Below are 64,154 nucleotides of genomic sequence, written 5' to 3'. Positions count from 1 at the left end.
GGCTTCTTTGCGACTTAAGTACTGTGCATTAAATACAATTTAAAATAAATAAGGGCTAAGACTAAGAAAGCTAATAACTTAGAAAAAGCTTTTTTCAAGAAATACAAAACATAAGTTAGATACTGCCTGGAACATAAATATAAAAATTGCTTTTGGACAATATAACAAAAATAATTTTTGATAAATTTGGAAGATTGTAGAATAATAGTTGGGAGGTTGTTAATAGACATACTTTATAACATAACAGTTTTGTTCTAGTATGATTTAGTTGGCTGGCTATTTTGTATTAAAAATTTACTCATATTTATCAAACTTAATGGATTTAAAAAGTAAAACACTGTTTTACCAACTCGTTTCTTTTTAACCCCAGCACAATTATTTTGGCATAAATCAGATTTAGTATTTTGTTACAGACAAAACATAACTAATCGCTAAGACTTCAAAGTGGTTTAAATTTGAAATTATTTTTGTTATGTAACGAGTTAATCTCTACATTTATACTGAGGAAAACTTAAATTAAATTTGGTTGCTGGTCTAGAATACCATCGCAATGAACATATTCTGGGTTTAGGGTGCACGTTAGAGTTTGAGCAATATCATTAAATAATATTACTTAATAGACCCGGCCTCACCAAAACACTACCCCACACCCTAAACCAAATACTGTCCGTTGCTATAAAAATTGTTTGAACGCTGTTGTGGGAACAGCGAAGTTAGGGTAACACTAATTTACGGAATGATGAATGGTCGGAACACTCACAACATTATTATTAAATATAATAACACTTGACCCACCTTCACCCAAACGCTAACCCCACCCCTAACTCCAATATTGTGCGTTGGTTTAATAATTGTTTTAACGGGGTAACACCTATTAGTGAACGTTCCGACCATTCATCATTCCGTAAATTAGTATTACCCTTTAAGTTAGCCTTAGATGATATCACTGTCTTCTTTGCATTACATTCGCTAAAACTAATTTTTATTTGTTTTTTCTCAAACTACAAGACCTGATTCCGATTACCTTTTACACAATAAACAAACTTTGGTTTTAACTTGTAAGTTACGAATTTCAGCGCAACTTCTATAAAGACACGAACACTGGCAAAATAATGCGCTTGCTTCCCCCAAGGGAGCACATACCATAACTAGAGCAAACCTACACCGGTCTGGTATCAAACTATTACGAGCAAATTAAAGCGAGCGAAAAAAGGGGATAACAATCTTATTCTGGCGAATATTGTACCAACAATAGGTTACCATTCATGCTTGGTTAATTTCAATACAGAATGAGCTTCATAGAATACTAATATTCCAAGAGTTGTTGTACGCTAAGTCGCTAAGTAAACGTTCCACTACTTGCATTTAGTTCGGATTGCTGTTAACAGCACGCAAAATAACCTAACAAAGGTGGAGTAGTTTTAAGTTTGTGTTAAATGCAATTTTTTGCTATATTTTAAATTACTGTGTCCAAGGAAATGCATCAAGCTCGAAATTCACTGCATTGACTTGAAGAACTCTTGGGGGAAATTCAACTGTGGCTAATAAAATATTAAATGACGTTCCTTTATTTTCACTTTTTTAATAGTTAAAAAAATCAAACAATGTTGGGTTAATAGAATTCTTTTATTAAGACTAGTTTGCAAAATGTCATTAAAGTTGCAAAGCAATGAACACCAGTAGCCTACTTAAACCTATTATTTAACATTTTTATAAAATTACATTTGCAACCCTTGCAACCCCTAAGAATACAATCAACATATAGTAAAATGATTTATATTGTGCATACCAGTGTTTCTTAACCTATTTTTACAAGTTTAAAATCAGCAACCTAATTTTCGTTAAACAACTTGTTATAAGCTAACAAAACATAACACCGGTACATTATCATTAGTAGGTTCGAATATTAGCCATGTATACGCATCTTTTTCCCATTTTTTTCAAATTGTGGGGAAATCTTTAAAAGGGGCAGAAGCAATCTTTAACAAATTAACCATATAATAATTCTGCAGCCGGCGACCCAACCAAAACAAATTAACGTCGATCCAGTTTTGGATGACGACTCACATTTTGAAAACACAGGTGTAGACTACACGTTATGTATCGACGAAAAACAACAAAACTTTTGAAATGGTCATAAGGCAATTTTTATATTCCAACAGTATTTACAAAAATGACAAATGTTAATCAACACGTGAGATATTCCAATCTGAGGCTTGGATGATTTTCGAAGTCACGCACGACCAAGCGGAAGAACGTTGCTTTAATCGGTTGATCAAAGCGATTTATCTTGTGACTTTTTCCGTCCTGGTTGCCATCGAAAATCTGTACAAATGAATTACAGTGTATAGAGCGGCCGTTTTGCTTTAACCTGCGGTGTTGTAGTTAAGTCATTTTGAAATGACTCAAATCCTAGTCAAGTCATTCGTATAATAACGTAAGTCCAAGTCGAGTATTTTTGAATAAATAACAAGTTTATTTATTTTGAAATAGATAACCCAGTCCAAGTCATTGGTTTCTCATGTCAAATCCCAAAGTCTACTTCAAGTCAAGTCCTTGTCATAAAAATAGTAGGACCTACAAACTGATAAACTCCTCCGATTATGAGCAATAGTAACTCAAACCTTTAACTTAAATAAAAAACAACATCAAACGCATCTTTAGGCAAGTAAGTTGTTTTATGTGCAAAAATTAAGATAAATAACCCAATTAGCCTATATATACTTGAGTGTCCAGTGCTATTGGGCGGCATATTCTAGCAAATCATTGTTTAGCAACTAAACAAAACTGTACTCATAGTTATAACGTGTAGGCGCCAAACCGACGACTTACTTTATTATTGCCGATATCATCCTTTATTGACACCCATGGAGCCCAGATGTAGTGGTTGTAATGTATTTCAAAACTTGTCACCCACTCATCGAGTCCATTTCCCTAGATATGTATAACTGTATATACAGCCAACTTATTAGATAGCGTAAGATCTCCTTCAATATGAAGTTGCTTGCAGTAACATAATGTATCAAGCATTGGCTTATGGTTGTTTCTATGTTCGGTCCTCTTTGAGCCTGTGTAGCTCAGTTGGTAGAGCGACGGTCCCAGTATGACTCACTGCAGGCTAGGTGTTTTATTTAGCCTGCCCTGCTTGCATCATTAATCGACAGACTTGGTAAGTCTGCAATGGCTTTTGGTTTACTACCAACAACTGATAAAATTAGTAAAAAATATTTTGTTATATTCGCCGATTGTCGACCCAAGCCAAATTTTCGACAGATAGCAGGCGCCAATATTACCACAATTTTGCCGTTCAACAGGGCCACCTGAATTCCACATTTAAAAAAACTAAAATATATGCGATATAATAGAAAAAGTTGGACAAAAATAATATAGCGGTCCGTGACTCCGTGTACGCAAAAAAAAGCCACATTGCATACCTGTGTCACGATTCCAAAGATGCTTTTCGGTTCTACGAAATCCACGAGAATATATTGGCGGGCTGGTACATCTGAGAAAATATGAATTACGTTTTACGTTACAACTGTAGTGGCCGATCCAACGCCGACAAGATCTGGCAGTTAAGGTACCTTTCTGCTTACGTCACGTGATGATATCGCTGGCCAGAAAATGCCTTAAACTAGCCTATACAGCATTATTCATCCTATCCCAGTGGCAAATGTAAGTCGGAAGAGCGTGTCGATAAATGAATTGGGACTGCGGTAGCCTTCCAGTAAAATAATTCTTGGAGGTATACGGTTAACCGGTAGAAAAATGTTCCTTTTTGAGCAGAGCAAAACCATTTTTGCCCATTATTTACAACAACACCTTTACGCCATCTTTTCGACCTTGTTTTACGCAAAGAGTTTACTTCAATATTTGTGCGTTACATCGAACGAAAACCTTGTATTTCGAAGGTTGATTGTTTTAGACATCTCCGAATGGCGTACATTTGTGACTCCCTTTCTAGGAATTTTTATGCGTTCCGGTCAGAAACCATTCGACTTTTACCCCTGTTCCAAATTCACTGCTTTGTAATCGGTTACGCAATGTTAACAACGTAGCTTAAACTACATAATTAGCTAGAAAAAAAACAATTAAGTTGTCATAGAAAAACATACAGAATTTTGTTTTTAAAAAGATTTGCAAAGCGCTAAAAACTTGCGTTTTGATTACGTTTACAGCATCAAAAAAAAAATGATTTCGAATCAAGAACTCGAACCAAAGTAAAACAATTAACCAACCAGGAGCTTGCCAATAACCAGGACCGTCCAGTCGTCCTCTACTTGGGGAGTTGGAAAGAATCCATCGCGAAGCGAGCATCTGCAAGTCGGATATTTCGCCACTTTTGATTCCAGCATAGCATTCTTCAAAGTCTCGGTTCTCGACTAAAAGTAGGTCATATTGAGTGCTAAGCGGTTGAGGAAATGGGGTCGGTAGGACTTGAAATAAAAAACCACGGACCACAAGGTTTTTATCGCAATTTTTTGAAAGCTTTTGTCTGCAAATCTTCCGGTATAATGGCCACTAATTCTAGTATAGATACGCCGTAGCTATGTTTTGTTTTGCTTTAGTATATGGTCTGGCAATCGATCAGTATTGACTAGGGATGCCCGATAGTTTACTCCGACACCGATAGCCCAGTGGTTCTCAACATTTTTAGCTTACGGACGGGTAAAATTTCAAAACAAATTTTGCGAAACGGTGGACCTTCAAAAATTAAAATCAACCCAAAATGTAGTTACGACAAAAATATGCAACTTAAAAGCAAAGAATGCAAACTTCCATTTAATGAGAAATTTGCCGCTGTCTTTTTCATATCATACGTCTTATACGTGGTTCTAATAAAGTTTTTAGGCCTACAAAAAAACAGTTGGGCACAACACTTGCAGCCTTCTGATGTAGTATACACTACAAAGTAGACCCTTACCTCTATGTTACGTCACAATGCAGCAATTTGAGGAACTGGCAATAAAGTTCTAAATTTGGTGGACAAGCCTTCAACATCTTGCGGACAAAGCCTTCAACATCTTTTTGCAATTGAGATATAGAATTAAAATATATTTGGTGGACCGGCAGGAAAGTTGACGCGGACCGGCGGTTGAGAACCACTGCGATAGCCAATATTTTGTACTTCCCTGCCCTCCCCAAATGACGTCATTTTTTATATATAAACTTTAAAGAATTTTTTTCCCGATTATTATGCCAAAATCGTAAAAAAATTGTTAGGTCAAGTATTTAACCTACTGTTGTTTGACAAATTTACCTTTTAAGGTCGAATCGCGGCGGAAACGCAAATCATGGCCAAATTTCCTATATTAATTTGGAATCGGGTCATCACCGATAGCAACCTAGTATCGTACGAGTACCGATATTATCACTTGGCATCAGGCATCAGTCCCGATCTGATATTATTATTTATACTTTGACCTGATGAAGCACGGTTGTGCGAAAGCTTGTCGAGAATCAAATACAATTTGTCTTTATACAGTGCCACCTGATTTCTCTATTTTGATATTATCGGAAATCCCTAGTACTGACTATTGGATCCTTGAAGAATGAAAATACTTACAACACTCTTCGCTGAATGTAGTACTGGAAGCTGAAATCTTCAAATGTCCTGATCAAAACATGAAATAATTTAAACTCCCAGCTGTTACATTCGATATTTTGTGAAAAGAAGTTTTAAAGGTTTCGAACTATGTTCCTTCTAGGAAGTTTCCTTTTTGATAAACAAGCGAGCATAAATACTTCAGGTATTATTTAGAAGATGCCGATTGAAATACAAACTTTGCGAATCAGTAAAAATAGTATGGAAATTTATACAAATCCGAAGGTACATATTCAACACATTGTAGGTTCTCTTCTTTTTGATATACTTTCCCGATGTGTATAGTAGAGGTAACTTTACGAGAAATTCTTCTCATGGGTAAAATTACGAGAAAAAATGTATAGTTCAAGAGATGTTATTTTGGTTGTAGACTTCCGTATAAACTAAAATTAAGGTACTTCAACCTTACCTAGAAAGAAATAGTCACTCCCTGTAGAGGAACATCGTTTAGAATCAATGTCATTTATGTTTGTGAACAATGTTGCGGAAGTAGATGGATTTTGATCAACTGCCACTTCTTTGTTGTACTCTAAAAACGCATTTCACTTGCAAAATAACGCTTATCTCAAAACCAAACTATGAAATGGTGTTCAAATTTAACATGCTCTTCACCAAGTTATGCATATCAAATCAAATTAATTGTAAAATTCGGACAGGGCGACGAATAATCAAGGCCCGCTATAGTAATTTACAACTTTGCTAAAAGTGTTTATTTCTACACTAAAATTCATTCAAATGTCAATCGTTTGCATATACCTTTACGGATTGATTTGCAAAATTTTTGATAATAGAACTTTAGGGCGTTTGATTTTTATATATTTAATTTTATAAACAGCATTTCACTCGTATACTTTGGATAAACAGCATTGCACTGGTATACCACGTTGTTTAAAGTGCGGCATAGATTGTCATGGACGTCCAGGTTTTTGTTTGAGAGCTACGTCAAATCTCGGGTGATCAAAACCATTTGCGTTTATTTAGATTCCTACGGCAAAACTTTTTCTTTAAAATACGGGTTCTTGAACTGGGGTCTGTGGGCCCTATGCGGTACGTGCTAGTCTAGCTTTATACGCTGTCCGTTAAGGTTAAAGCGAATTCACACCAAAGTGAATAATTAAAATTAAAATGAGATTTTCAAAAGAATATAGACTAATTAAAAAAACGCTTTGGTATCTCCTTAAATTTATTTAGACTCAATTTAATTTTCTGCTTGCGCAAAGTTCGACCGGAAACAACAAGTCTACCTTTCTATGACGTCATCTTTAAAAGTGTTCATGCCTACTGTGATCCCCGCAAACAATTTGTTTTAGGTGTACGCGATGAAAAATTCAAGAATCCATGCGTTAAAAGGAGACTTGGCGCATTAAGCACAAAACAAATTGCACTATACTTACTCTACAACTTTTTGTGTTCACCGAAGTCACGTAATATTTCGCACGAAGTTTACACGAAACATATATTGCGTTTAACTTATTGGTCAATATTGCACGGTAAATTGGCGATATCGCAAAAAAACTGAGTAAACACTAAAACGTTTTAAATAATTCGGCTAAACTTGCATTTGAATAGAGACTGCATTGAGACAGCGCTAGGCTGTAGATACGTAGAAAAGGTAAAATAGTACACTTCGTATTTTAGGCTAAACATAGTCCCTTGATATGCAGAACATATTAGAAAATTAAAAAGTATAAAAAACAGGTATTTAGGTAGTCAAAGTTAGCTAAATAAAGTTTTTCTTGGAGATGGTCTCGTTTTCACATGAATTCGCTCCTGCTATGCATGATCTGCTAAACAAGCATGACACACATTACTACTGTCAGTTTTAGAAAAATACAGCCAACCTCTTTAAAACACTTCACAGCTTGCTACTCATTACTTGACAAAATACCTTGTAATAGGCCAGCGTGGATCGCTGCCAGACAAACATTGCTGTCGCCACTAAAGACGCTGACATTACCGCAAAGGTAACCTCCCACCTCTCGGCAACCTTCCGGGCAGGATACCACGGATAAAGCGTTTTGAAGATCGGAGAAGATCGTGTGACATTCAACTTGGTAAAGAAGTTTGTTCAGTTATAAAAAAACATTCGTTTTTAAAACATAATTATTGTAAAAAAACATTCGTTTTTAAAACATAATTATTAGTTTATGCGACAAGGAGTCTTACAATCACTATTAGCAATCTTTGCAAATAGCCGTATTGGTCTTAGTTCAAAGAGAGGAGTCAGGTGGCACAGTATAAAGACAAATTGTAATGACTAGTAGACGAGCTTTCGCACAACCGTGCTTTATCAGGTCAAAGTAACTATTAGGTAGCAGTGGTGAAAGTATGCCGGAACGGTCGGTAACGGTACATAGTATTAATTAAAAATTGTTCTTATTTTACTAGTCCATGTCCTTTTTTTTACCAGGCCAACCCGCAATATCCTTAAATGTATCTAAACTAGATATTCAGTTTCATATTTGTACACTACTTTGAAGGGAAACCTCAGGTTTCCTAAAGTTACCAGTGTAGGACTTCCAGTTATGACGTAATTTTGTAACGTCATCCCTGAAAATTTTCATGCTTTTCAGTGAGAGTTTTTTGTTAGTTCTGGTAAGAAAATTTCTCTATTTTCACCACCTGTTTGGTAGCTTAAACTACTTTGCTTACCGTGTATCATACACTAATTTAAAAGAAAAAAGCTTGACTTACTTGAGGTTGTTGAAATAAGGCCGTTCGTCAACAGGCAGAAACACGTACAAACGAAAAATGTTTTAAACATATTTGTTGCCAAAAAAATCCGGTAAATATGTTTATTGTGCCAATACCTTTTCGAGAGTTAATCGCCTTAATAACGTTCATATACGGGTTATAGCGATGAGTGAACCGGAAACAAAACCAATTATTCTGCAATTAGTATTCGTCATCAGGTGAACAAAAATAACTCGTTTAATAATGAATGCTACAATACGCAACAGAGATCTGACAACGTCTATTGTTAATTCGTCAATCACTTTTACTTTTATATTTTATATAGTTTCTATCAGTAAACAGTGAATGCGTTTGTCCAAATTGCTATGTCCAATTCAAAACACAGCGTTTAAAAGCAATCACGTTTTTTTTTAAAACGACGCTACAAATTACAGTAAAATAAGAAAAGGCTTACTTTCTTTTATTTTTTTTTCAAAATAAGTAATTAAAAAACATGTAATACAGCATGCCTTTGAGTTAACGTATGCATTGGTTTCAAAATCTTTTTTTAAAGCGCCGCCAAATTTATAAAAATATCTGGTAGATGCGAGCCGGTAAAACAGGGGTTCATGGACTCTTCGGGGGTACGTAAACGAGTTTTAGGGGGTCCATAATGCCCTAATTGAAATATTGGTATATTTAAAAAAAAAAACAATTTTTCTAAGAAAAGTGTTAAATTAAAAATAAAACGTTTTGCACTGAATGTACATTAAGATTTAGGCTCTATTGCGCTTTTACTTTTAAAGTCTATTTGTATGGTGACATCAAATTATGAAGTCATCTCTATAATTCCTTGTCTGCACTGGTCCACGCGAAGCAAAAATATTTTTTTCTGCGGACCTAAAAAAAGTTAAAAAACCCGTGCGGTAGAACTAACTATATGCACTATGCATCCCTGGTTTCGTATTCAACTGCATCAGGCAGTTGCGATTTTCTGATTTGAAAAGAAAATATTAAGCAACATTGTATTTGTCCGCTATTTCCTATTTAGATTATATGTTAGCTCCTTCACGTTTTTTTGTCATACTTTTTACCTTGTATATCAACTAAACTTTTAACAATTTGCTAATAACCCGCGAGATGTTTTCTTTTGGCCCTTTTTCGTTGTTTGCGTGTTTTGCTAAAATATGTTCTAATTCCAGTGTTTTAAACCCGACCAAATAACCGATTTGTGTTCCACCGCTTGTCGGAAAAAAACATGAAAAACCAGTGACTGACGACGCCAAGACAGTAATGCGGTACTTTTTTTTACAGCAAAGCGTTGTTTAAATGTGTTAATTATTTTTAGGTTATCGTTTTTAGATTATTTTTAGGTTATCGTTTTTTTTTAATTCGTTTTTAGGTTATCGCCAAACCAATAGCATAAACGATTCAACCAGGACTTTAATAGCGTCGAAGCGATTTGACAAAACAATTCGTGCATCGTTGGGTTTGAAAAAAACTAATTTGTGACAATATTTTACAACTACACCCTTCATAGTGCACAATAACAAACATGCAACTGGTAATAAATAGCGAAGAATACCAGTATTACAAGCTGGAAACTAATTAAATTTTTGTAGCGAAGCATAACTCATTTCATGACAAAGTGCTTTTTAATCGAGATCGTGAATTTTTTTTTGACGATCGTGAAATTGTTTACACGAAATATCATTGAAATTATTATATACAACCAAGATACTTGAAACTGATGAAACTAATAGGCTGTTTTTTTCTTTGCACCATTGTAGCTGTATGAAAGAAAAATGCGTTCAAAATTTTCATTATGGGCCATAATGCAAAAGTGAAATTACGCGATTTGTAACAGTTTTTTTTATGGCGCAATGTTTGCAACAATGTTTGCAATAACAATCAAGAAGGCAAGACTGGTAGGGCAATTTGTCGGAAAATCTTTTTTAAACCTGCAATTTAGCATGTTTCATGGCTACTTTTTTGGAAATAAATATAACGTCTCGCCTAAAAGTCTTTGTTGAATGTGTAGTGTCGACACTACAAATGTATAATTAAGCAACTAACTCGAAATGCGAAAAAAGAGGACATTTGTGCATTTTTGAGCGTCCTCGGGAACCATTCGCCTTTCTTGAGAAAACAGGAGAAATACTCCTAAAAGCTGACATATGGTAGGCCTATATCGGTGCGTCCTGATGTAAAAATGTTAAGTTGGACTTCCTGGTTTAGTACAATCACGCTGGTTTTCACGGCGCAAGCTATTTATTTGCGCCCTAAAACACCAACAGGCAACTTTAATCTACTACTTAACCTTTACCATTTGAACTTACCAATAAACCAAAGGAACTGTCCTCTACTGCCATGCGCAGTGTAGTACCCGGCAACTGCACCCGATTAACTGACCTTCAAATAATGCCAGACCTTTGGGCTTTTTACCTTTTTTTTTCCGTTCCAAAACGCAAACCTAGAAATTGATTTTAAAGTAACCAAGATGTAACCCAGAAAAAAAGGTTATCCAACTTTGTTCTATCGAATACTAGATTTGTAAAAATATGAAAGCTTATAGTAACTTAGAATTCTAACCTTCCAAAACTAGTAATACAACAGGGTAATTACCATTTTTTTTTATAATGGTTCTGTTTTTAATAAAAGCAAAATAGATTTATTTTTTTTTCTTCTTTTACAGTTTAGACTGAAGGTTGATTTCAGCTAGGTGCAAAATTGTCCCGATTGGTTATCTATTGCACCAAATTAAACCAAACAAACATCCGCAAAATCAGACGTTCTGCACAATATGTCTTCAGACTTTCCTTCCAAAAGCTTTCTTGTTCTAAATGTTGAAGGGTCATTCTACGACGTTATAAATCTACGCAATACCGATGGTGGTTACTTTCTTGTTGACGTCAGCGGAGATGACAGACTGGTCTCTACGGAACTGTTTAAAGATTACGAAGAAACTAATCTTCTTAAGAATGGGTCTTTAATGGTACTGGTGTTTGCGTTATACAAAACAAACTTAAAGTCATTTAATTTCCGTGAAACCGAAGACAATGTTATAACCTTCATGGTTGATTGTGATCAGACCATTATTCGGCCTAAAATTCTCTCTGGAAAGTTATTAACGTCACTCAATAAAACCATAAAGCGCACTATAGCACAACACAGTGACATTCTACATTATCTTGACCTCAAATTGGACAAGATTTGGCCGGAAGGTGAGCTGTTATAAATTGCTTGACTATTGAATTATCTTGGTTGTGGCTTTTCTTCATTCGATAATTTGTGACTGCCAAAGATTTGTTCCAAAACTTTATTAATTAAAATCCTAAGCCGAAATTGAAAGAAATATACACCAAATTAGGGTGATATATACAGCAATAGCGACAATGTATTTTTGGCAAATCCACTAGGCGGCAATATTTCACACTAAATGCTTTTGGAAAAGCATTACATGCCAACAATATATGGTGGGAAGGCCCTAGAATGCAATCGGGGGTTGTGGCAATATCTCTTAAAGATTGTTAGTTGAGTCAGACTTTAACACAATAAACATGCTCAAGTTTTTTTGTTATCAGATGGGTTTTAATTTAAATATTAGACAGTCTCTCATTTTTCAGTGACCGAGCTATTGATTTAAATTAAGCCTAAAGTCTCTTATGACATTGGAATTATTTATATTGAAGTTAGGTATTTTAAGAGAACTTTGCATCTGTAAAAATGATTGGCAACCAGATTTCTAATTTGAGGTTTAGTAGAAGCTTTTGAAAGTTGAAAAATGTCCCATTAAAATACCAGTAAAATTCTAACTGGTATGTAGTACAATTAGTCATCAAATATTTTTGCCATATCCTTTTTTAATTTTGTAAAAATATTGGCTAAAAAAACTTTTTGACTAAGTAGCACTTTACATTTTTTACTCACATTTTTACAACACAGTAAATAACAGTTTGGTGCCTTCAACACTGGCTTCAAACATGATTTTGGTTTCATAGCACATTAAACCATGTATCATGCAGCCATAGTCCAACTCATAGTTATGCGCCGCTAAGCACACCCTTGCGTCGGTCCAAGAATCAGCGAATGTGGGCCAGTGTAACTGTAAGACTGTCTACCTTTTATCGCATTTTACTCTGTGTTTGTTCCCTATATTACTCTGACATGATGAAGCATGGTTGTACAGAAGCTCGTCATCATTGAAATGTAATATGTCTACAGTGCCAATTGTTTTCAGTTATCGAATAGGACATAATACGGCTATCAACCAAAAAAATATATTGTATTCTTACAGATCCTAATCCTTGTGATACATCTGTTACTTTGGGGTCTGTAACAAGTAGTCCTGCAGCACAAAAGAACTTAGACACTGTGGTTGAACAGCCTTATCCATATGAACCGTCCAGCACTGCTATTCGGCAACCTCTTGGAGGTAAAATTTGCCATTTTACTTAATATATCCAACACCAACTGCTATAACAAAAATATAGACATTTTGTTGTTAATCATCAGTGTTTCTTTGAATTCAATCATATTTATTATTAACATACTGAGCTGTACTAATTGAGTGTTGCAATTGCGATTTTTGTTTATTTTTTGAATTAATTTTCCAGTATTGTTTGTGTATAACTATTAGAATTATAATTTTTGATGAACTTTTTTAGGAAAGCTATGTAAAACATAAAAAATTTTGGTGATAACAAAAGTATTCACTAAAACATAAATTCATGACATTGGAAATATTTCATTTGTCGAGCTTTATATTACTATTGATAAAATAATATTATTAGATGCAACATCGTCTTATGGAGCCCCTTCATTGGCGGAAAATCACAATGTACGGCCAGAATGTGACCGATCATCTACTACAACTACTGACTTCCTTCAGGAGGACAATTTTCGACCAAATATAGACCTCACTTCTTCAGAGAGCAGCTCTCAATTTGGGGAAAGTACTTATCAACGAGATGGGGCTGCACCTTCATCGTTTGGAGAAAGTTCATCTGCATATGGAGATATACCGTCCGAGCATTCTTGGGACCAAAGTGAATTATTAGCCTTATTTGTTTTCTTTTCATAGCAAAATACTAGCAGAGTTTATAAACATTCAACACCTGCAAAAACAATCTTGGCGATCAGCAGAAAAAAATCCTTAAAATTTAAACATTTTTTCAATATTGTCTAATTTTAGTTTTACAGTCCTTTTTAAAAAACTCATTAAAGTTCCCAGTTATTTTTCTATTGAGCTCATTTTGGTGACGATCTATTCAGGACAAGCATAATAAAGATGTATTTCACTATGATAAGTTTTTTATAGTAAGGAAGGTGACAACATGAAACCAACATTATTGCACTTTTTTGGTGTTGCTTTAAAATAAGTCATTTTTCTATTTGAATGTTAATTCTTTTGTTTTTAGCACCTGTAACTTAACTGATAAAATCAAGCTGAGATGCTAAAAAAATTGTCAAATGGCTAAAGGTAATAGTTCAATAATGAATGCTTTGCTATCGTAGCACTGAATGTGTGATAGTGGAAATCACCTTGTGACCTTTGCAAGATAAATGTCGACCTTAATTCCTGATCAGTAATGGCAGAAATCAAATTCGTTCAAATTAAGATATGCTGACGATACCTTTGCTGGTTATATATATGTATCTTTTACCTTCTATAAAAAAAGTGACTGACCTAAATTAAGAGTATTCGCCTATTCCTTTCGGCTATGTTTCGAATACTTTGTTTCCAGACATTGTGCAAGATGACGGAAATGGCATTAACATCTACATGCGCAACACTCGAGCAAAGAACAACATTATTGGAGGACAGGAGGTTGTTTCAATTGAGACAGGTGGTGTTGCTAATATATGTTAGTTAAATTTTTTCTTCATTTTCACTAAAAATTATAAGAATGAAAATAATCAAAAGGTTTTAAAAATAATAAGGCTGATGTTTTTTTCTCTCAAAGAAATATGGACTGCTGTAACAAGGAAAACAATCAATTTCATTAAAGCATATCCTCGAAGTCTACCAGATTTTTTTAGAACAGTTAGCGATCGGATAGACATTTGTTTTTTAGTGACACTAGAAATCAGTTGTGCTCATGCCATATATTCATATTTATAATATATATATTATCGGTTTCCTGGGTCACAAACCCTGGTGTTGTAAACTTCAATGTGATCTAATTTTTTCCGACTTTAAGGTATAGATGGGGCCACAACGTCGTCCAACATTAAAGAGGTAATACAGTCAACTTCCAAAACAGGGGACTTTTCTGGTAAGTGGTAGAGATAGACCGATATATATATATCGGTTTACCGATAATGTTGACCGAATTTACGCTTCTACCTATATAACAGTTCAAGTAAATTTTGTACGAATCGACCGACATTTAGCTACGAAAATATGATATATGTGTTCTTGAAATACTAACAGATTTTCTTTTTTTTTTTTCGAAAATGTTTTTGTTTAGCACCATCGCAAGGTAGCCTGCAAAATAAGACTTTAATAAATTTAGGTATAGATAAACGAATATGTTAATGGGATTTTATTTTTAATTTATTAAATTTTGACCATACTTTTAAAAATCCCTATCGGTTATCGCTTGGCAAAAACGTAAAAAATCGGATGTCGGTATCGGTGCGAAAAAGTGATATCGGCCGATCTCTAGTATATAGTATTGTAGTGTATACCAACCTTTTGTTTGTTAATTTGAAGTCAGAGCAGTTACGTGGTAATATCTTACCTATGGCAAAAAAGAATGACTTTTAAACACCTGTTTTCTATAGGTATACTATTACTATTTGTGATCTGTAACTGTGAAGTTGAAACTTTAAACTAATACACATGTTGATAGTATTTAACTAGAATCAGCCGTTTCGCAGGTCGGCCTGCCTAAGGTTAGCGGCTCCATACCAAAAAACACCGAATTGCCAGGTAGCGTTAAATCTGCGCTTGGTAAATGGTGATCTTTGATGTTACCAAAACTTAGCCTCAGACCACTTGTTTTTTCAACAGGGGCGAACAGAATTAGCATTAGGATGGAGGGAGGTTCATCTGAGGGCAACATCATTGGAACCCAATCCGCCGTCGTGATACGCCAGTACAAATGACGACGATGTACGCCTTTTTTACTTTTTTTCCTGATATTTTGAGTACTACGCTGCCCGAGTCAAACTCGTTTTGGTGAGCTGGAATTTTTCGATTAGGTTACTGTCACGGGAATGTAAACCAGTGATGAAAGTGGAACGGTTCGGAACGGCGTTCCGGTGAAATTATTAATGCAGCCACACCATTCCTGTAGAAAGTGTCAATTTTACCAAGCTATGTCCCTTTTTTAACCAGGCTGTCCCGCCATCCTCTTGAATGTACCTAAAATAATATTTCAGTTGCACATTTGTGCACGACATCCAACGACAAGTTTCCTGATGGTTACTCGTTTCAGAAGTCCCGTATGGACGTAGCTTTGTGATTTTATCTGTAAAAAAAGCGTTACAAAAAAAAAATATCGTTTCGGCAAGAAAATATTTGAGGTAAACGCCCAAATGCTCCTGTGTCAAACGCGGCTTAAGGTGGTATGGTAAGTTCTAGCTGTATTTTCGCCACGCCGCCACCCTTTTTAACTCACATCAAAACATTTTAAATGAAATATTATAATGCCTTTTATTTCACGGATTCCAATCAGTTTTTATATCCGTTCTTTGTTGCATCTTTTATTTACTGCAAGAATGTCGTTTTGTATTTTGTTTTTCTAACCGTTGTTCCAGTTTTCTAAACGATGCACTAATTGAAGTTCTGCATGGTCGCCGTGATTTCCCTTAGCGTTTGTTTTTAAATCGCCAATATTTTTATACCCGCTATCGTTTTCGCCGCATTTTTTTCTTTTTCTATGGTGTAACGAGTAGCAATTTAAGATCCAAAATCCTATTACTGAGTTGATAGAACGCATACAAGAACAAATGCTTTCAAATGTGCGACACTCATATGGTATAAAGTGTCGCAGTAGTAAAAAAACACATTTTTGGCAGTAACGTGTAAGAATGTGTGATAATGTCGGAGTGAATGCCGGATGCTGAGCGGTATGATCGCTACTCGTCCATAGCTATAGAATGTTATCCGATACTAAGTTAATAAAAGAGTTTCAGCCATAGTTTGTCATTAAGCAGAGCGACCTTGAAAGCCTTGAAAGCCAAATTATTTAAAAAAAACAGTAGGTTGCCGACTGGTGGTAACTAAACTTAAGCAAATTCTGGCCTTAATTTTCTGGAAAAAGTTACCTTTAATATTTCGATTTAATTTATTTGCTTTTTGAGCATAGTAATGACCCCATTTGGTTTCGGATCGTGATAATATTCTTCAAATTATCGGGTATCGGCACCGGGACCAACATGTCAAGTATTGCACCTTAGTTACGCTTTACAATGATTTCACAAACTGGACGGAAAATGGCAAAGTCCTAGTTTCTTTGGAATGGTATGCTCGGTAGCAGAATTAGCGTGCGAGCAAAACAATACTAGAAATCTAGCGTGTCACGGGGTTCGAACTCAATAACTCTTCTTTTAAACCTACGATCTCTGTTCGTCGTTCTGTTTACACTGATCAGGTTTTTTGATATTTCTTTCTAAAACGTCGGTTTCTAGCCTTTTGCACTAGAGAAGCGTTACGTTGTTACCCTATTTGCCAACCATCCTGGCATTTCAATTATTTATATTCATTTTTACTACTTTACCGTGCTTTAACAATTTCTTGGCGCCAACATGCGAACTTCGCGTGTTATGTTTTATAATGCATTTGGATTTATTGTGTTCGGGTTATGCGTAACGATTCCCTTTATTTCATCAAATCGTTTGTCGCACCTTTCGACACCTATAATATTTTTCCGCAATAAATGCTAAACATAAATCCCGTTATTTGTTTGGGAAGAAGATTCCCAGGGAGCATCGAAAGACCGCTAGGCCATCGAAGTCAGCCGCTCCCCATATACTTCACTGTAACAGGTTTGTATATCCTAAACAGCTCGGTCGTATTTTTACGTATGATAACTTCTACAGCCCGCTAAGAACCTTTCGAGGCACACAGTTTGAGAACCGCTACCCTAAGATACCAACAGTTTTAAGATGGCACTCCACTGATCGAGCTGTGTAGTTTTTGAAATGCGATACACCACACACTAGTTAGACCTTTTCGTGGTGTGTCGCAAGCTACCAGTGCGTGTGTTTGTTTTTTAAACCTAGCAAATGCGCGCTTTAGCATGCTGTATAGTTGAATGTAGGCTATTTTAGGATGGTTAGGTAACTGTTTTTACTTAACTAATGGGCCTACCCTCCGAATACAAATATACTCGACTATTCTTGATTTACCGGCATGGATAAAATGTAACTAGCTCTGCATCTACTAAAACGTATTTCTAACGTAAGAAGAATGGCAAATTTAGCCTTTAAAGTACATATTATGAATTTCGTTGAACGGTTAATCTTATGGTAGTCCGACAAATACATACAAAACGTTTGTTTTTAACTTGCGCAAACTAGATGTTCAAATTAATAATTGAAGTTGGTACAGAATATCGGTTCAACGGACTCCATAGTTCTTGCTGAATGAGATATTTATATCTACATTCTACAACCATGTCAGCGTTCATAGTTTTTCTTTTGCGATTCGCGATTTTCCCCGAATGGTGAAACCAGGGAATCACCGACTGGGAATTGTGTGTGCGACGACTGGGCGACCGTCCTACGCCATTGTACTTCAGACTTCAGTGTACAATGTAAATCGATTAAGCTAAATTTTAGCAGTCAGCTTAGCATCGTTTTAATGTGAAATATTATTTATACAGATTGTATGTTTCAGACAACTAGTAGGCCTACAATTCAGATAAATTGAGGATTACTATTAGACACACCACAATTTGTATGATAGTGGCGTGTATAGTGTGTTTGAATTTTGGTTACTTTACCTTTACCAGAAGACGTGTGCTTCATAACTGTCTAGAAGCGCATTTTTGCTGATACACATATTTGTTATTTATTTCAGCAGTAAAATGTCACACGTGATACACGGAGATCATGTAGACAGTAAACCATTGAAAAGCGGTCGTTAACTTTAACAAAATGTCCGTCAGCACCTTCGAAATGCTAGAAGCAAAAGGCTGTTTTGCAGATTCAGTAATGCGATTGGCGCAGTCTGCCGACGGTATACTACTCGTAAAAGATTGCGAGGTTTCTACCGAGCTTTTTAGGCACCCAGAAAACGAAAAACAATTACTAAAAAGCGGATCTGTGATGCTACTGTGCCACAGCATATACAAGACTGGCTTGAAGGCGTCTAGTTTTCGTTTGAACCCCGATTTCACCTCCTGTAGTTTCTGTCTTGAGGAGATTCCGCCAGGCGTTAAGCTGTTGATTGAATCAGGCCGTTTCACCGACGCACTAAACTCAATGCTGAATAATATCGTGAAAAACAATACCGACGACCTTTCTTACCTGCGCGATTTTCAACTGGAAAGCGTGAATTTCACAGGTAAGCCTGGTCACATACACACCATACTGCACACCTGCTTTAAATCACTGGATTTTGCGTCGCAGTCCCTCAGAGAGCACTTAGAATAGGCTTTCTCGCTTTCATCATTGTTTCATTTTACACATGCCCAAAATAAACCCTTCGCCGACCCAAAGAACAACCCAATTTATGAGGTGTCAATTTCTAACAGCCTCTTCCCAAATGCTTGGTCTTTGCTTGTCAAAAGATTTGGATTGAATAATTAATTGAATCAATATTAACTTCTATAGTTTGGGCAATGTCTTTTTTAGAGACTTCAATTAAACTCAGCAAAATGTCATTTCCTAAGTGACCTAATTTGAATTGGAAATAAATATTACACTTACGAAATAGGTATTCACATTTCATTCTGTGCAATATTTCGCATAGCAAACATCACAAACTAAAGAAATAGCAAGTGTGACTTGACTTGGAGTTAAGTCATTGTGTCAAATAAATCTGGTAAAATTAGGTGTTTTTAATTAGTTTCTGCACGTAAAATTATTTGCTTGATATGTGAGTTTACCAATTTTAATTCTTTAACTTTTGTATGTATGTCAATTACTCGACTTAAAATTAACTTGCTCTAATAATGACGTATTGACTGGGACTTAACTTGTAATTTTTGCAATAGATTTGACTTGAACTAAAGTTGTTTTTCAAATGACTTGACTGGGATTTTATTTATTTGAAAATGGCTTGTTTACAACACTGGCACTCAGTCAAGTTAGTGGTCTCATTTGAAAATACTAAATATTCTAGCAGTTACAGTTGTCGGCTATCGATATTTTTCATGAATGTTTTCCATGTTTTTGTTATCGCGAAGAAGTTGTTCCATCAAACCGACCTGCCTCATCACCTGAATTTGCGACGTCATCAAACGAAGGTTGTGTGGAGGAAAGTGCAACCTGTGACGATAAAAACTGGGCGGAAAACGAAGCAAATTTGAACAATCAAGATGAAATGGAACAACTCCGTAATTTCCCATAAATAATTGATTTTTTTCATTTAGTTAACAAATAGTTAATTAAAACAGGTGTATTACAATTTTTATTGTTATTTTAGTGGGGCAATTTATTATTTATAGGCAGGGTTACCATCGACATGGACCCAAAAATAAGGACAACCGAAAAATTAGATTAGCATTTAAAAACGTTTTTAGAAATGCATTGTATTTATACAATAACAGAAAATGCTGCCATTGTAGCAAATTATTTTGCTGTAGCCTTAACAGCAGTAACCTTGTACTGCTAAAATGTTGTCAGCTGTTGTATCGTCGTAAAGCAAAAAAAAACTGCTGTACCACTGCCCTACCCATCTCACCACTTAGGAAAATCCTGAGACTTGTACGCCACGGGAGTACCTTTTCATTTATGATGTCATAAAATATCGGCTCAAAACATAATTTTAGAATATTATTCAACACCTGTTACCAGAGAAAAACGATTGAAGTTCTGTAGTTGTTGAATATAAGACAAAATAAAGACGCAAGTCGAAAATAAGAACATTTCTTAGAAATCAGGACATTTAGGTTTTCTAAGACCTGGCCCTTCAAAATAAGGACAAATCATATAAATAAGGTCGGTATGGCAACCCTGTTTATGGGCCTACCGACAAGGTAAAATGAAATAAGAAGCTGTTAACCATTTTAAAGGGGCGTTCTATCTTGATAACAAGTTGATTAATAATGCGTTTCAGGTCAACGCCTGTGACCTGTCTATCGTCGATTCTGTTTTAAGGTTAATGTCCTTCTTCTATTGTTCTAAGTACCCTTTAACCAATTTTATGTTTACGTACGTACAACACTAACCGAGGTGTTTCTGAGATCGCTGTTATGGCCATGTAATCCAAACCCATCTGTCAACATTACGTTTTGCCAATTTGGCCAAACGTGTGATTGTGTAAAAAGTTAACCAAGTAGGGAAAGCCAACCGGCCCGTTGTAGAAACAGCGGGGTAAGAGTCAAACTCGGAACGCGACGCACTCGATTTATTTGACGTCCAACGAGTTTTTATTTGTATTTGACTAAAGTCCGACCCCCGCACACTGTAAATCGTCAAGGTGGAATAGCTGAAGTAATTTGGCTTAAGAGTTCCATGACACCCCTACGAGTGGATTGCTTTATATCCTCCAGTTACGTTGTTGGGTGAAATACAAGGAGCAGGGCTCGGAACTCGACCGATTCCGAGCTCTGATTGCAACCAATGTATATCGCTCCCTAAAGTTAAAAAAATTAAGTCATTGTAAAGCAGATGTTCTTAAACTGGGGTCCATAGACCCCTTGGTCCGTGAGCTAGTAGGCCTAATAGGGGATACATGAAAACCTAATTGCAATATTAGTGCTTTATTTCAAAGGTAATTAAATAAGTATTTGCACTGAATAGAGTTAAGGCGACATTTCACTTTCACGTTTTTTGGACAGGAAACAGCAGATTTCTGAAGTCGATTTATATTGTGACGTAAATTTATAATGTCATCTCAAAAATTTGTTGTTGATACTGAAAACGGGGATGTGAACATTTTTTGCACAATGTGCGCACATTTTTAGGTTAGAGTTAGTTAGGGTTAGACTTTAAGACTTTTTTTTTCTCTAACTCTAACTCTAACTCTAACTCTAACTCTAACTCTAACTCTAACTCTAACTCTAACTCTAACTCTAACTTTGGTGGGCTACTTAACTTGGTGGGCTATACTTACTAAACCAAAAATGTTGACTAAAATGTATAGACGAGGGTGGCGCAGAGCCGATACCAGAGGCTGGTTTTGTCGATCCGAACCTGAAGATCTACAACTCAAGAGGCGAAAACAACGTGTTTGGTTCGACTTACGTTCATATACGTAAAGTAGAGAACGGTGCCAATCCCCCGCCCCGTAAGCATTTTACTGTAAACGCCTAACGCCTAACACCTATAACTATTTGTATGAGTTGCTTTTTCAGGACTTCTCCCTTAATTCTTTAAGGCTTTTTTTCTATAAGCTAAACATGGGCTGCTGGGAAAGGTAGAACTTTCGTTAAAATCGTCATATTTTTGTATTTTTAAATGTTTATGAAATCATTAGTGTAGAATAAAGTGAAGTTAAACCGAGAAAATAGTAACAAAAAAAGAAATTGAGAAATTTTTTAAAAATGGGCGTCATACATTTTCAAATATCAAACACCTGCCGTGTGTAGGCCCGCAGAACAATCCCTCATTTTTTTATGAAAAGCGAAATTAACTAAGCTTGCTCTGTGATTGACTGAAATAAAAATAAAAATGTTTTGTTGTTTTTCAGCTGTTATTGTCCAACGCACCGGAAATTTCGAGAGGTGTCCACGTAAGTTGAGTTTGTTTTTGCGGGAGTTTTTACTGTTTTTAAATGACCTGACTTTACATAAGTTTTTGGGGTAAAACTACTTCAGTTGACTTAAGTCGTTCAAAATGACTTGACTTGTAGACTTTAGTGCAAATGACTTACATGTAAGTACTTCTATTAAGTACATTTTAGTTTAATTTGGGTATTTATATCAACTGCTAAATGTGAGAAGTGTAAACTTGCTATTTGTTTTGTTTTTATTTTATTTGCGAAATATTGCTCGGAATAGAACGTGTAGGCTACACAAATTTTACTAGTTTAACTATAATTTTCTATGCCAGTGACGTGACTTGGGTTTAGACTTGACTTGCTATGCTTTGAAAATAATTTGACTTGGACTTAATTCAATTTGAAAAGACTTGACTTGGACATGAGTTATTTATAAAAGAATTTGTCAGCACCTGTTTTCAGTCTGTTTAAGTTGCCTATACCTTTTATGTGGCGAACTTGATTTTTTGTCGGTAAAATACCTTTAAGTGTTTGTAATCCCCTTTTTCTGTTTCGTAGCCGAGTTCCTTCCGAAAATTACTATGACCAACTGCACAATGAAGAACAGCGTCTTTGGTGCTGATCAGGTCGAAATGGAGATTTTCGAGCAGCCAAGTGATATATGATATGATAGCTCACAAAGGGGAAAAAATGTTTTTAGAAAGCAACCATGTAATAAACACTGCCAATGTACAATCCAGCTGAGTAGCAATCTGATTGTCTTCGTGTGCCAAGTCAGTGACAAGCTACTGATTGATGACGCCTTAAACCACAACATTTACCTGCTAGCCACTGCAAGAGTTTATTTCAATATTTTGATGCAACAAACGTCAAATATGAACGTTTTGTATTTGATGTATTGTTTATGGCGCCCAAATGTGGCCTGCAGAGCCATTTTTAGTGGGCCGCGGGTTACTTTTGAGTAGCTTAATGTTACCATGTAGTTGTGGGCCGCGTAAAAGCCGTACATTTATTGCATTTTGTTTTAAAAGTACATGTGGCTTAGAATTTTTATATTGTCTCAGCGTGGTTTAGACCCACGTACCAAATGTGGTCATGAGTAGCCTACTTGTCAAACTAGGGGTACGTGGGACCAGTGGGTCTATTTTGACGTTTTTGCATCTGCAGGATTTATTTGCCTCATAAAATGGGATTCAGAAGTCTTAACATGAACTTTAATATATCCTTCAACATAACACAGCATTTAACTTAAAATGTCAGAACAAAAAAGTTGTTTATTTTCCATGGAAAAAATGCTACCCAAGTGAACCATTGGTCCCTATCCACGGGGACCATTGGTTTAAGGGTTGGGGACCATTGATTTTAGAACATCTTGTTGAAAAAGAACTCAAACACCGTCTATCACAATTGCAATTTTTATCTGCAATATTTGCTAATTTATATTTCTTACATGGTCTTGTAGTTTAATTCATACTTCAGTATTAAGTCCCTTAAGAAGCGATTTTGACGTCATCACTATCGTCTGTGTGTCAGTTAATACGTTTAAGGCTACCACCAACTTTAATGTTTTCCTATATTGTTTGCAAATTTTAAATATATGTAAACGCAAAATTTGTCACGCTTCGCGTCTACATTCTTCGTTTTAGAGTATGTTTTACATTATGTAGTGGCAGTGTTTCAGCCATTAAGTTGCTGTATTACTTACGTGTATTACTTGAATCCGCCACTGCTTTCGTTCTGGTTTTACGTAGTGGGCCTTTAACAGCTCTGAAAAGGTGTTTTTGTCGAACACTGGCTTATGCCATCGACCACGTATCACATAGCGCCCTTTATTAGACTTGAATCTATACTTACTTGCGCTGAGTCATTTCGTAAGTTGCATAGTTTTTATGCCCACTTACCCAGCTGTGTTATGAATTTGGTTGTTTATTTGTCAACAACAAAAGTACAGCCATCCTTGTCTATAGTGGTTGGCTTTGCGAGTGACTCACGCAATCGTATTGGCATACAGGAAGCGTATACTAGCTGGAAGGCTCTTTATCCCAATAAGTAAAACGCCCAACTATCCTAATAAATAAAACTATCAACTTAACGCAAGCCCTTATAGTATTTGCTTTCTTTTTTATACACTCCGATTGTGTACTACCAATTGTTCTGTAATTTTATTGACTTAAGCCACTTGAACAAAACAAATTCGGCGACTCACCTATATATATATACACCTATATATACACAATAAATATATATTTAAATGAGCATTATGAAGTTTTTTTGCAACATTTGTTTGAATTTGCACCTGTCGTTACATTTTGAAGCGGTAAATAAACTGTATTGACTTAAGTTTTGTTGCTATTTTAGTTCTACACGCCTCACTTCAAACTAGTAAGGCAGTCAGTCAACCATGCGAAGACAAATAACTTAACTAACAAACCCTGTACAGAGACAGGCTCCGGCAGGCAACTCATTTCCGCAATGCTTAAACCAACAGTTACTGTAACGCTGCCTTCGCAAATACAATCATATTTCAGGAAACAGACGGCAAAGTTTAATAAGCAAGTGAATATAAAGAGTTGTACAAGCAGTAATTTTTGTACGCTTGGCTTAGTATTCCAAGCGATTATTAGCAACAGGAATAGTTCCTTGTAAGGAGTGTTTCCGGATTTGGCAAACATGTTAAAACTGTTTTTAGATATGTTTATGCTGATGTAGGGTCAAGTATAGTCCTATACAGTGTTTGATGGATTGACAAGCATGCAACATTCTGAAGTCCAGCTGGAAAGAAAGTCATGACCTCGATTAGACTGCTTAGAAACGCCAACCAGCCGTCTAATATACTCAGCGAACTTAACCGGTAGGTTGCAGATCATTTCAATTAGCTTTATCGACCAATTGGTGTTAGCAGTGACCCCACATTATTCATTAGTTGTTTGGCTTATTGATTTGTTGTTTAGCATAATCGTATCCCGTCACGTGATGACGCGGAACGCAGTTCATGTAGTTGGGACTTTCCCGTGCTTTTTTGTCTGTTGAAAACTGTTGTACATAAGCGCGTCGATACGAAGTTGGCAAAAATAAGATATAACTTTCGGACGAAAACTGGAACGACGGCTTCATTAATATAGCAAAATTATTTTACACACAATAATATACAGTGCCACACTCATGGTAGTTAACTATACAAGAAATAGGGAATATGTTAGAAATCGATTGGTGCTCAAACCACGACTGCGGTGCCGGGCTCGAGAGTACGACTTGCACATGCGTGGGAGCAAATTGGAAATCAATGAGGCCCAAAACTGTAAATTGTATAGGTGGAATAGCATATGGTGTAATATTTTCACCCAAGAATTGTGGTTGTATGTATGGGTTATAAGACAGTCCCTTTGACTGAATTGTTGGAAATCCCCCCTGTTAAAGTGAAGTAAAGGGTGAAGCACACGCTTTAGAGTCGGAGACGAACTCGGGACTCGAGATTCAGACTCTTGGTTGGTTTTACTTACTGCGCAGCCATGGCTTATTGCACCACAATGGTGCAACTGTGCATATACACACATATTTTTGATTTTATGAAATGTTATGATCGTCTAATGCAAAACAGTTGGCCTTATCAAAATTTTTGTTTGCAAAACTTAAGAACACCTGTAGGACAGTGAAATCGTGTCGTAAACGATAAAAAACACAATGAATTTCAATTACCGCTTTTTAATTATATATTAAAACAGGGAATCATTAACGGTTAACCAACAGTAAAATGGCCTAAAAAATTTCAAGTTATACCATCTCATATTATTATCAAAAATGTCAAACTACCCCTTTGGGTCGTATACTAGGACGCCCATCAAGTGTTAAGGCTTTAAAACAGTGGTTCCCAATTTTTTTTATTCCGTGGCCTAATTTTTTTCATAAAACAGTTTGTGGCCCACTATGTGCCGTTACCTTTTTGTAATCCCATTTTATGCCTACATAGTCGGAAAATTTCACAATAAATGCATTGATTCTAACAACATCCAACTAATCTTTTTTATTTCCGGCTCATTTTTAGATTGGAATTAAATATCTCGATGAAAACAAACTGAATTTAAAGTAAACTGCCGTGCTAACTGCGTAGCGAAACAAACATATGTCGTGAGATTTTGCCTTTACGTATATTGTTTACAAATAGCCAAAAAATCGCCTCGTTCCTATTATAGTTTTAAATGTGATAACAGCTGTTTTCGTAAAACATAACATATTTAGTTGCAATATTTTCAAATAGCTCTATGGCCCACTGAAAATAGTCTTGTGGACCACTCCTGGGTCATGGCCTGCAGTTTGGGAACCACTGCTTTAATAGGTTAATATCAAATTCTTACCATCTACAGACAACGCAAAAAGAACCAGTTATGCGAGATAACGTTTGTGGTCGGAGGTGAAAAGTTGTTCGCCCATCAGTGCGTTCTGGCAGCCTGCTCCGGTTATTTCCACAAGTTGTTTACCGTCGATGTAAGTGTACTACAGGGTGTCCTGAAATCAATGAAATCCTCTCATTCGATTAAATTGCTAAAAGTAAATGCATTAAACTTGAAAACATTATCCGTGATCTTATATAATCACAATTGAGTAGTTAAAATTCGTGGGCTTCAGCTAGACTTGAAAATATATTTAAAAATATATATTAAAAAATAAAAATTTTTCTCCAAATTTTAAGAAAATCGCGGAATCAATTCGACATGGCTCATATTTATTAAATTTGCATTTAATAATGTTATTTCTTTGTTATGTTTTGTTATCTTTAAGCCATCAGGGGTGTCCAACTTAAACATGCCGGCGTGCCAATTTTTATCCTATAACTTCTTCCCGTGCCAAAGTTAGGTAATATAATAATAAAAGTTAGGTAATATAATAATCTTTCTAATAATAAAAGCGTTTTTTTACTAATAATAAAAACGTAGTTAGCAGTGCGCATTACTGCATCTTAATGTCGTCGGTGAGCTGACTTTTTGTTTCTTCACACCAAACTTTATAGTTATGTGAAAATTGCTAGTTGTCGTGATTGCAGCGATTGTTTTATATTGTAAATAAACAATGGCAATTTACTGTATAAAAAATTAGGCATTTTTTTACAATTGGCTGAATAGCAAATTAGGTAATTTAGGGGGACTTGCGTGCCATTTTTTATTTGGTCGCGTGCCACATTTGGCACGCATGCCGCTTGTTGTACACCCCTGCTTTAAGCTTACAATGAGTTCAGTAAAGACAATTGGGTGGCTCCATGCCCTGCTGTTATACCTGTGAAAGCAATAACATTATTGATGCAAATTGAACAAATATGAGCAAATTTAATAAATATATTGGCTCAATGCTTCGATGTTATACTGATAAGGTTGTAACTCTGACGTAGATAAAAAAAAACGAATAAAGATGCATTTTCGCGTTGAAAAGTAAATCAATGTTTCAAATAAATATTTACTCATATCGTAGAAAAAGGGGGCAAACGGCGGCGAACTCGAAATCCCTCTAAAGAGAGTGACGTTTCGGGGCATGAAAGATGTGCTGGATTACGTGTACGGTGACGTCATATTTGTTTCCGAGGACAGCATCGACGAACTGCTGAGATCTACCTTGGCCCTAAGCGTTAAGGGTAAGTATCTCGCCGGTTGTAATTTGTGTCGGCGGCTGTTGATATTCTAATAAATATTAAAAAAACGTCTTGTCTCAAGTCATTTATTTTAAATTGCTTATCCTGTTTTGGAATAATCAATCTAACTGTTTTGAGATATTCAATTTAACGTATTCCGTATTACAGTTATCGCTAGTTGTAGAAATACTTTCCCTCATTATTTTTACTTTTTTTTACTTATTTTTTTTATTGAGTCCTACGGTGACTTGTCTTGTAAATGTGAAACTAAAAAAACGAAGAAAAAACACATGGTGGACTAAACGTTTGTATAACTTTTTGTGTTTCCTATCACCATGTTTTATTTAATATTTATTAAAGTACTCCACTCACAACTGAGCAGTCATGGACAGCATTTTAGTATTTGGACTTAATGTAGGTAATAAATTAGGATTTCGATAAAATGAGCCACTTTGTGTTTTTTTAAATTACTTTCAATTTCCCTACATTGACGAATTCTTAAATTACTGGTGTTTGTTGTCAGATCTCCTGAACGACTTGACCAAGTACATGATGTCGATATTGGACGTGCGAAATTGCCTCCGTATGTTGTCGATTTCGAGGGGCTGCAGTTTAACCAGGTTCAGTAAGTCCGTAAAGAAGTTTATCTGCGAAAATCTTGAAGCGGTTAGCGCACAGGAGAACTTTTATTTTCTCGCCAAGAGCGACCTCGAAAAGATTCTATCGTCTGAGGATGTGATGGTAAGTTTGCCAGAAATATCCAAAATGTTGAGATAGAAATTTGCAAATGCTCGAAGTCAATACAAAAAGTGAAGTCTTATTTTTAAAAATTAGTGCTATCATCACGATAAAAAAACTACTGATGATCGTCAAGATAAAAATCGGTAATTTTAACTGGGATTGTATGTCTCGTGTATTGCGCGACATTTTTGTTTTTTGCATGTATTATGATTAAACTTAAAATTACTTTTACATTTTATGGACCTTGTACAATTATCCTGTTGTTTTGTGGTTCGTCTTTAAAATGATAAGTCTGCACATCGACAAAATAGTTTAAAAAAAACTTTTCTCCGGTTGTAAGCGTCCATAATACATTTTCATACTGAAACGACGATTAAAGAAATCAAACTGAATTTTAATGTTTTTTTTTATTAACAATCTTGTTAAAACTATTTACCATGCCCTTTTCATCCTTGCAAAGCTGGATTGTGAAAGCCATCTGTACGAGGTAATCTTAAAGTGGGTAAAGTTTGACCCTGAATCGCGTTTAAAGCATTTTCCCGATCTCTTCAGCAAAGTTCGACTTCAGTTTGTGCCACAAGATTATCTGCTGGACATAGTTCGGCACGAGGTGAGTTGAAATATTGGATTTTTAGATTTCTAAATTCCCAAAATTCGGTAAGTGAGGTAAAATGGTGCCAGCAAAGACAGATGATACATTTTGGCAAAGGGTAACGCCTTACTTTGTTTTGCAGCTGTAGACCAGTGGTAGGCAAACTTTATTGTCGCAGCCCCAAATACTCTTTCCACTGATATTGAAGGCCAACTATATGTAAAACCACAACTACAGGGGAGGAACCAGTATTTTTGTTTGAGTTGGGGGCTTGCAAATCTTTAAAATGCCGTCATAAAGTTACGTCATCATGCAAATAATTTTAAAAACATCGGTTGTTCTCGAGAGAACTCGCGAGCAAATATGCAGCTAAACTCCAGTCTAAAAGCGTAGCTCAAAAAAATGCGATAATTTGTTTTAAATTGACAAAACTTCAATTAAAAGGATACACAAAACTAACTTTCAAAAAATAGCTCGAGGCCCCCTAAAAATGGCTTAAAGGCCAACAGTCCACCGACTACTACTGTAGAAAATACAATTAAATGCTTTTTCTTTGGTATAGGAGCTTGTAAAAGAGTTTCCTGCATGTGTTACTGCAGTTACAGAAGCTATGTATTTTCATCTCAATCCTGAAGCCGCTATAAAGGAAACTGCAAGATTGAAAAAAGAGCCTGGTAAATTTTTAACGTAGTATAGTTTTTTCAGATATCTTGTTTGTCTTTTGTAACTGTCAATCCGATTTCAGAACACGTCGACCTTCTGCTATCGACTGGAACAAACCTGGTTGGCTATTATGATGATAATGTAAAGGTTATTCAGGTGTGCCTATCTGCTGCAGTACACGTTAATGTTTCGACTAATTAAATATTACATTGTTAAAAAAACACGAATGTCGCATCGCTCGTATGTTTTCACATTTATAGAAAATTAAAGCTTATCGCAAAATTGGAGATCAGCAGACAAATATGATGATGACTATAGTACTTCGGGAATTATTTTTTCAGTTTGCTGTACTTCACTTTAGAATTGCTAACCAATCCCCTAAGATAGCGCTTTCATGTCGAATGCCTAGATAAAAAATACCGGCATAACTACTAGATAAAAATACTGGCAAAATTACAAAGTTATTCTTGGGTAATAACCGTATTTGTCTTATTCAAATCTGAAAATATGTGGCACTGTTGATAAATTGTTCCCAACTATTGACGAGCTTTAGCACAACCGTGCAGTGAAATACTATTTGTCAATATTTCCACTTGCATTCAGTTTTAAGTTAAGTCAAAACGTGACGTCACAAAGTTATGTCATAACGTTATGTCGTATCGTAACATATCTTAATATTAGTAAAATGGAAAGCACTTGCATGCCGGTTGAAAAAAAATGTCTTATAGAGAACTATTTTTAACGATTTTACGTAGTTAGGATTTTTTTGGTGGCATGGCCTCGTGCCACAAGATGTGCCCCTGACCTCGTGTGGCTCATCCTTAAATAGCGAAGCTATAGAAAAAAGTATTATATTTTAGAAGTGCGAAGATTGTCCAGATCTAACTCAAGCCTCCTTTGCCACCCACGGATCGAACGCTTACGCTTGCGGCGGGATAAGGGAAAATATGACGTCATGCTTGGTACGACACTTTGACGGCAAAGTTTGGACTCGACTTCCTTCCATGTCATCTGAAAGAGTCGGAACTGCTCTGGCCTGTTTCAAGGGTTAGCTTTTTTAAATTAATACAAGCATCTATTACTATTTGAGAAAGGGTTTTGCAAAAAGTCAAAATCAAGGCCGCGGAATCAGACCTAAACTCGAGGCTCAACATTCGATTAAGTCAGTTTACTTGGATGGAGTGGGACTCGGAAATTGGCACTCGAGTGAACTACTCGAATACTGAGTCCGACGTGCGTTTACGCAGCTACAAGTTCGAACCGATAAAGCCGCACTAGGAAATCGTAATAGAAAACGTAAAACATTGTACATAAATAAGTTATATAATAACTAAGGTCTTCGACGTTTAAGTGACCGTTGTCTCAGGAATTAAACTTTCCAGTGTTGTAAACAAGTCATTAAAAATGATATAGAGTGACTTAGGTCAAAAGTCAAGTCTTTTTGAATGAATAGCAAGTTAAGTCCGAGTCAAGTCATAATTAGTGCCAGCCGAATCAAAGTCAAGTCCTTGGCATATTAAAAAAATATTAAAAAGTAACTATTACAGTTGGTTACCTAGTTCTATTATGAGCAATAACTCAACTAAAAAATAACAAAAACTCGAATATCGTAAGTTAATATTTTTACGTGCACCAATTCAGATAAATAACCATCTTTTATAAAAAAAAAATCTTAGTGACAACACACCAGGCTTTAGTCATGTCAAGTCTTTTGTCCAAAAGACTTTGTTTTGCCCAAAAACCTAGGTCTTTAAAAACTGTGACTTAAGTCAAGTCATTGACAAAGTCATAACAGAACACTGCTATTTTCTAGGCCGGGGTCGGACCCTGAGTAGTTTGCAATCGACTCCACATCCTCGGTTAAAATTGATTGTTTTACTCCCAGGAAAGCTACTTGCCTTCGGTGGTTCATTAGACGTGCAGCCAATAAAAGGATTGTTCACAGACAAGGTAGAACTGCTGGACAAAACAATAAACGAGTGGATAACGGTCGGGACTTCCCCGTCTTTTCGAAGCAACAGCTGCGCCGTTTCATCGGAATGTATGTCACGTGATGCCGAATAACACCAAATACTTAGGAATTTGTTTTTTGTTTTGCAAGGAATTTAAACTCATAACAATAGTTTCGGAGCTATTCCTACTGTGTTTTTCAGTTTCAGTCTTTGTGTTGGGAGGACTCTCCTGTCCGAATGGAATCGCGAAATCCAAGTGTAAGTAAATTACTCGACCCCTTGAAATATCTTGAAATATTTAATTGGATTAGTTTAGTTACATTTTTCATTTTCCTATCGTTTCAACATCAAGGTTGCTCCGTCGTGGAAGTTTACCACCCGTCATCAAACTTATGGACGATCGGCCCCAATATGACTAAAGAGCGTTGCGATTTTTCGGCTCAGTCCATCAAACAGCAAATCTTTGTATTCGGTATTTAATGGGTGAAGAGTTAAAATTGTGCTATTGTTGTCATGCTTCATTTTTATTTATGATCGATTTGTGATAAGGGCAAGGGTGTCATTTTTTGTTGAATTGTTTGTTGATAAAATTGTTGTTTCAACTACTGCCATTTTTAAATGCGGTGTTTTTTTAAATAACACACAGCTCCTACCTTGTTTGAATTCCAAAAGGCGTTAAGCATTTTAAACAATCTTGTTATCTTGCAAACTCTACTGAGTTTGCCATCGGACTGCTAAATTACTTCAACGCCAATGCACGAGAATACAGGCTTAAGAGTCGTACTGGGACTCGGCACTCAATGGAATCAGCATATTTAGCCGGAGTCGGGGTATTTGTTTAGACTAGAGTACATTTTTTTGTTCAAAGTAGGTCGCGGGACTCGGAAGTCACATTCAGGCTCATTTTATGGCTGAAATTGGACGTTATTTTTAACCAGAACCGAACTCTCGACTCAGAAGTCGAACAAAACCTAGAAAAAAAAGTTGCATTTAGTCAAGAAAAGTTGTTTTTAGGTGGTGATGTCAGCGGGGCGAATACAATGGAAACCTTCCACCTTTTGGACAATGCTTGGACGATGGTGACCACTGAGTTGCCGATTCCGCTTCGACAGATTTACTCGGCTTCCCATGGCAATTCCATTTGCTTAGCTGACGTCTCGTGAGTTGACTTTATTTTGCAATACATAAATGTTTGAATAGTTTTACCAGTTTATCAACTCGGTCCAGGTTCGGAGGGGAATGCCCCCCACACCATAAAAGGTCGCTTCACTTCATCTTCTTGAATTTATTTAGACTCGTTTTGCTAGAATTGATGTTCTTTAAGGTTATTTGTAACTTCATCTATAAAAAATCCCCATTAATAAACCCAAACAAAACTCATAAATCCGCCCCTTTATACCGATATCATTGTTGGCATTTTTAATTATGTCGTATCAACTATATTGCTGTGTCAGTTTTACACATTTAAAAAAAAATATTAAACATTTTTGAAATTTGCACTTTCACTAAAAATCAACAGATTTAAACTCAAAGTTTAAAAAACACAATCCATCGAATATTTTGGGCGAATTCATTTAGATTTATATTATCTTAATTTATAGAGTCGACAGTATTACAGTGTGGCGGTCCATCATCGATTATAAGACAGATATCATGTGGAAGAAAGAGATGGAGGAAAAAAGAATGCAAGCACCTGAGTTAAAATCTATCCAGCTCAACCGAACTTGGAGGGAAAGTTTAGACAAGCTCCGCGAAGCGGACAGAAAGAATGCGTCTTTCCAAAACACTTTCCAACAAGGTAGAATATACTAAAAGTAGGCCTATATACTGCAGTCGCACCCTGGAAGTTGTTACAGGGGTAAACGACATGTTTAAACGTATTTATTAACCCTTGGGGCCTGATTGATTAATAAAACACAAAATCTAATTGATCAACAAAACACAACAAAACGTATGTGAAACATTGACCTGACTATGCGCGTTCACCGATGGCTAAAATCGTATAAACGTGGAGAATCGAACCTACGTCCCTTGAAATTCAGTGCTATGAAAAATGTTAATAAAACATAATAATGTGCTTTAAGATAGTTTAGTGTTCTTGATTTTCAGATACCGCCGTGCTTGTTGGTTTCAAAACGATATACGTGTTGCGAAAGGATTCAGAAAAAATACACCAGGTAAGCAATCGTAACGTAATTAGCTAACAAACACAGTGTCGGCCCTTCAAATATTTAACATAATGCAAGCTTGTCTAACCAAAATGACATCTCTGCGCTACGAAAACTGCATTTTCATAAGGCAGGCTGACGTCTTTTAAGATACATCGTTTTGCGCCTCTCCTCAAAGAACAGCTTATAGTGTCCTTTCTTAAAGGATAGCCTTTTCTGTATCCCACAAGTACGTGCTCACGATTTGTCTTCGAACTTACCCAAATGCTTACAAAGTGGTATAAAGTACAAGCGATGCAACAAATATTCAAACACGAAATATCTTGTTGCCGAAACAAAACTACCAATCCACATCAAACAAAAAGGCCCGATGGAATAATTCCCTCTGCTTACAGTTTAAATGTTTTGGTGCAGTTCGAGATACGACATCCCAATACCACAGACGTTCATCGTTTGTGTTATGCCCGCGATGGTGCGAAATTGGTGTTTTGCGGTGGATCTTTAATTAACGCATCACAGAAGGTCACTCAGTGCATAAACGAAGATTGGACAAGTCACACTGAACAGTGGACAGATTTACCGGGTTTGGATCAACCTGTATGTCAGCCTGTTGCAGTTTTTGTAGGAGGTAAGTGTAAAAAGTAAATTAAGTAGAACTTGCTTTTGCTTTTAAATCACTTAAATTCCATCTATTTAATTTTTTTTAACTTAAAACATTTTTTTGTGCTATGGTCTTTAAAACGTGTTTAATACGTAACACGGTGTAATAATAACTATACGAATGTCCAAAAATATCGGAAACCAAGATAGCCTGAAAAAAGTACTACTTTCAAAGTAAGTTTGAGCAAAGTAATGACGTCATTTGGTATCTAATCGAATATCGATTTTTTTGTCCAAAATTTCGGGTGTCGGTATCCGAGCACAGTGTCAAGTATCAGTTGTCCCTCGTAATTACCATAGTTCCAAATACAAACGTCTGAATTCGGGCCCACAAGCAGACCCCACCAGAAATCCGACTTTATTTCGTTATGACTACTTTCTGCCTTTTTGTACAACACATAATTTTGCTTTTAGGTATACCGTACCTATTCGGTGGTGTCCTTGAAACGTCAGGTGAGAGGAAAGTACTAACCTCCAGTATTCGTTTAAACTCCTTGTTAAAGAAATGGGAAAAGCTCCGTCCAATGCCTGTGGGAAAACACAGCAGTGTCTCTGTACATATCAAGGGTAAGCAACGTGTGGTGTATTTGAAACACGTTTGGCCAAGTAAATGGATTTGTCATGTTTTTATAACTATAGGAATGATATACATATTGGGCGGTTGGACGGACGTGGAACCAATTGGTTTTAACAGTTTGTCAAACGTGCAAGCTACTACTCAACAAAAAGGTATCACATAAATATCTGTATATAATAGACTCTAATCAATTACAGAAGTATCGTAATTTGTTTACAGTGCGATTGGCAAGGTCGCTGTACCGACTTTAGAATATAAGTTAGGCAACGAATAATTGTGTAACTACAGTCTTTTATTGTCTTGTATTCTTCATAAACGCAAAAATACCCTGTTCGAATTATTTTTAACCTGCTCTGATTTGCTTTGCAAATTGTAACAAGGATAATAACAAAATCACATTGAAACGTAAAAATCTACATTTTTATGTATTAGATTTTTCTTAACAACCAAATACTTTATTTTCATTAATAAAAAGGTTTATGTCGAATGTAATATCAAACTAGCGAAGAATTTTTATAAGTTGTAACCCTTTAAAGCGTATTTTGTTCGTTAAAATCGTTATAATTAAAACGAGCTTTTTAAAGTAAACTTCTCTATGTTTGTAAGGACCTTTATGCACAATGAACACTAAATGTAAAACAATTGAGAAAAGTTCCGTTGCAAAAACCTAAAATGTCGAATCTTTGAGATATTTTAAACGTTCATGAGCGAAGCAATCACGTCTAATAAAGTTTATTTTTACATCCTGAATGTTCAGGTTGCTCTTCAGTTGACGTTTACTCGCCAGAGAAAAACGAATGGACAGTCGGACCAGCCATGCCGGATGGATTTGCTGGCATGCTTTGCGCTGAGGTTTACGAAGATAAGATCTACGTAATAAGTACGTGTTTATCTTTTATTAAATGATATGGCACTGTAGATCCCTTTCAATGTGACGTTATTCATACTAAAAGATTGTATCAAGCATTGGAGTATGGTTGTTTCTCGGTTCACTCCCTTCTGAGCCAGTGTAGCTCAGTTGCTAGAGCAAAGGTCCCGTTATGTCCAAAATGTCGTGAGTTCGAACCTCGTCACAGACTAGTTGTTTTTCTAGCCTGTCTTGCTTGCATCATTGATTGACAGATTCAGTTAGTCTGAAATGGCTTTCGGTGACTATATAAAGTACGTTATTGGGTTTTATTAAAGCGCTTTTTTGTTTGAATTATAAAATATATTGATTATTGACTGACACGTAATGATATATTGACTGAAAGTATCCAATTGAAAAAAATGGTTGACATTTTTTATTCAGATAAGTCCAACCTATGCAATTTTGACGTCAGGACGAAGATTTGGACAGTCCTATGTCATTTACCGTTTTGTGATTCACTAATCACCAGCTCGATGTGTGGAAGTACGCTTTATATCGCGCTCGTCAGGTACACTCTTTTCACTTCTTATACTGTGTTGACCGCAAAGAACCCCACAATACGCATAGGCAGAAATAAATATTTCAACCTCCTCACTTTAACACCAAATCTTTTCTCAGGTGGATTTAATTCAAACTATATACAGCTACCAATATTATTGTATCTAAAAGCGAACTATTCTATACAATGAGGGATATAGCCCAATAAAAAATACAATGTACTCGCGATATCAAAGCCTATTGAATAACGTGGTTCTACCGAAAGTAGGAAAATAGATTTCGATACTGAATAAAAGCTCCTTCTATAAGTTTTACCCGTAAGCGACAATTAAGTGTTGCAGAAAGCATGTCATCTAGTCCTAAGCTATACTGTATAATCTATACAACAATTCCTATGATTGTGTTCTATTAATGCTACGTTTAGATCCCGAATGTTTTTTTATCATTGCTAAACAGTTATATTCCTTTCAACGCGGGCCTCAGGTGATTTCGCCTATTGTGTTCAAAAAATAATTCACATAAATAATTTATGTTTATATTTATAGTTGCTTGTTGATACAACGACGAGGCGTGTTAGGCGAAATGTATCACGTTATTTTAAACCAGGTCGCCATGTCAAGTTTTCTGGCGCTGTAACCTCTCACAAGACATCTTGAAATGGGAAAAAGTCGCCACCAGCTCTGCTGACACCAAAGGCTTTTAGATAAGTCTAGTTGTTTTATAAAACCTGTGAAAAGATACCGAAAATAAAAGTTTTAATCTCGTATATGAATCGCTTTTTTGCTGTAATTTTACCTCTCCTTAAATTTTTGTTCAACTAAACCGCTATACTTTATGTTAAATGAAACCCGCCAATGTTGTTGGACAAATGTTGCCATTCTCATTCTAATGAAATTAAATTGCTTGTTTGTTTAAGATTGAAATACAATTTTAATAAAATGAAATTCCAGTTTTGATTTTAGTTTAATTGCTAGTTTTATCAGATTTCTTATTCTATCCCATTTGGAAGAATAGTTCTAGTTTGCCTGAAATTGTTTTAGAATAAGTTTTGCAGCATTTGATCTTTGTATACCTATTACTATTAGATAGTGTGGCCCAATATATATAAGTGATGATATGCATTTTTCTAAATTATTTGGTTAATAATTCAGTATCGCATATTTGCTCATTAAAGTATTATTTGTAAAACTATCCACTTTACTTTTCCTATGTGTGGTGTCAGCCAGTTGGTATTTCTCATGTGTGACACCTATTTACAACACTGTTTGTTAGTCGAAATTACATATTACGGCTGTTTCGTCTATATTAGTGTTTCTTTAATAACTATCCTCTTTTATGCAACCAATCGCTTATCTTTATAACGCCTTTAATACTGTCGTATGTAATAAAATTGTACGAAATTGAAATAATTGTGAGGCTGTTTAATACATTTTGAAAACCGTTCTTATCTAGGTTTAACTTATTTTTCAATTTAGCTAATTTATTTAACGATAAACCAAACTTAACAATGTTTACGCTCGTATGAACTGACGGTTTTAGCTTGTTCAGCCATAGAGATTTATGTGGTTTGTGTAAGCTTTCGAAGCATCTACTATTCTTGCGTATTACCTGGAATGCACATTTAATTGAAATGCGATTGTTTTATGCTTGTGTGTTTCGTTGTTCCACAGTAATGATTTATAGCAAGATTTTTGTTTATTACACTAAAAACAAACATCAGCTTTATAATTGCTATGTCGGTATGTCTAAAGCGTCCAGAGTGTATTGCTACGGGTAAGTAAGGCGCTGGCCCGTAAGCCTAGAGTCGAAGGCTGACTAAGACTCTTACACGTTCCCCAGGTAGGAAATTTTGGCCACGCGCAGTAGCACTCTCAGCCGCGGTCACAGCCGCGGTCACAGCCGCGCATTTTATAGAAAATGTGTTGCGCAAAATCTGACTCGAGCAAACGCGCAAAACTTCAGCCGCGCAAACTTCTGTATGAAACGAAATTACCTAAAAATGAGTAATACTGCTAAAATATAAAAACGGGCTTTAACAAACTTTACTATTTACGAGAAGTATATTAACATAATAGAAACGTTAGTATGGCTCCTGTAAAACTGACGTCACATTTATTCACTCATCACTCGTGTATGACCGAAAATGTGTCACCTTAACCAGGCCTGCACGACTAAAATGGTACAAGGGCCACAAAAAGTACAAAAAAAATTGGCGGGCCGCATACTGAAGTTGCATAACATTTTTTAACGCTAGTTTGTAAGACGTATGTAATATAATGCATCATATAGAATCCCCTGCGAAACACTAAAAACGCACAGTTCGGCGTTTTGGTCACGCATCAGAGGACAACGGTCACGTGTATAGTGACGTCAAAATATACAATATCGAGTATATTGCATATTAAATGCTAAACTATCAAACTTTTTAAATATTTAGCTGCGCCCGCATACCAACCAAAAATTGCTCAGTGCTTCAAGTATTCTATGAACGCTGTAAACCTTTAAGTTTATTATTATGTCGCAACTTACCACTTTCGGTAGCCTGGTGGTTTATTTTCAGCCGCGCAAGTTCAAGTCGAAATTTTATTTTAAGCCGCGCCTTTTTTTAGCTGCAAAACATCTCCCCCGCGCAATATTCAAAGTTTTCAATCTGGCACGTTCCTTGTCAAGAGAAGAACCTGTCCTTAACTTATTGTTGAACTCCAGACAGAGTTACTTAACTCATTTGATATTGCTCATTGAGTATATTCACAAATGCCAGTACACAGCATAACACAGTGGTTCAAGCGGTTAGAAAAGAGGCTGCATTTAATCGAATAGTATAAACTAGAGTGAATCGCGAAACGCCGAACACGCATGGTTCGGGAGTTGGTCACACGTCAGTGGACACCGGTCACGTGCATTGTGACGTTAAGTTGGGCAACGCAGTGCAGTTATGCCTACTAAAGGCTACAGCAGGGGTCGGGAACATTTTTAGCTCAAGGAGCCATATAAGTCAAAAATTCTTGGTTTTATTTCTATGGGAGCCATATAATACTTTTTTAACATCTAGTTATAGGCTTCTTATTTTGTTCACATTTAAACTTTCAACATGCTATGCACCAAAAATGAATTAGCTAAGTTTGCGTAACTTTGATTACGGAGTTCCGTAAAAAGAAAACGGTCTTTTGGATATTAAGGTATTCCTTTAAACACGATAACAGTCTCGAAAAACAAATATGATTCGCGCGAAGCGCCAAAATTTGCTATTATGTGTGTTAAAAAGGGAAAGTTAGGAAAGCGGTCGTGCCGCGTGCAGTTTTAGTTGAGATCATGCTGAGAAATGATAGTTTGCATTTTTCTGCAAGCAAGATTTTTTCTTCAAAAGAGTCATATGTCGTCACCAAAAGAGCCATATATGGCTCGCGAGCCATAGGTTCCCGACCCCTGGGCTACAGTATGTAAAGCAAAATTAAGGATAAGACCAAACATAAAGTGCTTTTAACAATGGCAGAAACTGAACTAAAACTTTTTAACCTAGAAATCCGCCAAAAAATTTCTTTCATTTGGGACTTATTGCTGTTGATAAGTATAACGTTTTCGCTTGCTTGAATAACCTAATTATGTGAAAAAAAATCACAATTTTTGTTTGGACACATGTTGATTTTTTGGCGTTGTTTTGCGTCTGCTGTTGTGATATATCCTTCTTCTTTTGCTTTATTTTTCCTTTGCTTTATTTTGCAGTCGTGTCTAGGGTTGGATTTTAAAATTCTAGTCAAGTTTATACGATCTAAACCAGTGGTTCCCAAACTTTTTTATTCCGTGGCCCAAATTTGGTTCATAAAACAATTCGTGGCGCACCATGTGCCGTAAACCTATTTTTGTACGACATTTAGCCAATTTTTCGAATAAGACTTATATATTTTTTTCAAATAAGACTCAAATATGACTGGCTATACCAAACGAACTTTAATCTAACAGTAACTGAATAATCCTTTTTTAGATTTAAATCAAATTAAATATCTTTTTTAGCAGACTGAATTTCAAAAGTGCACTGCCGTGTTAATTGCGTAGCTAAAAAAACATAAGTAAGACTATACCTATATCGCAAAAAATACTTTTTAAAAACGGAATAATGTGAATTGGCGAAACTTTTTTTTTCAGTTTGGGTACCATTGATCTAAACAATTCGGAAATTGCTGCCTGTGTTAATTTTTTCAGGATTTTTCTTGAGAGTATGGCGCCCCTAATTTAGGAATCAAAAATGCATTTATTTTACGGTACCTGAGATCTGCCTTAATCCAATGTTATCAGAAACTTCTAGAAATGAATGTATTCCATTTGAATTGTGTTTTTGTTTAACCGCCCCTGTTTGAAAAACACAGTTGCTTGCATATCGTGCTTTTATATTTCAAGTTAAACTCATTATATTCCTTATATGATTGCAATGGAATATTTTGGTGTTTATCATCGTTAATTTTAGATAATTGATACTAATTAAGTACAACATTCATATTAATCTATATTCTTTAGGAATGAGTTTAGGCCGGATTAAAACTTTTTAAAATAAGTTTGAAGGAGTCTAACCGGGACTGGACGGAGTTAGCCTAATCGAATTTGTCAAATGAGCGATTTCGCTTTGCTTGACGTGTGATATATTAAAAAAATTAAATGTGTAGAAATACAACATATCAAATACGACAGGAATATCAAAAAGTGAAGAAAAAATATATATCAAATCGCTTATTGGCAATATTAAAAGTGGGGCTAATGATATCCGAACTTAGGCTAATAACTAGGACCACTTTATTTTAACCTAAAAAAAAATTTTAACTTTATTTTTAGCAAATTTTAACTTCATTTTAACCTAACGAAATGGCTTGTTTGTAGAGGCCACAGTTATCCTTCAATTGACGCCAGTTACCCAAATATAATATTTAGTCGATTTTAAGTTCAAACGTCGTATTTTGTCGCAAAGTCAAGGTGTTTTATGGATTATAAAAGTGCGTCGGGTTTTTTGGCGATAGATTTAGCTTGCTTAGGCAATTTTAAATTCCTAAAATACAAACTGTTGATCTTCGAAAAGACCACGTTTATGAAGATAAAGTATTTTATAAGAATTATTTATGACGTAACAATAAATAAAAAAAATGGACAATTCGCGATAAAAGTTACAGCTGATCCAAGTGGGCATTGTGACATGTTTCCTGCTTTTATCGGTTAATATGGTTTAGTTGTGCCGCAGCTTCTGATTTACAATGCTTCCACGATGATTTTTACAAAAATTGCTGGTAAGAAACACAAAAACTTTGTCAAAAGCCATAATTTAACAATTTTAGACTTTATAACAAATGTTTAACTTTATTGTAAATTTTAACTTTATTTTGACCTATAAACAGTCCCCTATGTGCTGAAAACAACTTTATTCTTTAAGTCGTGGACACACGATGTTCTTTTTTTTAAGTTTATTGACTTTTGAAGGCCCTACTAATAACGCTTTTCTGTGCAAAAATTTGAAAAAGTGTCGATTGGGTAATGACGATAATACGAGGCGACGAGGCGTAATAGAGTATGACACAGAGTCACAGCACCGCTGTAAGTATAAATGATTCGCATCACTGTTGCGGGAATAAAAAACTTTAGTGTTTGCGTTTCAAGCGAATGTTTCAAGCCCTTGGAAGACGTGCATAACGTGACATTTGAACAATTAAACCAGCATACTATATTTCAAAACATTTTATACGCTTCGCACGAATTCATTGGGTATTTTATATTCAAACATAGAACACAACTTTTTATTGTGATTGTGTATGACGTCCTGTGGACTCGAATTTAAGCCAAAGAAACGCAATTGTTTACGCCCTTTGCGCGAACGCTGTCTTCTTGAATGTAATTAAACCCAATTTCAAACATAAATTAATCCTAGATCCGCTCAACAAAATGTTAAAAATACACGTTTAAACAGCAAAATTGTGAGATAAAATCTATTGCAGCCCGCCGACACCTTTCTCAATTTAGTATAGGCCCGCGGCTAAATAAAGCTAAACTATTAGTCTGGTTTAAAACGATTGAAAAGTCCTCTTGTTCAACCTAATAAGTTGCTGTCATTGTTTTTCTGTAAGCTTTATGCGTCTCCGCGTCGCCAGACTTTTGTTGTATTGCTAAGCAAAGTGTTACTATTTCGCATCAACTCCTCGTTCCAGACATGGGAAGCAAAAAAGGTTATTTTGTACCACAACTTTATACAAAACTCTCTGTTTTGCCGTCAATCAATTTCTTCGTCAGATGATAAGAATTCATTTTAGGAAACGAGGTACAAACAGGCAGGAATTTATTGGTAAAAGGGTGTGAGTTTAAATAAAAGTGATACTGTTATTTTAACAGATAGTACAAGGCAGCCTTTCTTAACCTAGGCTAAATTTACCCCATTGGGTAAATATCCTCGTTTTAGGGGGTAAATCCAAGGCTATGTATTCAAGCTCTAAATATTGTGGTTCTGTTTTCTTTAACTAACCAATGCGAACTGACTTTTCTGCATTGCTTACTATAAAATCTAAAGCACGAAACCGACTTAACATGTTGAATCTGATATTCGTTGTGCATTATCTACTAATTTACCAGACCTTGAACAACTCGTTGCCCAATAGCAAGGGTAGCCGTCGCACTGACTATAACTGATGTAATTTGTTACTTTCGTTTTTTTAATAAATGAGAACCACTTTATATATTGGGGGTAAATGTGATGTTCATTTTTGTCCAGTGGGTAAAACATACAAAAAAAGGTTAAGAATCCCTGGTATAAGGTGTTTTATCCCAGAGAAAACGCGAGTTGTTATGCAATACTTCAAGCATTATTTCATTTGCGGTAACTAACATTAACTTCGATTTTTTGTAATATTCTCAAGATATAGACCAGTTATGGTGGTAATTTTGTTTATTTAAATTACACGTAAACGGGCTTCTTTTATCATTATACTAATTTGTCGCCATTTGTTAGCTGTCTAGCTATTGATGACACAAACCAGTAGACTTCACTAATCTAGTGAACAACACAGTGATAATTTCCCATAGGTTCCTGTATAAAACCAGTTGCTCGGTGCATGGTATGCAAGTCGTTAAAATGAGCGGATTTAGATACGCCTTTGAAAGCGTTTTTTTGCGACAAAGAATCAAAACTATTTAACCCAATCCAAAAACCAAACCCAAAATCCAACCAAACACTTAACCAAAAACCACTGTATTCGGCATCTAAGCAAAACAAACCCAACTGTAAAATAACTATTGCTGGCATGTTTTAAGAGTAAAAAATCTGTTTTATCTTAAGATTCTAGACCTAAATCATATTTGCCAATTTTAATAAAGTTATGCAATTTGCATTTCATAACAAATGTCGATCCATGAACTTTTTCAGTTCTACTAATACATTACATCAGTTTAACCCGAATAAGTCTCGTCGCGAAAAAGGTTTGCCGCTAACTGTTTCAATATGCATTTATACAAAAATTTCATCTCGATAACGAATGACAATCTCAAGTTTTCTTAAGTTGCTTGTATTAGGAAATTTAACTGTGTGACGTCATCTCTAACAATTCCTATACGTTAGGTTAGGAATCTTTCATGCGTTCCTGAAAAATAAAAAATATTCTAGTAGTGCCGCTGGCCTGGACCCAAACCAACTCTTAAATAAACCCAAAAAGTGACACAACTCAAGAAGTAAACTTGCCACTAACTCTAACTACAATGTAACACCAAACATGTTGTACCGAAATAATTATATTTGCTCGTGTTGTAACAACCCTAAATTGATCCATTTTCGTAGCAACCTTTGACCTAGTGACACGGGCTTATCGATAAATTATGGAGACCGTCATTATAACGTATTGATACGTTCATCGGACTCCAGACATAAAACCGAAATAAGGACAACATCAACGTCGGAATAAAACACAGTTCGGAGTAAGACAAAAATGGGACTAATACTTATAGTCGCAGTACGGTCTAAGAATAAGTCCTAAATTGTCGGAATAAGATCTAATTGGCCAGAATCAGACCAATACAATAGTTTACCTATCCCCAAACCCCACCCCCAAGTACATCGCTAATTTACCCTAATAACCCGCCACTAACCATAAACAGGGCCAAAAAATACGGTTCCAAAACAGCGGCGACCCAAGGGCGCCATATATACTAGCGCGCCTAAACGTCGACAGCAAAATGGCCGATGCCAGAATCCCCAATTGTCCCATACCCTCCCCCACAGTTTTCGGCGTTATTTTGGCCATTTAGGCCTGATTCCGATGAACTTCGGCCTTATTCAGACAGGTTTAGGTATTATTCAGACGAGTAAGTTCTCGTTGTATCGTGGATATTACTGCGTATTTGGCTTTATTATGTAGTTGATCTTAATAATACGTTTTGATAGATTTTTCTGCTTTAGATCTTATTGCTTTTTAGGTCCTGTTGTCTGTTCCCAGTTTATCATATTAACGTGCTCAATTTTAACAAACATTATACTTTCGGTCTACTATAAAAATTCCTTACATCACACTTCTAATTCATTTTTGTAACACAGATTAAATCAGTTTTACAATATTAAAAAAAATCAATGCTTTTGAAGAATTTTAATTGCTTATTGGCCAGATATGGACATGTTATTACGCTGACCTGTATGGGCTTTGCTTTGCTATTACTGTATAAATGCTACGCTATCACTGTGGAAGAGAAATTAAAAAGCAATATTGAACATAGCTACAATGAACTTGATGTTGAGCCCGCACATATTTTGCTGAAAGATGTGCTTTTTACTGTTAAAACTACCAAAAAATTCCAACGGTCAAGTGGAAGACTGGAAATGATTCTCAACACTTGGTTCAAGCAATTTTCAAGAGATTAGGTTTGTGATATGTTATGCATATTTTTTGAAAAGCAGTTATCAGGTCTTGTGTAGAGTTTTTTATGCAAACTTTATATGCAGATCTATATTATACCCGACGATTTTGACGAAGAATACCGACTAAAAACCAATGGTCGTATGCACAGCACATCTTGCGGAAAATATCACGACAGGTTGGACACTTGTTTATTAAATTAAGGAAGTGACAAACCGGTGTTAGGTATAATGGAGCTTTCAGTTTTTTAAATATATACTTCGAGAAACAACATGTCGTTAAACATTGTTTTTTTTCACTTTTTGCATTTTAGAGTTGATTTGTGCTGCAAAACAAGTGCAGAGTTCGATTTGTTTCTACCCACAAACAAAAAGTAAGTGACTCATCAAATTTGTTTGTCGTTGTCAAAAAAATGAGACATTTTATAACTTAAAAAAAAAAAAACGATAAAACTCAAAAGTTTAAAAACCGAGTGAAACCAGAATCAGACATTTATAAACAAAATGTATATTTCGCTTATACTGGCATCGTCAGTTCTATAAGTAAAGTAAAATACATACAATATACTTAGCAAATTATTATAAAATCAATAAAAAAAAAATATGTTTTTGACTTTTATATTAATTTTATTATTACTCTGCTATATAACATCTTTACACTCATATATTGTATATGTATTTTACTTTTTACAAAATATACATCCTTTAACAAATATCTGCAGAAACCTTCTGCCAATGGTTTTGGCTTTCATAAAGATTAGCCCTTTTATATGTTTTTAACTAAACAAAAACTTATGAAACGATATATCCCAGTGATTCTCAACCGGGGTGTCATTTTTCAATTTTCAAGGGTGCTAAGAGATATTTGAGAATCTTTAAAAATCTGATTTTTGTTAAACTGTTACAAATTTTAGTGTTCGATTAGAGTGGAATAAATCCACATCCACTTGTAGCTTCCTACCTTGTATAGATGAGTTAGTGTGTGTTGCTCCAGTTCTGTTTATTGCGACATTATAGTGAATTACCTGTGGTAAAATGCTATAGGGGTGCAGCAATATATTTATTATTGCTGAGGGGTGTTGGTAGCCATAAAAAGCTGAGAAGCACTGAATTATAACCTTTTAGTTTTTTGCCGATATGAAAAAAATATTTCGTCAAAAAGATGGTGGTATCGCTTCGATGACGACAACTACGTGAATCCTCAAACCTTTTGGAGGAACTCAACAAACATCGCTGGAACGAGCCCATTTACCTTGGCCGTAAAAGTATGGACCATTGGCAGGTAAATGTGGTAAAATATGTGAGAAAATAGAGGTGATAACGTCAAAACAAAGTACATTATTTGTATCTTTGTTCAAAGAACGAAACTAATATATTGAGGTGATTTTTTTCGCTGCCTCTATTTAGGTCCCAACAGTTTTATGTTTGGTGATGAAAATTTAAAGAATTTTCATCAATTTTGATTAAGCGGTCAATTTAAAGAAATAAGGCGTCATTTAAATTTGTCATCAATGTTAAGATTTTGTCCATTAATGTTGAACTGTGTAACTTAAAATCGCACATTTCGTTTAAACGTGCTTTTAAATAGGGATTCTTTTATTCCATAAGTTTTATTTGTTAGAATGTTGTGCCAAAGATGGTTGATCATACTTTACATTCAAAACGGCATTTCTTTAGTTAGGCCGACCTTCATTTTGTTATCTATAGCGGTAAAATATCTCCTTAACTGGACAATATCTCCTTTAACTAGACTTGGTTAGCTTTTAAACTGTTTGTCTGGCAGACCTCGTTGTCCTTTGCCCTTTGGTGGATTCAAGAGGGAAACCGTGAGACCATGACCGCCACATTTGTATTTCTTACCTAATTAAATAACCTAAATCTCAACATTTTCTTACGTAAATATCTCTATAATAAGATAAATATCTCTAGTAAGTTTTCGCCCGTTTTCCAAAATCTTTTCAGCCCAAAGGCGCCCTATACTTGTCACCGCCCCCTAAAAATAAACATCACAGTTTTGTCAACTTACACAATGAGAGTTTTTTATCTGTGTTATCAGATGTTGCGTCATTTTAGTGACTGCATCGTCATTGCGAAAGTTGCGGCTTGCGTAGTGCACCACTTGCCTAGGACAATTGGTTAAAGTTTTTATTAGCGCACCTCTTGATTTATATTGTGGTATGTTTTTAGATACTAATGATGCTTTTAGGAGCGAAATATGTTTATCATAGTTCTGTACTTAGTTTAATATTTAAAAGGGGTGAGCGTGATCCTTATTCGAATTTTATTCTAGAAAATAAATTGAATTTTTTAATATCGTCCGGTTTTCAAGAAAAAAAATACGCCCTTTAAAATAGATAAGGCCAGGGGGGCCTATGGCTCTTTTTGTAACACCATATGGCTCTTCTTGCTTGCAGACAAATCTAAGCTATCATTTCTCAGCATGATCTTAAATAAAACAGCACGCGGCCACGGTCGCTTTCCTAACTTTATATTACCTTTTTTTATTACACATGTAGTAGAACATTTTCGGCACTTTGCGCTAATCCTGTTTGTTGTTCAAAATTGTTATCCCGTTTAAGGGAATTTCTTAAAATTCAATACAAGGCCCTATTCTTTCAACAGAACTCCGTAATCAAAGTTGTGCAAACTTATAGCTAATTCATTTTCGGTGCATAACATGTTCTGTCCTTTAATTTAGAATAAAATAAACGGCCCTGCTCATTTTACTAGTTTTTGCCAAACTATAACTATAGATGTTAAAAAAGTATCGCTCCCATGGAAATACAACCAAGAATTTTAGGCTTTTATGGCCCACTTCCTCGTGACCCCACCTTTGACGTAACCTTGTGACGTCACGTTTTGATGTTTGACCGGCGTGAATAAGTCTTCCAGCACGCATAATATAAACTATAGGTAATAATTGTATTAAACATAATCTAAACTTAGTGGGAATACTATATTTACCGGTATATATAAAAGATATTTTGCTCTCAGTGCATAGCATGGATATACCATGTCCAACCCCATAGGCCTATACTTCTTTGGACATATACATTAACCTTAAATTGCTATATATACGATTATTTTGAAACTGGACCAGACACCTTAAACTGGCACAAAAATGATTGTTACACGCGGCAGTTGTGATTTTTTGTCCACTTGGTGCTTAATATCCTTCTGGAACGTTTATTATTACGTCACAGTTGAACGGAAATCAATTCGAATTTGTGACCGGTGGCGGGGGAACGTGTGTTACAAGACCTCTGGCGTAAAAGATGATTTCGCATGTTGGGTGAGTTAACTTTTAAGGATTAAAATACTTAAAAGCCTCCGGGAAGATGAAAACAAAAAACACTAAAGGAAACTAGAAGTAAAAAATCTTATAGGCTAGATAATTTAAGAAGAGTCGCAAGGTATTTGATTTTTGTTTGTTTAATCTCAGATCATAAACGTTATATGTATAATGTGAACTGCTACATTTTTATTATCAACCCGACTTCACTTGATGTTTTTGTGTGATTGGCCAGCTCTGTTAAAATCCAAGTTGATTTGAATTTCAATTGCAATTACCGTCGACGATTAGTTTATTATATAAAGTAAAGCAGCAGATTCCAAAATTTGCGAGAAAGCAGTATTGGCAAAATAACGATTGGAAAGCAATGTTAGAAGGACTTAAGTCAGTAAGCCCGTTTATATGCACGTTTAAGCCGGATTCGAATCCGTTAATCTATTCTCTCTCGTTTTGGCGCTGGAATGGATTAAGTTCTCTTGTTTCTCAATCCGTCAAAAGGAGTGGTTTCAATCCGTTCACCGCTTAATCTGTTCGTTTTGTTGACGGCCGAAATCGAGCGAGGAGTATTGTTTTTAACAGTTACAACAGCAAAGTGTAAAGTAGAGTATTTCCGAAGTGAAACGTAGTTGCTAGTGTTTGACATGGGAGAACAACAAATGCACTGGTTAGGCTGCTAAAGTATATCTAGTGTGGTTTTTAGTCTTATTTTTATAGTAAGGAAAATGAAGGCGCTGGTCGAGAATTCTGCGACAATGAACATTAAGTTGGCCCACTTTCACCCAAATCTTGTGCATTGCTTTAATAATTGTCTCAACGCTGAGTAGGATTCTAGGGCAGCGCCAAATACAGTTTTTATTAGTCATGTTCGGTACATATTTCCCTTCTTTTGTTCTCTCTGCCTTGTATATCGTCGACCAGTACACAAAAGCTTAACTTTCCTGCACTTAAATTCCGTGTGCCAGGCAAACTGAAGCACTATACAATACAGTCAAGATAGTACTCTATCGGCAAACCTAAAGCAAGTAATTCTTGTTTTTATTATTTTCAGGTTATTAAAAACGAACAAGCAGTAATAGATTGCCAACGCAAGGAGAACGCCTAAGACGAAAAAGCGGTTGTGCGTCATAAGCTTACTGGAATATTACGTAATAATGCATATCAGTGCAGTTTGTACTCCTAAGCTGACTTGAATTTCGCACCGTGTAATTACGATGCTGGAACGGATTACTTTTCCATCCGGATTGAACCTTGATCTAATATGCTCGCGAAAGGTGCATATAAACCAGCTTAATGACTTTAATGACTTTACCTCAGTCATTTGGGCAAAATGATGTAACTTAACTTATTCTTTCGGAGAAATGACTTTACTTTACTTAAGTCTTTTGGACAAATGACTTGGGTAGAAATCAAGCGTTTTCTTTAAGTATGTTTATATAACATTGAGCTATTTAACCAAATGTTTGCACATAAAACAAATCTCTAAATTGCTATATCGGTATTTTAAAAGTGTTTAGAGTGTGTTGCTACGGGTAAGTAAGCCGCTGGCCGATAGGGCGAGGGCCGACGGCGGCTTAAGTGTCTCGCACGTCTTTTGTTACACCTGACTCTAAGGAGCAGGCTGCCAAAACACCTGTCCTTAACTTGTTGAACTCTAGACAGAGTTACTTGACTCATATGATATTGCTCATTGAGTATATTCACAAATCTCAGTACACAGGATAACACAGTGATTCAAGCTGTTTGAAAAGGCCGCATTTAATCGAATAGCATAAACTAGAGTGAATCGCGAAACGCCGAACACGCTCGGTTCGAGAGTTGGTCACACGTCAGTGGACACCGGTCACGTGTATTGTGACGTTGAGTTGGGCAACGTAGTGGATTTATGCCTACTAAAGGCTACAGCAGGGGTCGGGAACATTTTTAGCTAAAGGAGCCATATAAGTCAAAAATTCTTGGTTTTATTTCTATGGGAGCCATATAATACTTTTTTAACATCTAGTTATAGGCTTCTTATGTTGTTCACATTTAAACTTTCAACATGCTATGCACCAAAAATGAATTATCTAAGTTTGCGTAACTTTGATTACGGCGTTCCGTTAAAAGAAAACGGTCTTTTGGATATTAAGGTATTCCTTTAAACACGATAACAGTCTCGAAAAACAAATATGATTCGCGCGAAGCGCCAAAATTTGCTATTATGTGTGTTAAAAAGGGAAAGTTAGGAAAGCGGTCGTGCCGCGTGCAGTTTTATTTGAGATCATGCTGAGAAATGATAGTTTACATTTTTCTGCAAGCAAGATTCTTTCATCAAAAGAAAAAAACGAACTATATATGACCCGCGATTCGTAGGTTCCCGACCCCTGGGCTACAGTATGTAAAACAAAATTAGGAACAAGAGCAAACATAAAGTGCTTTTAACAACGGAAGAAACTGAACTAAAACTTCTAAACCTAAAAATCTGGAAAAATTTTCTTTAAACACATCGGGCATCCGTATGAAACAGATATATCTAGTTGTAATTTGCTATCTTAATTTAATCGTGTTTTATTTGCAATAAGAAATATCACAATATAAGATATAACCAAAGGAACGATAAGATGTTCCTGGCGTAAGTTGTTTTTTCAAGCTGCACAATTAGTTTCAAATAGCGCGCAGTTAAAAACAGACCCTAGGTGTCTTTATTAATACGAATATTTTTGCCATTAAAATGCGGAGAAAAACAATCACAGACGAAAAATGATGTCGACTTCAATCAAAGCTTCTTGTACCTTTAACACATTTGTTTGGATGAAAAGGACTGTAAAAAAGCATTTGTCGTTTGAGAAGTGTTTTGTACAGGTTTTGCATAATACTAATCAGACTGATGACCAAATCACTTTCAGATGACGCACGAAACAAAAACTGACTATAAGAAGCACGACAAAGATAACTATTAGCATGGACTGGTTAGGTTTCGTAACAGGGTAATGTTATTTTAAAAGTGGTTGCATTATTTACCAGTGAGTTGTAATGCAGGTCATAACTCGACTCCTCCACAGATCTGGTATGTTGCGTTACTGTATACGTGGGCAGAGGAAATCTCGCCAAGCCTCGCTATTTTTATTGTCAGTAAACGTTTGTTAAAGCGATTAGTCAATGTAATGTTGCAACACTTTACCTTAAAATAACACAAGTTGTTGCAACACCTTTCATTATATAACAACATTGCGCACGCGCGACTCATGTATACCCACCTAAAGCTTTTACCGTGTATATAATCGATGCAATCCTTGGAAAATACTCACACTTGAGTTCATACAAAATGGAACAAATATACGAAGAAAGTATGGCGGGTATGTATGACTTGCCGAGAAGCCCGGCCGAAAGAGAAATAGCTGACAAAAGTAAGTAAAAAAAACATCTGTTGCTTTACCGTTTGTTATTCTTATTTACCATCAAAAACTTTACGGCCTGTGACGTATGATGATACCTGATTAGTTTCTTTGTAAAGACACAAAGGTTTTTATAGTTTTAGGGATCTGGGATAATAAATTATATTGCTAATTTAATTTTTCTTTTAGCCGAAAAATATCGAAGTGTGTACCAACGATTAGGGATGTCCAATATTATAGGAGTCGTACTCGTACGATAATATGAAAGACACACACAAACATATGTGTTTAATAACATCTGTGATCTAGCCCCTCGGAAGTTGCTTTATGACCAACGATTACGGCTTCCGTATCAATAGTACACCGAAAAGCCATCGCAGACTCGCCGAATCTGTCGATCTATGATGCAAGCAGAGCAAGCCAGAAAAACAACTGGCCTGCAGTGAGGTTCGAACTCACGACCTCCGGTCAAGCCGGGACCGTCGCTCTACCAACTGAGCTATGCAGGCTCAGAGAGGAGCGAGTCGAGAAACAACCATGCGCCAATACTTGCACATTTTGTTAGTACAAGCAACTTCACACTGGGGGATCATCAGTCCGTATCAATCAATGAAAGACACACACAAACATATGTGTTTAATAACATCTGTGATCTAGCCCCTCGGAAGTTGCTTTATGACCAACGATTACGGCGTCGTACGATAATAGTGTGTTATCAATGCCGATCGGATTGGATACGGATATAGACATTTCAGCTATAGTTCGCAATGAAAACAGCGTTTAGGACAATAAATTACCGATGGAAGGTGACTCATTTTCTTAGGCAAATTGAAAAATTAAGCTGTAGCTTGCAAAACGTTATCTTTCTTTTAGTTTTCGTAACTTTGCCCATTTGATCATGGTACTAATGTTGTTTGGTATCAGGTCGAACGGCAGTAATATTCGTTTAAAATATCGGGTATTGGCATCGAAATACAATACAAAATTTAGGAATTAACTAACTGAAGAAGTCTGCTAATTTTGGATCGATCTGATATCCGATGACAACTGGTATATCAGTAGGCTAATCCGATAGAGGGTTGCACTAGTACAGTGGTCCTTAAACTTTTTTTCTTTCGTGGCTCATTTTCGTTGCCCAAAAATTCTATCGCCCAATAAATGTTTATGAAAAAAACAACTATGAAATAGGTTTAGAACAAAAAACAGCAGAACATATTTCAAACAGATTATTTCTTTAACCGTGCATTAGCGAGATAGTAGCTGCTTAACAATAAACTTACATTCCTAAATTCCTTTCCAAGCCATTATTTCTGTAAAATTAAGTGTAGTGACACAAATAAAACTTAATTCTTCATTAAATCTAGCTTAATAAAATTGGTCTGTAGTCCACTCAAAATGTTCCCATGGCCCACTGGTTGAGAACCGCTATAGTACTAATCCGATAGCAAATTCATTTATTTGTTCAGCCGTGGTTTGATATCGGATGCAACGTTTCTAACTTAAAAAGTAAGTTCGTCAGAAAATATTAAATTTCCAGCCAAGAGTAGCTTAGCTTTTTTACGCAATTGTGGATTAATAACTGCAAAAACCACTCGTTGTAATGTTATCAAATTGGTTGTTTTGCTTCAATACAGATTTGGTAGCGGATCGATGGGCCGTTTCTTTTTGTACAAATTATCCGGTATCTGATTCGAAATGAAATAAGTGCAAGAGGCCCTTTTTTCTACTGTTTTATAATAAAATATTTGGGTGAGAAAGGGGAAGCCTAATTGTTTTACGAATAACAGACTTGTTCAAAAATATATTCGTAGCCATGCAGTTAGATATAATTATGCGCCTTCGATTAGGCTAAAGTTCAGCCTATCTTAACCTGGGGTGAATTTACCCCTGGGGGTAAATTTCCTCGCTTTAGGGGGTAAATTAGCTATCAATCAAATATTCATTTTATGCTGACGGGATATTAAAATTGTGCCAGCAGTAGGTATTGGTAGCCTACTTTCCTAGTTCAGATTAACAACCGCTTATTCGAGCAATAGCTTATTGATTCTTTATTTTATGCTTCACTAATTGATACTTTTTAAGGTTATTGGCAACATCGTTATCTGTTTGAATTTATCAGCTTCTTCCGCCGTTACGGCATAGATTTAGGTACATGTCTGCGAGCAGGCAGTGTGCTTTTAGTTTATTTTTTGTGCAGTTTAGGCCAAGAAAGTTTAGCGACAGTAAATTTTAAGTGCTTTATTAATTAGCGATACCGGTATGGTTTAGTTCACCCAATTTCAATGCTGGTTATGCATGTGATTGCCTATTTTTGTCACTGGGTACGGCTTAACTGGCCAGTTAGTTTATTCTTGATCTTTTTAGCCCATTGATTAAGGCGTTTTAGTGGTAAAAATAACTCATTGACTGATTAAAATATTTTGTCAAGTTAACCAAAAATGTAGTTTTAAAAATATGGCATGTCCTAAAAGAAGAGAAAGTATTCACATATTTTATTGAGAATGGTCTTCAAGTTCCTCAGTTTATTTTGTGCATGGAAACATTTTCAAACAGTATAGGCTACGGTACCACGAAACCTGCTCCTTTAAAACAACACCGCAAATGCTTATCCAAGTATAATGATCAAAACGGGTCCCTTTTTTAGTCAAAACTGTCCAGGCTTAAAAAATAAAAACTAGACCAAACTGGAATGTTTTGACAACAATTCGGCGGGAACACACCATAAGACCTAAAAAGCAACAATACCTAAAGCAGAGAAACCTATAAAACCGTAGTATTAAGACCAACGACATAATAGAGCCAAGTACGCAGTTCAAGTCCTAAATTCACCAAAAGAAGCCTAAAGGGCCAAAGCAACGTTCAAACCTTTGGGTTGAGAGTATCGGACGATCGGGGGCATTGGATCGGTCTGGCATCGGCCTTTTTGGTAATATGTATGGACGCCCTAGTCTGACCAGCGCTGTCAGGGGCTGCTGTTTTGGCACCGGATTTTCTTTCCTGTTTGGGGTTATTGGTGGGTAACGGGTGGGGTTAGAAAATGGGTTAGTGTTGAAATTATTAGTGCAGTTAGTGATGAACTTAGGTGTGGAGTTTGGGGTTAGTTAAAGTGTTGTTAAGGCCTGATTGTGACATTTTAGTTCTTATTCCGACGGATTTAGGACTTATTCCGATTTAGACGGTACTAATACCATTAGGTATTTGTCCTCTTTGGCCTTATTCCGAATTATTGTATTTTTTTCTGACGTTGTAGTTGTTCTTATCTCGGTCTTAAGCTGGAGTCCAACAACTAGTTGCCAAAAAGTATTGGCAGCCGTCGCATTGATTATACCTAATGTAATTTGTTACTTTTGTTTTGTTAAAAGGTGAGCACCATTTTATATATTGGGGATAAATCTGATATTCATCTTTGTTAAAAGGGTAAAATGTACAGAAAAGCTTAAGAACCCCTAGACTAAACGGTTTCGAATTTCTTTGCGGCCAAAATAACAAAACCTTAATCCAGATTTTGTTCAATGATCGAAGAAAATTTCTTTGATTTATTTATAAGCGACCCATGCATTTGTTGGTAAACCTTATTGGACCTATAGTTCGACGCGTGTCTATAGTATATTAATTTACCAAGATCTATGTTATCCTAAAGACATTAAATCAACTCCCAAGAAGCAAAATATATCATCGATTGCAATGTACGTGGTAATCGGAGTGTTGTTGCTGATCATTATTGGACTATCTACTGCATTTTACTTGGATCACAAGGTAGGTCTTCATAATTCGCGTAAGCCGTAATTCAATGCAACAATAGACACCATATTTATTTGTTGACTTTCATTGACAACTGTAGCAGTTCTTTCGTATTATAAGCATAGCCTACAAACAAGGATTTTTTTCATGTTTCAATCACTAATGCAGGGGTTCCCAACCTGTGGTACGCGTACCACTATAGTGGTAAGCCAAGGTATTTTAGGTGGTACGCGAGTACCTTCCGTTTTGTTCACAAAAAACCTGGGTTTACAACTTTTGTATTTTGTTTTTCTGTTTTTTTTCACAAAAAAAATTCCCGAAGCCTATTCATTGTTACGTAACTATTCATGTTATTTCGTACCATTACGATCTTTAAAATACGGGTCATGTCAATTGTCAACGAGGAACACAGTTGCTTTAAAAAGCCGTTTAATGCTGTGTGACAGAGAGGGTTAATTATGTCACATAGCTAGTCTTGATCAATAGCATCTACGGTTTTATAGCTTAATCTACAAATAGCGTTGAACAATGCTAGTTGTAAGCTAAAAATAGGTCAAAATATGATTCGATCAAAACAAGCACTTCTTAGTTGGGCGCAAGCTCTACTGCAATATTTAACTTTTTATAATGATTTTATCAGTTTCATGTTGCGTTAGTTATTAAATCTGCTTGTATGCTGCCCTATGCATAACATCAAAAGTAATGTTCAGAGAAGTAATTAAAGAAAAATGATTCATAGTTTTGCGAATTGTAAACTTTGAGGCTGCTTATGTTTTAATATTTTTTCTCTAATTTTGGGACAATATTTGCTATTTATTACGGCCAATTCGGATTGTGTTTAGTATGAACAGTATGGTATGTTTGAAGAAGATCTAAGTTGTGCACAATGCCAACCTCTTCACAAACTGTGTTTTGTCAATTTTCACAACAAAACTACGAAAAAAAAACTACGGACTATTTTTTTTGCGCTTTACTAATTGGGGAAAACTCAGACTTTTTTGCGCCAATTTATAATCATTTGCAGTAAAGAGCTTCTGAATTGTGTGTCATCAAACTTTAAAAAAACGATTACTGCAATGTTTTATTTTTTCACAACATGTCTGTCAAAATCAGCTCGATGTAAACCAATATATCAAACCCGAGAAACTTTTGTGAGTCCCCTAAACTAAATTTTAGCCAATACAAAAAAAATAAACGCAATTTTCTCGCTCTACGCGCCACGAAGAGTTCACTTTTCTATTTTCATGCTGTCTGACTGTTATTTAGGCCTATTCGAAAAATACTAAATTTATTTTAGTAATCTTTGGAGCACAATGGTTGGAGGTTGTAGTAAGGCGTAATAAGAATATCAAAGCCCATACAGAAGTAGGTACTGATGTTGAAAATGAATAAAGAGTTATTCGAAACGTCCAAAATGATACCTACGTCTGTATGGGCTTTGATATTCTTATTACGTATTTTAGTAATATTGTTTAAAATCTAAGGGGGCTCAGGGCACAGAACAATTAACAAAGAGGGGCGCGGTAAAAAAAAGGGTTAAGAACCACTGTTCCAAAAAAGTGGTACGTGTGGCACTACACAGCGTACAAGTGGTACGAGATTGTAAAAAGGCTGGGAACCCCTGCACTAATGGAATCTCTTTTAGGCTTTATACTAATATGCAGTGGTTCCTTTAACGAAACCAATTAAACTGCTATCGTTTTTGTTTCAGTGAGGGGCATAACAAATTTAATAGATGACGGTACAAAGTTACGCCATAACATGTTAGTTAGCAAAAAAACATAGGAGAGCCTATGGTCGGCCAAACTCGTGATAAACTGAAAGCTTCAAGTTGGTGAAAAGCGCGTTAAAAATGCGTTTATTTGATTTAATTGATAAATCCTAAATTTAGAAGAAAGCATTAGGAACAGAGATTTGCAAATTGCTCGACATACTGTCATTTATCAAGATGATTTTGCTAAATCACAAGACTTGTTAGGGCCATTGTGTACGAATCCAGCAGCCGTATGTCGACAAATATGACTTAATAGCTGGGTGTCATAGCTATTAGGGTCGGCCCAAAACAAGCTACGAATGAAAAAAACATTGCAAAATCCTATTTTTGTTTCACCACTTTAAATTTGTTTTGCTTTTTGCAGACTACTATGCACAGTCTTCAACAGAATTGTAAGTTAAGTTAAACCGATTGAGGTACTCATACGTAATTTGGCAAAAGTTTTAATTAAGCGTAATACAGTTTTGTGTTCTTAACTGTAACGAACGATTTCAAATACAAAACAAAGCACTGTTTACCACAGGTCCAAACACGGTTATGGAAAATCCTACCGTGCTTCCGACTCGTAAAGTACAGCCAATGCCCCAAGTAACTACCAATAGCGCTCTGGGTCAAAATTACAACGCCACCAGCTCACCACTCTATCAAGAAACTACCCGCAGTACATCTTCGCCAACTGCCACTTGTGCTGTTCCACTTGAATCTTGTCTGGCTCTGAGAAACGAAGGAAAGAAACAAAGTGGATTCTATGTAATCCAGCCAAAGGGCTCTAATCAACAAATTACTGTAAGTTCTAAATATTAGTATTTGAATCGCTCTACTAAACAGAGGCGTGTAAAAACGGCGTCTTGGCCAGGCAACCAAGCTTTTTTAGTCAGTCAATATTTTCCTACACTACACATATATTAGAATGGTGTAATCGATATGTTTAACTGACCCGCTGTTAACCCCGGGACAGATCTGTTGACCTCTGAATATTTGTTGGCGTTTCTCTCGAAAATTTGTTGGCGTTTCTGTTTTTGGTGCATTTTGATTAAATAGGCCTCATAGACTTATGGTTGAGTATTATTAAAATATTTCATGATCCAGATCTCAAGGAGAAAAAAAATAATGATTTTGGTTTGCGGTGCACCTCGCAAACTCCTTTCACGCACCGTGTGCCATATATATGCAAAAAATGCGGTGTGCCTATATATGCAAAAGCGCTGCGCTAGAGTGATATGCGTTTTGTTTCCTTGTTCAAGTGTGAAAACAGTTATTCGCAAGGGCGCCCGCAGAAAATTTTCCAGGGGGGGAACATACTACGTATAACTCGTTTTTCAGCGAGAAAAAAAGAAATAAGGTTTGACTTAGCGTTGCCAATTGTCGAATACGCACTTGCTAATTAGTCAACCTAATTAAATAACAAAAGAGAAAAACTTCCAGCGTTTACGGTCGACCAAACAAAAGAAGAAAACCGGCGTTTTGCACTCGATTTTGGTTTCGCATTAGATTAGGACGCGTGAACCAATTACAAAAAGCACGCCGCTTCAAACAGTTTGTTAAACCTTGACAAAAACGAACAAAATACGATAATATCACTTACAAAATGGGGTACCTCCTGGATACGCTACTGGGGGCAATGGATAATGTATAATATTTTTAACCTTCATAAGTAATACATATTACACTTATAAATAATACTAATAATCGCTTTTTTTCAATTCCAAGGGGGGGGGGGGGGGGCAAGTGCCCCCCCCTCCTTTCCCCCCCCCTTTCCCCCCCCCCAGTGCGGGCGCCCATGGTTATCTGGTATATTATTTAGTCACGGACACCGTAAAAACATGGTCATCCTTTTCAACCTTTAAGTTTGTAAAACTGTTCTTCCATGGATACGTTTAATGCAATATTGTAGTAAAATTATCATTAAAATTCAGTCCAGCAGTGGATTGATTAGTAAGCCAAATAAAAAAAGGCTTTATCGTTATTAGTCTTAACCTACTTTTAACTTCACAACAACCCATCCTAAACCAAATTCAACAGTACGATGGTGACAAGGCGCGGACCAAGGAGTTTTGTTTGGTGAATCATGACAATATTTTGTCAGAAATGATGTCACAAAATCACGTCATAACGCAACGTTACGTTATACTGCAACCTCACAAAGTTACGTCAAAATGTTTCGTCATAAAGTTATATCTGCACGTGACGTCAAAAAAGGATCATTACAAACACCACACGTTTAGTTGGTTTTAGTTGTAAATTGGACAGTTGTCACCTTCAATACAAAAGCTACATCAGTGTTATAGATTAGCGCCAAGCACAAACGCCGTTATACCGTTTTTTAGATCGTTCCAAACCTTTTTTTAAGTGTTTGATGGGAGGCACAACTCCTTTGGGCAAAAACGATTTTTTAATGGGGTAAGACATCCTAGAAACATAGCCTAATTAGATTCGCGAAAAATTTTTCATTTACTCAGTTAAAATAAGCAAAAAAAAGTACAGTTTTGGAGGACCATGGCCACATTTTAAACTTTTAAAAACCTCCGACGAATTTAAACAATTAAAAGCATTTTTACGCTCTCCGTGGAATGTATATTCATTTTAAAACTTTGGTTGCGCATTGCAGATAACAGAGAAAGCACATGGCTTTGTAGTTATGAAACATATTTTTTGTAGAGGAGAGTTCTATAAATAATTTCAAATGGGCGAAAGCTTTAATGTTTTTGGAGATGACGTAACAAACTGACCTTACGACCTGACGTCATGAGATAAGTTCGAAATGGCGACAAAGAGTGCTGTCATATTGCGCAAAATAAAAATTGCGTTTTAATCGGTTTAAATACCTTATTTTTTAATTCACAAAGATACTTTATCCTACTATCTATAAATCTTTATAAATCACCATATTTAAATTTACAAATCACTATATTTAGATTACTAATAAATTTTAAAGCCAAAAAGGTCGAAAATATCGACATTATCTTAATTAAGATGTTACGATTGCTGCTTGTATCACCATCACTTAATGTGACTAAAACAGATCCAAACCTCACTTATAAAAGGTGAAACACACTTATTTCATATCATTTGGAGCAATAATTAGCATCTTTAGATATTAAACAGGTATAGCTGTGTTAATACAGTGTCAACAGAATGTCGAAGGCTATCGGATATCGGATATTTAGGACAAAAAATCTACTCTTGCTACATTAGGACTATGCTAGGATTTTAAATAAATTCCAACTGCTCTACACAGGTTTATTGCGATATGGTGTCAAGTGGTGGCGGCTGGACGTTGGTTGCAATGATCAGCGAAGACAACATAAAAAGTGAATGCTCAAGTGGAGATGTCTGGTTTAGTCATGGGTCTTCTTCTGGTACAGGTAAAGTTTCAAACAATATAATGTATGTTTCAAATAATATACGCTGTTCTCATCCATATTTTTGCTTGGTGCTGATCGCATGTGAAACACACTTATAATTTGTGAAATACCAGAGCAAAATTTATAAAATTTGACGGGAAAGATGTTAAGCCTGCCTTTAAAAAGTATTACACTGCACCAAACGCCATAAATCTTTGATTTGCAGCTTATTAAGTATTTCGGAAAACAGTGTTTTTTGACCTTTTTTGTGGCGACCCAAATGTTTAGCGTAAGCATAACAACGAAATTTCTCTTCAATCCGCTTATTGTAAGCGATAAAATCATAAAAAATTAGCCACAAATAAGTTAATATGAGCCATATATCTGTAGTCACCCGATTCTATTTGATTTCAACGCTTGTAGCGTTCGTATTAGGATAATTCGGGGCTTTGAAGCGTCTGTGTTAGAACATGTGTTAAAACTTAGACGCTTTAAGCGTAGTGTTTTAGAACAGGACACAGGCGAACAGCGAATGCGCAGACTATTTGGTATGCATCTACCGCAGAATGCAACCTAGATGCAATATGCAACATAACAATAGCCAATTGTTAAAGTTAAAATTAACACCAAAATATGGGCTTTAGTTTCAATTTATAATATTTCAAATATGTATACTACCTAGGACTTACTTTACATTTTAATGGTGACCAAATTTTAGAAAATAAGTTGCAAAACAAAGGTCATCTTATCTAATTTAATATTCCTTGGCATATATTTTGCTAACTAAGTTTATTATATTGAAGTAAATTAGCTATAACTAATATTTTCTAGCATTGTAAATGTAAATGATATTGTCTTTTAACTAATAAAACTTTGGAATGAAAGTCAATAGCCAGAAACAGCATTATTAGCTTTAGCAACAATAAAAGTATTGGCGCTGGTCTTTAATCCTACCACAGCGTTGAAACAATTATTACAGCAACGTACAATATCTGGGTCAGGGTGTTGGTTACTGTTTGGGTGGGGGCCACTGTTGAAAGTATGGCAAGTGCACCCAGAAAAAAATCTGAAATGCAGCCTAAACATGTAAAACGTTCGAGCACCCCTATTTATATGCAGTGCAATGTATGCAATACAGAGTGCATGAAAAAATCATAACGTGGAAGTCTGGAAATTTGAAAGCAGACGAGAGATCTTTTTCGTGTTGGTCTAAAGTCCTACCACAACGCACATTATTTTGGTTAGGGTTAAAAATGAATATAATAATACTTGACCCTAACCCTAATATTGTGCGTTGATTTAATAATGTGGTAGGATTCTAGACCAGCGCCCTTTTTAAACTTTTTTGCACCTAGTTTCGGCAGTGCACTCGCGTGTTCTGTTATACTTTCCAGGCTGGGGTAAGGGTGGTTCAAGTATTATTATTATTAGTATTGCTTAACCTATACCCAAACCGACACGCTAACCCGCACCCTAACCCAAATAATGTTTGCTAAGGTAGGCTTCAGCTACAATAAAAGCTTTTAACCTGCTATTTACTGAGTAAAAGTATAAACATCGCATTAACTTGGTACAGTTATAAACATTTCTGCATTTCTAATATCCAAAACTGTACAAGATAAAAAATCTGTAGTCTGCATCGCTTGGCAACGTTTCGTTATGCATGATTAGTCTGCGCATTCGCCCTTCGCCTGTATCCTGTTCTAAAACACTACGCTTAAAGCGTCCAATTTTTAACACATATTCTAACACAGACGCTTCAAAGCCCCGAATTATCCTAATACGAACGCTACAAGCGTTGAAAACAAATCGAATCGGGTGCTGTAGTGGTATCACCTCCTCAATTTCCGTAAGTATTGTAGAAAAAAATGACAATTTAAGGCACAATCCAAGTCAACACACGTCCCAATCGACTCCCAGTCAAGTCATTAATACAGCAAGTCATTTGACTTAAGTCAAATCAAGCCATTTGTGCAAAAGACTTAGTGAAGTCAAGTCAATTTACCTAAACGACTTTAATTAGTTAATGTTTTAAAAACAGTGACTTAGGTGCAACTAAGTCAGGTCGATGAATTAAGTCACTACAACGCTCGCATTATTATTAAGTTATTATCTTATTCGTTCATTTGTATTTCCGCAGATACTAGAAACTGGGAAAATTACAACGTTTTCGAATCTGCCGGTTTTTCCACAAATTTCGATTACAAAAGCCCGGCTTACTTTCAGTTACAAGTATGTTATATTGAATACATGAATGTAGAATGTCTAGATAATGAGATATGAGATCCTTGTGCACACAGGCTTCCAATGTGATGGTCAAACACAGTACGAAAAACTCTTTAATCAATGAAACGAAACCTTTTATTCAATACGAAACAACCAACAATTTCTTGGATTCCTTTGGAGGCAACTTGTATAATTTGTACACTGTTCATTACCCGCTTAATCCGAAACCAGGTGAACCACAATAAACGGAATAAAGTGTAAACAGTAAAAGTAAAACATGTTTATTCCAGCATTTTACTTTGACGTTGACAAGATTCTAAATCAGTTGGTTTTACGTGCATCTGAAATTTCATCTCTTATTCCTGATTTCTATAATTATCAATATGGAACCGGTTCTAATCATATTAGAGATACCATGTTCACGAGAAGTGGAATGCAGGTTGGTTATTTATTTTAGTTTATTCAATAGAAGAAAGAACTCATAGAGAACATCGTAGAAAATATATATAAAATACAAGGTGTTCGGAAAGTCACTGTGAACTGTTCTAATATTTTTTTTATATATATTTTTAGTTTCTTATTTTTGTGTTAAGTCCACCAGACTTTGTCTATATGGGGAGCAGCAAAGTCTGCAATGTATCGATATCGTCCGCGCCACTGAATAACTTACAAGCAGCTATAACACTGTTCATTAGTCTATGTAAAGTGAGCAGCTGATAGAGATGTTTAGAAACAAAAGGGTCCAACCTTTATTAATGTTAAGGGGGGTCACTTTTAACATTATTTCTAATTCTCATTTATATTTACCTACTGGATTCGTTACTGAAACATAACTGTTAATAAATATGTAAGTAAACAGCACATTTTCAAACATTCTGTTATACATATATATAATACCTCTTTTCCGCCGGTATAGTATGTTTGTTGTGCTTTGCAAAGTGTAGTGAGCTGGTGTACGTTTAATATTTTAATTGTTTTTCCATTTGCCCGCGGCAGACCTGACAACATTCCATGGCATCAGTTTAAACGTTTGCATTATCAGTT

The 64,154-nt window shown here is 35.8% G+C and overlaps 5 protein-coding genes across 7 annotated transcripts in view; all 5 read left to right on the top strand.

The window, feature by feature from the left end:
• The first annotated feature begins 10,980 nt into the window (after positions 1 to 10,980).
• LOC146164746 (uncharacterized) lies at positions 10,981 to 16,205 on the top strand. Of its 2 annotated transcripts, none has more exons than XM_083382265.1 (6): positions 10,981 to 11,502; positions 12,576 to 12,713; positions 13,072 to 13,326; positions 14,026 to 14,127; positions 14,488 to 14,556; positions 15,297 to 16,205. In XM_083382265.1, exons 1-6 carry the CDS (start codon positions 11,082 to 11,084, stop codon positions 15,389 to 15,391), a joined length of 1,080 nt encoding a protein of 359 aa, XP_083238391.1. In that variant the 5' UTR covers positions 10,981 to 11,081; the 3' UTR covers positions 15,392 to 16,205. The 2 variants fall into 2 exon arrangements, with proteins under 2 accessions (XP_083238391.1, XP_083238390.1); XM_083382264.1 differs by having other exon boundaries at positions 14,482 to 14,556.
• Positions 16,206 to 18,319: 2,114 nt separating this feature from the next.
• Positions 18,320 to 21,767, top strand: LOC146164745 (uncharacterized). The gene is made up of 4 exons (XM_083380811.1): positions 18,320 to 18,797; positions 19,642 to 19,791; positions 21,543 to 21,686; positions 21,754 to 21,767. Exons 1-4 carry the CDS (start codon positions 18,389 to 18,391, stop codon positions 21,765 to 21,767), a joined length of 717 nt encoding a protein of 238 aa, XP_083236937.1. The 5' UTR covers positions 18,320 to 18,388.
• A 3,044-nt stretch (positions 21,768 to 24,811) lies between these two features.
• LOC146164744 (kelch-like protein 25) lies at positions 24,812 to 37,241 on the top strand. Of its 2 annotated transcripts, none has more exons than XM_083381995.1 (19): positions 24,812 to 24,969; positions 26,480 to 26,600; positions 27,579 to 27,738; positions 28,259 to 28,476; positions 28,937 to 29,086; positions 29,631 to 29,742; positions 29,814 to 29,887; positions 30,595 to 30,778; positions 31,617 to 31,772; positions 31,885 to 31,941; positions 32,036 to 32,155; positions 32,698 to 32,842; positions 33,285 to 33,481; positions 33,793 to 33,860; positions 34,266 to 34,479; positions 34,926 to 35,078; positions 35,151 to 35,240; positions 35,846 to 35,968; positions 36,380 to 37,241. In XM_083381995.1, the coding sequence occupies exons 1-19, from the start codon at positions 24,905 to 24,907 to the stop codon at positions 36,685 to 36,687; spliced, it is 2,715 nt and encodes a 904-aa protein (XP_083238121.1). In that variant the 5' UTR covers positions 24,812 to 24,904; the 3' UTR covers positions 36,688 to 37,241. The 2 variants fall into 2 exon arrangements, with proteins under 2 accessions (XP_083238121.1, XP_083238120.1); XM_083381994.1 differs by having other exon boundaries at positions 30,592 to 30,778.
• A 14,670-nt stretch (positions 37,242 to 51,911) lies between these two features.
• The window catches only part of LOC146164739 (uncharacterized), a 55,911-nt gene continuing 43,668 nt past the window's right edge, over positions 51,912 to 64,154 (top strand). The window contains exons 1-2 of the mRNA XM_083382360.1: positions 51,912 to 52,037; positions 55,666 to 55,781. Of these exons, the coding sequence (XP_083238486.1) occupies positions 51,956 to 52,037; positions 55,666 to 55,781 (198 nt within the window). The 5' untranslated portion in view covers positions 51,912 to 51,955. The remainder of the gene's footprint in view (positions 52,038 to 55,665; positions 55,782 to 64,154) is intronic.
• LOC146164743 (intelectin-1b-like) overlaps positions 58,078 to 64,154 on the top strand; it is a 6,448-nt gene continuing 371 nt past the window's right edge. Inside the window, exons 1-5 of the mRNA XM_083382702.1 lie at positions 58,078 to 58,326; positions 60,779 to 60,905; positions 63,025 to 63,116; positions 63,185 to 63,341; positions 63,401 to 63,549. Coding sequence (XP_083238828.1) covers positions 58,078 to 58,326; positions 60,779 to 60,905; positions 63,025 to 63,116; positions 63,185 to 63,341; positions 63,401 to 63,549 — 774 coding nt within the window. The remainder of the gene's footprint in view (positions 58,327 to 60,778; positions 60,906 to 63,024; positions 63,117 to 63,184; positions 63,342 to 63,400; positions 63,550 to 64,154) is intronic.

The sequence above is a fragment of the Ascidiella aspersa genome, chromosome 2 (assembly GCF_963924565.1).
Source record: "Ascidiella aspersa chromosome 2, kaAscAspe10.2, whole genome shotgun sequence".
Classification (NCBI taxonomy): domain Eukaryota; kingdom Metazoa; phylum Chordata; class Ascidiacea; order Phlebobranchia; family Ascidiidae; genus Ascidiella; species Ascidiella aspersa.
The sequence above is the reverse complement of the archived record's forward strand: the minus strand, read 5'-3'. Positions and strand labels throughout refer to the sequence as shown.

Coding starts and splice junctions, on each gene's coding strand:
- LOC146164745 (XM_083380811.1), top strand. CDS start 18,389: ATGTCCGTCAGCACCTTCGAAATGCTAGAAGCAAAAGGCTGTTTTGCA. Junction 18,798..19,641: donor GGAAAGCGTGAATTTCACAG/GTAAGCCTGGTC, acceptor GTTATCGCGAAG/AAGTTGTTCCATCAAACCGA. Junction 19,792..21,542: donor AGATGAAATGGAACAACTCC/GTAATTTCCCAT, acceptor TAAAATGTATAG/ACGAGGGTGGCGCAGAGCCG.
- LOC146164744 (XM_083381994.1), top strand. CDS start 24,905: ATGACCTCGATTAGACTGCTTAGAAACGCCAACCAGCCGTCTAATATA. Junction 33,861..34,265: donor ATTCAGAAAAAATACACCAG/GTAAGCAATCGT, acceptor GTTTTGGTGCAG/TTCGAGATACGACATCCCAA. Junction 35,241..35,845: donor AGCTACTACTCAACAAAAAG/GTATCACATAAA, acceptor CTGAATGTTCAG/GTTGCTCTTCAGTTGACGTT.
- LOC146164746 (XM_083382264.1), top strand. CDS start 11,082: ATGTCTTCAGACTTTCCTTCCAAAAGCTTTCTTGTTCTAAATGTTGAA. Junction 12,714..13,071: donor TATTCGGCAACCTCTTGGAG/GTAAAATTTGCC, acceptor TAATATTATTAG/ATGCAACATCGTCTTATGGA. Junction 14,128..14,481: donor GGTTGTTTCAATTGAGACAG/GTGGTGTTGCTA, acceptor TCCGACTTTAAG/GTATAGATGGGGCCACAACG.